Source organism: Ruditapes philippinarum, unplaced genomic scaffold (genome assembly GCF_026571515.1).
Source record: "Ruditapes philippinarum isolate M1 unplaced genomic scaffold, ASM2657151v2 ctg4088_1_1_1_1, whole genome shotgun sequence".
In the NCBI taxonomy this organism is placed as follows: Eukaryota; Metazoa; Mollusca; class Bivalvia; order Venerida; family Veneridae; genus Ruditapes; species Ruditapes philippinarum.
Window position 1 is genome coordinate 12,044 of NW_026865497.1, and position 61,311 is coordinate 73,354.

Consider the following 61,311-nt stretch of genomic DNA (forward strand, 5'->3'; position numbering starts at 1 on the left):
AAGTACGGGACGAAACATTATGAAATAAATTTCTGTATGCCAGGAAAATTGTGGAGAAGATTGTTATATGTACCTTTACACAAGAACATCACGAATTTCAGAGAAAAAAGGGAAAAACCTACTTTTTGGCAGCATCCGCCATCTTGTTTGTTTGGGTAACGAACGGCGTGATTCCTCCCCGTGACGTGGTTGTTAGGTAAACTGCAGAATATAGTAAGAATGTGAACTAACTTGGCAAAATTAAAGATCACACATGATTTGATTGAGCTTGAACGGCATTGGTTTAATACAAGCTACAGCCCATCCCAATTACAACGGGCTTGAGCAAAGTTTGACTTTCATAAGTTGCAATGGTAATTACAAGTGATTTAGAATTTATAAAAAGCCATGATATACATTTATGTGTTCTTACGGCAATTAACATGAAATTTAGAGCAAAACGAATCTCTAAAAAACGCCAAAAACGGCAACATTTCAAATGTTGCAGGCTCAGTTTTATTGGACCTTTCTATGGACGTTACTGGAAAGTGCAAGCTACGGTCTATGCCCCTTAGCATCGACTTTTTAAAAGCAGAATGCAACGTACAGTGTGACGATTTTATGTCATTCCGTGAGCACATTCATACAGTCTCATTTGAAAGGAATGGGTGTGCATAACAACACCATACAATAGGAAACAGGGAAAACAAGACAACGGATACTATTATACATGTAATACTGGAGTCGCTGAAAACTACCTGTCAGGATCTGTCGAAGTTTTGACATGTAAAAATCAAGTTTATGCCTTTTAACTTTTATTTAATAATAATAAGGCATTGTCATACAAGTTCTAGACTGAGTAAAATATTTCATAAATTTAATTTGTTAAGGTTTAAAGCACACCATGATGCAAATTATTTTTCGGATTACATAAAGTGAATGAAATAAGTAAATTCAAAATCTGTTGTAGAATTGCTGCTGGTCAACATTTTTGCTCATAAAGCTCCTCTAAAATATCACATACTAGAATTTGTCCCAGACCAAATGAAACACAAAAATGTAAAAATTTAGACATTCTTAGGATTCTGTGAAAAAAAAAATAGGTAAACAAGGTAAACATGACACTTCTTGTAAATTCCTTGTCTGATTAATGATTTAGAAGGAATAAGTCATGGTTTATATAACCTAAAAAGATCATTGCACCTGATCAGTAGATGACACCTAATAATTTTGAGACCATTGACTCAAAAATCAGGGTCACAATGACGCTAAATGTATTTAATCATTGACAAATCAATAACTTGTATTTATAAATGACACTTTTACAGGCAGGTGAAGTATAAGGGCATCCATGCACTAAAGCACATGTCTAGTTAATTAGTAAAATTCATATAAATAGTGTAATCTGATTGTTTATTTATCTCGTGCGCACGACTTAACTATCTCGTGGTCACGACTTAGTAACGCGTGGTCACGAGATAGTATCTCGTTATCTCGTGGCCACGACTTAGTAACTCGTGGCCAAGACATAGTATCTCGTTCCCACGACTTAACTATCTCGTGGCCACGACTTGGCCACGACATAGTATTTCTCGTTCCCACGACTTAACTATCGCGTGGCAACGACTTAATTAGTAACTCTCGGCCACGAGATAGAAACTCGTGGCCACGACATAGTATCTCGTGGCCACGACTTAACTATCTCATGACCACGACTTAGTAACTCATGGCCACGACTGAACTATCTCATGGCCACGACATAGTATCTCGTGCGCACGAGATATTTAAAAACACACACATGTCACCTTTGCGACACCGTATTAAATTGATTTGAGAGGTATCAGCTAACAAAAAGAGACTGAAGATTCAATGAAATGCGTCAGAATCGCATGTGCAGGCCCGTCGTCACGATTTTGTGATTGGTGCGGCCAATTTGCTTGGTTAAAGCCAAATTCTAGGGGGGTACGGGGGCATGCTCCCCCGGAAAATTTTTTATTCTAGGATGCTCTCAGGGCCGTTTTCCCGTATATTTGGCACAGTTTACAGTCTGCTGTTAGTACAAGTTATAGTAATATGTTAACGATTTTTTACAGATTTAAGTGCGTCGTGAAGCACGGATAGGTGTACATAAAAGATGAATACATGTAATTGATATTTGGCAAATGAAAAGCAAACAATAACTGATGTTGTTATAATTCTTTAGATGTATTTTATCTGATAATTATAAATAAACAAATACAAGAAATATTACAGTACTAGGATTATTGTTTAACATAAATCACACAATGGTATAAGCTTAAATAACAATCGATGACATGATGGAAGAATAGCACATTATGAGTCAACAATAACCACCGTTTGTTTAGCTTGTAACTTGTATTTTGTTCACAATCATCTTACACAACAAAGAGTCTCATTCTATGTAAATTTCCCAAAAACACATCGCCGTCGTTCTCTAGTGGTAATGAACTCATCGGCAATTACACGTAAGTTGAGTGAATCTGTCCGGTACGTATGAACATGTAACACCATTAGATTGTTCAAGCGTACTTGAGACATTGTCGATCTCAGGTATGTCTTTATTCTTCTGAGCGCCGAGAATGACCTTTCACTGGTAGCATTAGTAGCAGGCATTACTAACAAAATCTTAAGCAACACAACGATCTCAGAGAACAGTGCTCGTTCTAGCACCGACTGTTCTGACACAAATTTCAAAACATCAGGTAGAGTAATAGCACTATTTTCTGATTTGTCAAAATGTGAACGTAGCAGCTGAAGCTGCACCTCTAACATGTCTCGGTTAATATCATTTCCATAGAAATCACAAACAAAACCAAGTTCTCTAGTGTATTCGGTCTTCAAAGGTTGTGCGGCCTTAATAAGTAAATCCTCCACGTTCTGAAGTACGCGATATCCCGGTTGGTCAAATCTCTCTTTAACACTGACCATGGCAAGATCGATTGCTTCAAAGTACTTAGGGCACAGAGTTCTAAAACCCGGCGTCTCAGGGGTACTCACCAAATGTTCGTTTCGGAAACGAAAATGATTTTGGTTGATTTGGTTCCGATGGAATTGTGTCAAACATCATGATATTTTACTATCTTAAACTATTCATATTAAGATACTTGTATGTGAACAGAGGTAAAATTTAAAGAATTGTGATGTTACGTGTGTGTTTGTGTTTGTTTACCCTCGCCACCGGAAAGAGAGTGATGTTACTATTTTGAATAAACATATATATACGGTGAACTGTCGGAAGCCACGTCGATGTCAATTAATGCCAATTAAGATAATTTCACACTTGACTTTGGGGGACACCGACATGTACCTGGTCAATAAACAGTGTACAGTTGTTCCTTCGCGTCATGTTTGTATATTACCGCGCAATTTGCATAAGGGGCTAGTTAAGTGTCAAATCGCTAATCAGCGATGCGTTTTTTCTTTCTTTTTTTTTTTTTCATTTTTTTTTTCATTTTTGGCCAGAATATTGGTCCGGCCAAGGCCGGACCGGCCGGACCATCGACGACGGCCTTGAATGTGTCCACCATATTCTGTTTCCAGGCATCTAACAAGTATTAGCGTAGCGAAAGGGGACGGAACTCCAGACTAGTGTCCACCAATGTAATGCACGCTGCGAAACGGCGGCTAATGCTGTTGAGGTAATCATTTAGTCGTGTTTAACCAATTCAATATAATTTAGTGGTGTTACAGATTTATAGTCAACCACAGAGGCGGTAAACGGAAAAAGGGATCGAGTAAGCGTACACTTTGCATATTTAGCCCCGCCTATAAATAAAGCACGAATTTCTTATAAAGCGTTATCATCATGATTAAAATAGACTATAAATCTGTGGAAATGATCAGTGTTACTGTATGTAAGTGCCATATGGCTTAATCCCCCTAATAAATATACACGAATGTCTTATAAAAATGGGAAAAAAAGGCTTTAAAGTGTTAAGTCGTGCAATAATGGTGCTTTCATTCATATGCCAAAATGATTTAATAAGCATATGAACCTATGTGAGGATATCAAGTTAAAGATGACTAAAGGATCATCTGAATATACATACAATGTATAGTTTTGTTCATATGAAAAATATATTAGGAATCACATTATTAAGAGGACCAAGTTTTACTATATAGTTTTCATTTGAACAGATACAACGCGATCACGTAAGATGACCCAGTACATATACTATACTTTTCATTGAACAGATATCAGCGGGTCAGCGTACTTGATGACCAGGGGATCATCTACTTGTACACATAAAATAATTTTCATTGACTGATATCATTGGTATCACAGAAGTGTTAGGTGACCAGGCGATCATCTAGATATACACGTCCTCTTTCTTATTATGGAAGGGATATTAAGGGATAACGTAAGATGACCAGGGGATCATCTTATTTTTACATATGCTATAGTTTTTATTGATCAGAAATAAGGGATCACGTAAGATGATCAGGGGATCGTCTAGATGTGCATTCAGTTATAAGATTCATTGAACAGATATCAGGGGATCACGTAAGATGACCAGGGGATCATTTAGATGTACATTATACTATAGTATTCAATTGAGCAGATATAAGGGGATCACATAAAGATGACCAGGGGGATCATCTACATGTACATATACTCTTTCTAATTATGGAACGGATATATGGAGATCACGAAAGATGACAAGGGAATCAACGCCATATTTACATTTACTATAGTATCCATTGAATAGAAATAAAGGGATCACGTAAAATGACAAGTTGGGATCGTCTATATGTACATATACTATAGCATTCTCTTGAACAGAAATAAAGTGATCACGTGAGATGAGCGCAGGGGATCATCTACATGTACATTTATTCTTTCTTATTATGGAACAGATATATGGGTATCATGTAAGCAGACAAGGGGATCATCTAGATGTGCACATACTATAATATTTCAATTGAACAGAAATAAAGGATACCGATCACGTTAGATGACAAGGGTATCATCTACATGTAAATTTATTCTTTCTTATTACGGAACAGATAATTATGGGTATCATGTAAGCTGACCAGGGTCATATCTATATGTACACATACTTTTAGTATTCATTGAACAGATATAAGGAGATAACGTAATATAACAAGTGGGGTCATCTAGAATTTACATAAACTATAGTTTTCATTCGAACAGATATCAGGTGATCACGTAAGTTGACCAGGGATCATCATTCTAATGTACATATACCGTACTTTTCATTGAACAGATATAAGGGGATCACGTTAAGATGACCAGTGAGGCCATCTATATGTAACATATACTATTTTTTGCATTGAACAGATATAAGTTGGATCATGTAAGATGACCAGGGCTTCATCTAATTTTACACTATGCTTATAGTTTTTATTGAACAGAAAATAATTAAGGGATCACGTAAGATGACCAGGGGATCGTCTAAAATGTGCATATAGTATAAGATTCATTTTGAACAGATATCAGGGGATCACGTAAGATGACGACCAGGGGATTATCTACATGTATCTACTCTTTCTTTAATGATGGAAAGGATATATGGATATCACGAAAAGATGACAAGGGGATCAACTATATTTACATTTACTATATGTATCCATTGAACAGAAATAAAAGGGATAACGAAAATGAGCAGGGGATCATCTACATGTACATTTATTCTTTTCTTATTATGGAACACATATATGGTTATCATGTAAGCTGTCAAGGGGATCATCTAAATGTACATGAACTCTTTCTTATTATGGAAGGAATATAAGGGGGATAACGTAAGATGACCAGGGGATCATCTAATTTTACATATGCTTTAGTTTCATTGAATAGAAATCAGGGATCTTGTAAGATGACAAGGGAATCATCTAGATGTGGCATATACTGTAAGAATCATTGACAGATATAAGGGATCACATAAGAGACCAGGGGATCATCTACATGACATATACTCTTTCTATTATGGAACGGATATATAGAAATCACGAAAGATGAACAACGGGTTAAACTATATCAAAATTTACTATATAGTATCCATTGATCAGAACTAAAAGGGATCACGTTAGAGGACCAGGGGTCATTTAGATGTTACTTATATGGCTTTCATATTTTGGAGCAGATAAATGGAGATAATTTTAGCTGACCAGGGGATCATTCAGATTTACATATACTCTATAGTATTCATTAAAAAGATCTAAGGAGATCACGTAAGATGACAAAGGGATCATCTATATTACATATACTATAGCATTCATTGAACAGAAATGAAAGGGATCACGTGAGAAGAGCAGGGATCATCTACATGTACATTTATTCTTTCTTTTATTATGGAACAGATATATGGGTATTATGTAAGCAGACCAGGGGATCATCTAGATGTGCACATACTATAATATTCATTGAACAGAAATAAAGGGATACGCGATCACGTTAGATGACAAGGGGGATCGTCTAGATATACATGTCTACTTTCTTATTATGGAAGGGATATAACCGGGGGAAACGTATGATGACCAGGGGATCATCTAATTTACATATTGCTATAGTTTTTATTGAACATAAAATAATTAAAGGGATCACGCTAAAGATGACCAGGGATCGTCTAGATGTGCATACAGTATAATATTCATTGAACAGATATCAGGGGGATCACTTAAGATGACCAGGGATCGTCTAGATGTGCATACACTATAAGATTCATTGAACATATATCAGGGGATCTCGTAAGATGACAAGGGGGTCATCTAGATGTGCATATTCTATAACATTCATTAAACAGATAAAGGGGGATCACATAAGATGACCAGAGGATCATCTAAATGTAACATATACTCTTTCTATTTATGGAACGGATATTATGGAGATCACGAAAGATGACAAGGTGATCAACTATATATTATATTTACTAAAGTATCCATTGAACAGAAATAAAGGGATCACGTTAGATGACCAGGGGTCATTTATGATGTACTGATATGCTTTCATATTTTAGAGCAGAATAAATGGGGATAATGTAAGCTTGACCAGGGGATCATTCAGATTTACAATATACTATAGTATTCATTGAACAGATCTAAGGAGATCACGTAAGATGACAAAGGGATCGTCTATATGTACATATACTATAGTTTTCATTGAACAGAAATAAAGGGATTTCACGTGAGATGAGCAGGGGATCATCTACATGTACATTTATTGTTTCTTATTATGGAACAGATATGTGAGTACCATGTAATCGGGACCAGGGGATCATTTAGATGTACACATTCTATAGTATTCATTGAACAGATAAAAGGAGATCACGTAAATATGGCAAGTGGGTCATCAAGATGTACATATACTCTTTCTAATCATTTTAAACGGATACATGGAGATCACGAAGATGACAGGGGATCAAAACTATATTTACATGTACTTAGTATCCCATTGAATAGAAAAAAAGGATCACGGAAGATGACAAGGGGGGTCATTTACCTGTACATATATTCTTTCATATGTTTTGGAACAAATATATGGGGATAATGGGAAAGCTGACCAGGGATCATCTAGATGTAACATTCTTAGTTATTCATTGAACAGATATAAGGTGATCACGTATGTGACAAGTGGATCATCTAGATTAACATATACTATAGTTTTTATTGGACAGATATCGGATGATCACGTAAGTTGACCAGGGAAACATCTTGATGTACATTGTACATATACTATAATATTCATTGAACATAAATAAGGGGATCACATAAGATGACCAGCGGATCATATAGATTAACACATAGTATAGTTTTCACTGAACAGAAAGAAATAAGGAGATCAGGTAAGTCGGGCCATCTATGTGTACATACTCTTTTTCATTATGGAACAGATATGAGGGCATCGCGTAAAAGGATCAGGTTATCATCTTGATGTGCATAAATTATACTATAGCTTTCATTGAACAGAAGTAAGGGGATCACGTAAGATAACCAGGTGATCATCTAGATGTATAGATACTATTTGCGTCCGTGGACAAGTGGTTAAGGTCGTTGACTTCAAACTACTTGCCCCTCACTGCTTTGGGTTCGAATCCCGACAGGGACTTTGGATTCTTTCATGTGATGAAGCTATCCAGCTTGCTTTACGGAACGTCGGTGGTTCTTATCAGGGTGCCCGTTCGTGCCCTGAAATAATGCACGGAAGGGTACCTGATGTCGCCCTCCACCAGTAAAGCTGGACGTCGCGATAATCTTACGTGATCCACTTATTTCTGCTCCAATGAAAACTATAGTACTTATATGTACATTTAAGATGATCCTTTCATCATTTTACGTGATCCCCTCATATATGTTCCTTAAATATAAAAGAGTATATGAACATCTACATGATCCCCTTTGTATTCTTACGTGATTCCTATATTTCTGTTCAATGAAAACTATAGTATTTGTACATCTACTCTAGATGATCCCCTGGTCATTTTACGTGATCCAATCATATCTGTCCAAAATGAAAAAGAAAATGTACATCTACATGATATCCATGTAATCTAACGTGATCCCCTTATTTCTGTTCAATGAAAAATATAGTAATGTACATCTAAATGATCCCCTGGTCATTTTACGTGATCCCCTTATTTCTGTACAATGAATACTATAGTATATGCACATCTAGACGATACCCTGGTCATTTTACGTGATCCCCTAACATATGTTCCATAATGAAAAAAGAGTTTATGTATATCTAGATAAATTCTAGTAATCTTAAGTGATTTCATTATTTCTGTTAAATGAAAACTATAGTTACTGTATATTTCCATCTAGATAATCCCCTGGTCATTTTATGTGATCTCTTTATATTTGTTCCATAATAAAAAAAGTGTCAATGTTCATCTAGATAATCCCTTGTAATGTTACGTGATCCCCTAATTTCTGTTCAATGAAAACTATAGTATATGTACATCTACATGATCCCCTTGTAATTTTACGCGATCCCCTCATATATGTTACATAATGAAAAAGAGTATGTACATCTATATGATCTTCTGGTCGTCTTACCTGATCCCCTTATTTCTTTCTCTTTAATGAAAACTAAAGTATGTGTTTATTTAGATGCACCGCTGGTCATCTTACGTGACCTTCTTATTTCTGTTTAATGAATACTAAAGTATATGTACATCAAGATGATACCTTTGTCATCTAACGTGATCCCTTTATTAAATGTATCTGTTCCATAATAAAAATAGAATATGTACATCTACATGATCCCCTTCTCATTTTACGCGATCCCCTCATATCTGTTCCAGAATGAAAAAGAGTATGTACACATAGATGATCCCCTGGTCGTCTTATCTGATCTCCTTATTTCTTTCTGTTTAATGAAAACTAAAGTATGTGTTCATCTATATGAACCGCTGGTCATCATAAGTGATCCCCTTATTTCTTTTCAATGAATATTATAGTATATGTACATCTAGATGATCCCCTTGTCACCTTACGTGATCCACTTATTTCTTTTCAATGAATACTTTAGTATATATACATCTAGATGATCCCCTTGTCACCTTACGTGATCCCCTTATTTCTGTTCAATGAATACTATAGTATATGTACATCTAGATGATACCATTGTCATCTTACGTGATCCTTTTATTTCTTTTCAATGAATACTATACAGGTAGTATATGTACATCTAGATGATACCATTGTCATCTTACGTGATCCCTTTATTTCTGTTCAATGAAGTCTATAGTATATGTACATCTACATGATCCCCTTGTCATTTTACGCGATACCCTCATAGCTGTTCCAAAATTAAAAAGAGTATGTACATCTATATTATCTCCTGGTAGTATATGTACATGTAGATGATCCCCTTGTCACCTTACGTGATCCCCTTATTTCTTTTCAATTAATACTATAGTATATGTACATCTAGATGATCCCCTTGTCACCTTACGTGATCCCCTTATTTCTGTTCAATGAATACCATAGTATATGTACATCTAGATGATACTATTGTCATCTTACGTGATCCCCTTATTTCTGTTCAATGAATACTATAGTATATGTACATCTAGATGATCCCCTTGTCACCTTACGTGATCCCCTTATTTCTGTTCAATGAATACTATAGTATATGTACATCTAGATGATCCCCTGTCACCTTACGTGATCCCCTTATTTCTTTTCAATGAATACTATAGTATATGTACATCTAGATGATACCATTGTCATCTTACGTGATCCCTTTATTTCTGTTCAATGAAGTCTATAGTATATGTACATCTACATGATCCCCTTGTCATTTTTACGCGATCCCCTCATATATGTTCGATAATGAAAAAAGAGTATGTACATCTATATGATCTCCTGGTAGTATATGTACATGTAGATGATCCCCTTGTCACCTTATAGATCCCCTTATTTCTTTTCAATGAATACTATAGTATATGTACATCTAGATGATCCCCTTGTCACCTTACGTGAGTGATCCCCTTATTTCTGTTCAATGAATACTATAGTATATGTACATGTAGATGATACCATTGTCATCTTACGTGATCCCTTTATTTCTTTTCAAGGAATACTATAGTATATGTACATCTAGATTATACCATTGTCATCTTACGTGATCCCTTTATTTCTGTTCAATGAAGTCTATAGTATATGTACATCTACATGATCCCCTTGTCATTTTACGCGATCCCCTCATATATGTTCCATAATGAAAAAGAGTATGTACATCTATATGATCTCCTGGTAGTATATGTACATGTAGATGATCCCCTTGTCACCTTACGTGATCCCCTTATTTCTGTTCAATGAATACTATAGTATATATACATCTAGATGATCCCCTTCTCACCTTACGTGATCCCCTTATTTCTGTTCAATGAATACTATAGTATATGTACATCTAGATGATACCATTGTCATCTTACGTGACCTTTATTTCTTTTCAATGAATACTATAGTATATGTACATCTAGATGATACCATTGTCATCTTATGTGATCCCTTTATTTCTGTTCAATGAAGTCTATAGTATATGTACATCTACATGATCCCCTTGTCATTTTACGTAATACCCTCATAGCTGTTCCATAATGAAAAAGAGTATGTACATCTATATGATCTCCTGGTCATTGTAAGTGAGCCCCTTATTTCTTTCTGTTCAATTAAAACTATATTAAATGTACATCTACATGATCCCCTTGTCATCTACGTGATCCCCTTATCATCTTACGTGATACCTTTATTTATTTTCAATGAATACTATAGTATATGTACATCTAGATATTCCCCTTGTATTCTTACATGATCTCCTTACATCTGTTCCATAATAAAAAAATAGTTTATGTACATATAGATGATCCCCTTGTCATTTATTTGATCCCCTCATATATGTTCCAGCATGAAAAAGAGTATATACATCTAAATGTCACCTGGTCATCTTACGTGATCCCTTTATTTCTGTTCAATGAAAACTATAGTATATGTACATCTAGATGATCCCTTGGTCTTTTTATTTGATCCCCTTACATCTGATATGTAATGAAAAAAAGTTTATGTACATCCAGATGATCTTGTAATCTTACGTGATCCCCTTATTTCTGTTCCATGAAAACTATAGTATATGTACATGTAGATAATCCCCTGGGCATCTTACGAGTTACCCTTATATCTGTTCCATAATAAAAATGTTTATATGTATTTCCCTCACATATGTTCTTTTAGAACTACAGTGTTTATACACCTTAAAGACCAGATGACCCTTATTCATATATATTCCATCACTACTAATGTATATTTACATCTAGATGATTCCCTGCTCATCTTACATTAACCTCTCATGCATCTTCTATAAAAACTAGTATATATGTTCATGCAGATGATCTCTTGGTCCTCTATAATGTGATTATTCATATATCTTTAATGAACATAAGTATACATTGTGTACAAGTGCATTCAGATGATCCTATAATAATCTTACTTGATATCCTAACATAGGTTCATCTGCTGATTAAATTATTAGGCATATGAATGAAAAACCATTATTCTACAGTTGTATGTCCTGAAGTTTAAAGCCTGTTTCCATTTTCTAGACATATGTATAAATTTATTAGGAGGATTAAGCATATGCACTTACATACAGTAACACTGATAATTTCCACTGATTTATAGTCTATTTTAATCATGATGATAACGCTTTATAAGAAATTCGTGCTTTATTTATAGGCGGGCCTAATTATGCAAAGTGTACTCTTACTCGGTCCCTTTTACCGTTTACCCCACAGAGGCAGGCACGTTTTAAGATGGAGACAGCGAAAAGAATGGTACGTTTATGGTCATGATATTTTGAAGCGTCCAATAATATTTATAGGTGTTGATGTATTAAGCACAATCACTTAATGAGTTATCATTTGACTCATTTAATTTCTAAGTTTAAAAATATAACCTATTTGTACCCTAATCATTTCGTACCTCTTATTTTTCATATTTATTTATTTTGAAAGTTGTGTATTCATTTTTTTCATGAAGTGGAAAAATTAAGGTCACGTTGGAATAAATATTTCTTAGTATTATTTCTTGTGTACATAGATTACAGTATTGATATACTGTACTGTACAGTACTAGTTCAGGCTTCCATAACTTAGTCGCTTTTATTTTGACGTTGCAACAGTACAGGTCTAGCAGTAATATAAAACCTGTTCGCTGAAGTATCTTTAGCTAGTACAGTTCATGTACTGTATTTATTTTTTATAATTAAATTATAATTTTATTATTGAATAGTATTCATAAAAATTAAAATACATATTGACAATTTTTACCTGAAATACTGAGATAAGTCTACCTTATAAAATATTTATAGGTTATCATCATTATTTGCTCAACTTTTTGAATAAAGAAAGAGCCTATTGTCATGAACCTCTGTTAATGACACCATTTCAGAAAGGCAGATAATCTTTATTTTTGCAGTTATGCCCCTTTTTTACTTCTTTTTCTACTAATGTCAATTTCTCGAAAACTGGCCAAGTCAATGGCTCTTAACTTGGAATACTTGCTTAATCTTTAAATTGGAATGCATTTCTAAAGGGCAGGTACCTTTAATAATTTTTTCTCTCAGTTATTTGACTTTTTTTTGTTAAGGTAAATTTTTTAAATATCAAAGATATTTACTTTAAACTTGGAGATTTGTCACTATAATTTTCCTAATTTTTAAAAAAAGTTGAAAACTTTTAGGGATCCCCAAAGGGTTTTAGTTTCCCAAATTATGCCCGACCCTTTTTTTTAACCCCTGACATTGGGTGGGCCCAAAAGGGGGAAACCAAATTTCAAACATATAGTCTAAAAACTAAATATGTCAACAGTTTTGGGAAATTTTCATTTATAAATTAAAACAAAAAAGATGTGTAAAGGGGTGATTTGCTCAATGGGTTGAGGGGCAAAATGGCATTTTAAAGGTCCCCTAGTTTTAAATCTTTGGGCAAACTAAAACATTTTCTCCGTAATTCCAAAAAAGTAAAATGTTTCACATTTTTTAAATTTTTTTAATTACCATAAACCATACCACCCCAAAAATTTGGAAAAACTTTTGCTTTAAAAGTCATTGTCATGGGCGATGTCCCCGTTTGATTTTGGGCATTGGGTTTACATTTCAAGGTTTGGGAGTGACGTTTCCCTTTTCTAGTGATCAATAGCTTAAAGAGTACACAGCATAAGTGATGGAACATTATCAGGACATTGCTCATGCCCAATAAGAGACCTCAGTATATTTGAATTCATTAAGTTCAAGGTCACAATTATGAATGAAATGCTTAAGTATCAAGAATAAGACTTTTTTCCAGTTATTTGTTTATGAAATTTTTAATAGTTATTATCATACATGCCATAATTTTTTAGACTCATTTCCGGGACACTTTTTCATTTGGAGGTTGGGGCATTGATCAGCAAACATGTTTTTTTTTAATTTACATAGTGACATACAACCTATGTTACCAGTATATACAACTTGCAAATTTAATCACACCAATAAACAAAAGACAGAATGTCAATAATTATTAACAGTTTTTTCTATCTATTTTAATTATTTAGCATCGTTAATTCAATCAATCACAGAATAAAAATAAAGCTATGTTAAGTAATGACAATTAGCCCATGTTGTTTATCTGAGACATTCGCTGAATCTTGTAGATTTCATCACCTCAAATTTAGCGGTAATTTTCACGCGTGATTAGGGATAATCGTTCATTATTAGCTTTCTAGACTAGTTTATAAAAACTTGACAATAAAGTTATATAAAAATGTAAAATTTCTTGCTTCAAAGAAGATTATTTTAGATTTTTTTTTACCGGGACATAAATCATCTCCGGGACAGACACCTGATTTTCGTGACTGTCCCGGACATCTGGGACGTTATGGCATTATGGTTATTATACAGTGTATATATTCTATATTGCTTATTAGTCCCCTACCGGTTTACCGGAGGGGACTTTAGGTTTACCCTCTGTCCGTCCATCCGTCCGTCTGTCAGTCTGTCAGTCCGTCCGTCCACAAAACTGGATCCCGCGATAACTTGAAAAGTACTGAAAATATTTTTATGAAACTTGGTATATGGATAGATGGCAGTATGGAGATTTATGCACGTCTTTTTTCTTTTCTTCCTATGTGAAAATTCTGGTTGCTATGGCAACAAATAGGCTAAAAATATGGCAAATTTTTACACATAAACTGGATCCAGTGATAACGCAAAAAGTACTGGAAATATTTTTATGAAACTTGACATATGGGTAGATGGCAGTCTTGAGATTATGCACGTCTTTTTCTTTTCTTCCTATGTTAAAAATTCTGGTTGCTATGGCAACACATAGACTGAAAATATGGCAAATTTTACACATAAAACTGAATCCAGTGATAACTCAAAAAAGTACTGGAAATATTTTTATGAAACTTGACATATGGGTAGATAGCAGTGTTGAGATTATGCATGTCTTATCTGTTCTTCCTATTTTGAAAAAATATCAGTTGCCTTGGCAACAAATAGGCTTAAAACATGGCAAATATAACAATATTTGTGATTAGTCAAAAAGAGCTGAAAATTTTTATGAAATTGCATTCTTTAATTCAAGCGTTATCTCCTCTTTAAGAATTCTGCTTTTAAAATGTTTATATTTTGGTAAACAGGGATGTTTCAAATATTAACTTTAGAGTGTCCTTCAGTCCGGTCTGTCTGTCTGTTCATAAAAACTGTTTCCTGTTTGATCACTTTTAAAGAACTTTTCCAACAAGTTTACTTAAAATAGAGAAAAATTGAAACATAAGTGAATGGCCAATGGCCCTTCAGAATGTTGATGGGGTTCTAACCGGTAGGGGGACTTATGGATTGCTTGCAATACTATGATAATTGCTTGTTTATATAACTTTTGACTTATAAAAATATGCATATATACACATGTAAATATACCTCTGTGACCACAAATGAAGTGGGGGCATAAGTATCCTATTGACACATTTCTAGATTTAATTTGTTTTTACAGGAAGAATTGTGCCAGCTTCTTCTTAAAGAAGATGCCCCAGTTACAGAATGGTTTAAATTACTCAATGAAACTCTGCAGGATACAGACCCACTTATAACCCAAGGTAATTATGATAAAGAAATTCTTCTTTTCCAGGTGATTGATATTTCCAAACAAAAATTTGGTCTTTAAGTTAATTTTTTCATTACAAGATCAGAATCTGTTGGAAATGTACAACATATTAACTAGTTATGACATAACTAGTTTTGATAAATAGATTTTTTGCTTTTAGTTAATTTCTTTCTCTGCAAAAGCTGGCTTATCCAATTATATGTCAATAAAATGATCAAGAACTGACCACCTCCGTGGTTAAGGGGTTAGAGTCGATGACTTCTAATCCAGTTACCTCTCTGGCGTGGATTCGATCCCCGGGAGATGCTTTGGTAGTTTAGCACGGAGGAAGGTAGTCTAGTACTGGTGTAACTCTCCAGGAATGATGGTAAGAAAACTACCCGCCTATGTGACTGAAATACTGTTGGGAAAAGGCGTAAAATGAAACAAACAAACAAAAAAACATTGCATCCAACTATTTGACTCGACAAAATTGTGCATTTTTTTTTAGTCTCTTTTAAACAAGATATTTGACAAAAGAACATGATGAATAAAGTCATGTTTAATCCCATTATTAAAAACAATTATTCCACTTTCTAATGCTCCAAATTTTAGGATGAAACAGGCATCAATTGTTTACTATACATTAAGAGGAATTCTTCATCATGTCTGTAATTTCTTCAAATGTTCATTTATTAATTAGTCTCATTTCCACATCAAGTAATATAAAACTTAGCAAGAACATAAGGGGGGGCAACTCTTCAGCTCATACTCCAGCATTTTACTTTCTATACATTGCAGATGTGTTTATATGGACCCCGGGCATATAGTAATTGAACTGTCTGTCCGTCCATCCATCTGTCCGTACGAGGTTAACCTAGAACGGCAAGTTGGATTTTTCTTAAGTTCTACCTGTACCAATGGCTTCATAATTTACACACTTACTAATCCATACAAAGTATATGATCTGGGCAAGTTGGATTTTTCTTAAGTTCTACCTGTACCAATGGCTTCATAATTTACACACTTACTAATCCATACAAAGTATATGATCTGGGCAAGTTACATAACTATGGCTTCCATTTGCACCAAGTTATGACCCTTTTCAGCACTTAGAAAATGTATAATGGTTAACCTAAACCTGCAAGTTGGAAATATCTTATGTTCTATCTGAACTAATGGCTTAATAATTTTCACACTTACTTATCAATACAATGTACATGATATTGCCAAGTTATATAAATGTGCCATCCATTTTCCCAGTAATTTCCCTTTTTATCATTTTGAAAATAGGGCCTTGTGTGGTTTACCTATTCCGCCAAGTTGGATTTATCAAAAAATTTCACCTAATTACTTAATTTATTTAATGATATCTTTCATATTTGGTAGGTGGATACCTTTGTTTGTTTGTTTCATTTTACGCCTTTTTCCAACAGTATTTCTGTCATATAGGCGGGTAGTTTCCTAACCATCGTTCCTGGAGAGTTACACCAGTACTAGACTACCTTCCTCCGCGCTAAACTACCAAAGCATCTCCCGGGGATCGAACCCACGCCAGAGAGGTAACTGGATTAGAAGTGATCGACTCTAACCCCTCGACTACGGAGTGGATACCTTTAACGGTCCTCTAAATTTTAGTTGCGTTAGGCATCTCTGGTCAAGGTCACTTGTTTAAAAAATTAAATCTAAACATTTCTGCTCATACAGCCTTTATTTTTAAGTTAATGTCTTTCATGTTTATAATAGTCATATCAAGGGAGGTCCTGTTCCTTTTCCTTTAGTAAGGGGTCATTTGTGTCATGGTCACCAATGTCAAAAATAGATTTTTTTACACTTTTACAGGTGTATTAACCTTATTCTATCGACAGATGTCTTGTATATTTTGTAGGAACATAAATTTGAGGTATTCTCATTTGGATGGAGGTAGGGGTCAGTTGGGTCAAGGTCACCAGTGCTAAAAATAGATTTTTACACTTTTGCTCATACAGCCTTTGTTTATTGACAGATTTGTATTATAATTGGTAGGAAGATAACTTACATGGTATTCTTCCTTTGGATGGAGTTAGGGGTCAGTTGGGTTAAGGTCAACAGTGCTAAAAATAGATTTTTACACTTTTGCCCATACAGCCTTTATATATTGACAGATTTATTTCATATCTGGTTGGAAAATAAGTTGCATGATATTCTTCCTTTGGATGGAGTTAGTTGTCAGCTGGGTCAAGGTCACCAGTGGTAAAAATAGATTTTTTACACTTTTGCCCATACAGCCTTTATTTTAAATATTGTTACTGACAAGAATCTGAGCCGGGGGCATTTGTGTTTAACAAACAGGTTCTTGTTTTACATATGTTTTTGGTCACATTTACAAGTTTACAAAGTATATTGTCCTATTTTTAACATAATTTTATATCACATACATTGGCTTATATCATTGACAGAATTTAGTGAGGAGCAGGATAGACAAAGTGTTAGAATGCCATTACTTCCACAACTACTCTACTTGATTAGAGGGTACCTGCTGAACCATAGATGGTCTGAAGCCTTGCAGATATTAGAGAACATTGTTCAGATACCTTTAGGCTCATCAAATACTGTGTGGAAGGTTTGTGTAGTGTTGTTTTGCAGTTCTGATACTCTCCTCTCTTATTTACACCTCTTTTGCCTTGTTTAGGTATCTGGTACAAACCAATCAGTGAGATAAAGTCACAAAAATATGTATTTTTCCTCATTCAAAGTTTGAAATTATATCTTATTTGGATTAGTGGTTAAAAGCATCATTCCACTGGGTTATTGTTATGTTTTTAGAAAAGATTGACCTTGACCTTTAAATGACCTTGACTGTCAAAATAGAAAACTTAAGTGTCCAAAATAATATGATTGAAGTAAGTCTAATGCACTTACTTTCAATATAAGTTGCATATAATGTGTCAAAATTTACAAAAACTGTAAAATGTTGATAAAAATTGAAAAGACAGTTATCTTTTTACATAAAGCGTACAAACTGTTACATGAATAATTAGGATTCATACATTTTTATAAATTTTTGAATGTTTTTTTGTTTGTTTATGTTTGATTGTAAGAAAATAAGCGTTTATTTTGACAGCTTTACAACTTATACATTATGCAATGACACATTGTTTACTTAAGAAGATAATGTTGTTTTTTTTAATTCAGGTAGGCACAGAATTGATGAGTATGGAGGGTGATGAAAACAGAGATTTGATCCAGCATTTGTTCAGGTAAAACTGTTTAGAGTATACTCATAATGGTACCCATTTCATAGCCGAGCTTTATGTATTAATTTTCAACAAAACAAAATTAGTTTTAAAAGAAGATGCTTAAAGCAGAACACATTCAGATTAGGGTTCATTTAAATAAAAAAATACAGGTTGTAATGGTGGTTAATAGTGTTGTACATAAATGTAGGAAATTTCCTACACTATGAATATACTTTCATGAGTTTGATGGGTACCAGTAAGTAAAGGAAGGTAGGTAGGTGAAGGTACTGAGGCAGGCAGGAACGCACCAAGTTGTATCAAAAATTGAATACATTTAATATATCACAGGAATTGTAAAATGAAAATTGAAATGAGCCGATCCATGACAAAACAAACGTAATGCGTTTGTGACCAGCATGGATCTAGACCAGCCTGCGCATCCACGCAGTCTGATCAGGATCCATACTGTTCGCTTACAAACCCTATTACAATTAGAGAAACTGATAGCGAACAGCATGGATATTGATGACTGCGCGGATGCGCAGGCTGATGTGGATCCATGCTGGTCGCAAATACATTTCAAATTGTGTATATGATGCTCCCAAATGAAAAAGAAATTCAACAATAAAAATGCAAGCACATTTTCTTTCAATGGATACATATATAAAGAAAAAGTTCTTATGTCAACAATCGTTTTAACAGATCATTTTGCATTATTATTTTTAGGGGACATGAATGGATAGTGAAAATAATCGACACCTTAAAAAAGAAAAATCAGCTAATTAAGAGACAAAAAAATCAACTGTTTAAGACATAAGTCAAGATTTTTAGTTTGAGAATAAGCATTAGGATGTAGCCATTTCGGCAGTTGATCTTGTTAATTTGTCGAGTCTGAAACTGTGACATCAGTAACCAATTTCTTTTTGTAGTGTGCAAAAATATACAACAAATTTTAATAAATTGAGTGTTTTGTTTATTTTTATTTGAATATATATTTATTTGTATTCCACAGAAAGATAAGAGGGGTAAGTGAGATGAATGAAAAAGAAGTGTTGATGGAATATGTAGCATATTTACTGCATATAGGGGATGATGAGGAAGCTTGTACTGTAATGCAGGTATATTCTTTCTTAGCCTATTACAGATTGTAATTCCTTATGATTTTTGTTTTCTTTCTATTAAGCAGTCCGGGAAAAAAAGAAGATGTATATCTAATACAATAAACAACTGTCAAAGTGAATTGTCATATGTTTGTAATAGTCCACTCCGCCTTATATTGTGATATACCTTTAAATATACTCACTATTTTAATGTACCACAAAGGGGTCAGTACGTTATCAAAAAACTAACGGTGATCTTATAAATGTATTGTTCTGTGGCAAGGAGCATTAAGCTTATTTCCTATTTACCTTGCTGTCAAAAAAATTTACTTCTTGAGTGTCACTTAAAAACAAAACTACCATGATGCCTACAGCATTCCCAGACAGAATGTTACCTCTGTAGTCCGGTTTCCTCCCATTATATGCAAATTTATTCCTACCAAGCAATTTCAAGACATTTTTCCCTCCCCAATACTACAGTTCTTTATATCATCAAATGATGCTACATGTACCATTCGCTTTTAGGTATGAGACCACTAAATGATGAAAGAGTTAAAGCACCAACAGTCTGTTGTTACTAAACATATAATTTCCAAACATCTAGAGTGCCGGTTGCACATATAATAATTACAAAATGTAATTGATGAAAATACTAATTGATTAAAGGGCACTTTGTTATAAAAACTGAAAACTGTTTAAAAAAAAAAAAAAGGATTTTAACATAATCAACATGATTTATTTACAGGAAGTTCGTAAACGACATGGGCTAAAGAAAATTACAAGTGAAGAAAGAGAGAAGTATACTGATCATATGCACAAAGCTTATCTTGGATTACTTTGGTATTTGGAGTGGAAAAAATACTTAAAATTACATGAGGAGACTGAGGCTAAATGTGATGGATCAAAACAAAGTTAGACATATTTTTGCATTCAATATTGATAATACGAAATTTAAGTTTTGAATTTTAATCCGCTTTGAATTTCAAATGTAAAATACAATAATATCTGTAAAACATTATCTCTTATTGAAAAAAAGCAAAAGATCTTACAAATAATTCAGACTGATAATGATTTAATACTGATTATATGTGACACGCCAAGTATGTTTAAGTCAGTGAGTAACTCATGCTTCTGCTGCTAATACTACTAGCGGTAAAGCAATTTTCACAGGCTGCAGTCTACGTTATTTCTCCAACAAAAGGAAATATTTAGTGTACAATTGTATTCAATATATGCCAAAAGGCCCCTCTGACCTTAGAGCAAATGAAATTTCTTGGGGTTCATGCCCGAACCCACCCTTGAAGTGGACCAATCTATGCCTCTAGCTTCTAATGTTATTAATAATGTAAATGCTAAGAGTAATTGTATCTTAAATATCTAGTGTAACAAGTTGAATAATAGATATTTAAGCCGCGTCATGACAAAACCAACATAATGGGTTTGCGACCAGCATGGATCAAGACTAGCCTGCGCATCCACGCAGTCTAATCAGGATCCTTGCTGTTCACTTACAAACCCTATAACAAGTAGAGAAACTGATAGCGAACAGCATGGATCCTGATCAGACTGCATGGATGGGCTGGCTGGTCTGGATCCATGCTGGTTGCAAACCTACTATGTTGGTTTTGTCATGACACGGCTCATTTGGTACATTGTTACTTCAGGTGATAATCTAAGCCAGCATATGATGAATTCACAGAAACAGTCAATGGCCATACAGATGGAGAACTTTTGTGAGAAGGCAAAACAATGTTTCAATGAGCTGAAGGAGTATCCAGGAATCTGGGATATATTTATAACCAAACATGCAGAAGTACTTTGTTGTTGATATGTTTTTATGCCACCGCAGCATCTGCGATGCTGTGGCATATAGCGATTCACCTGTGTGTTTGTGTGTGTTCTATAGAAATATAGTGAACTTAAAAAATCTTCTTGTGAAAAACCACTAGTCCAATTTCAACCAAACTCGGCAGGATTGATCCTTGGGTGAAAGGCTTCCAAAGTTGTTCAAAGAATTTCATTCCATACAGAAATCTGGTTGCCATGGCAACCAAAAGGAATTATAAGAATAAATTTAAAAAATCTTCTTGTAAAGACCCAAAAGGCCTAGAGCTTAGATATTTTGCACAAGGCATTGTCTGGTAGACCTCTACCAAGATTGTTCAAATTACAGCCCTGGGGTCAAAATCAGCCCCGCCCCGGGGGTCATTGATTTTCACTATATGTACATATAGCAAAACCTTAAAATACCTTCTTGTAAAGACCCAAAAGGCCTAGAGCTTAGATATTTTGCATAACGCATTGTCTGGTAGACCCTTACCAAGATTGTTCAAATTATAGCCCTGGGGTCAAAATCGGCCCCACCTTGGGGGTCATTGATTTTCACTATATGTACATATAGTAAAAACTTAAAATACCTTCTTGTAAAGACCCAAAAGGCCTAGAGCTTAGATATTTTGCATAAGGCATTGTCTGGTAGACCTCTACCCAGATTATTCAAATTATAGCCCTGGGATCAGAATCGGCCCCGCCCCGGGGGTCATTGGTTTTCCTTATATGTATAGAGTAAAAACTTATACATGTAGTAAAAACTTGAAAAAAATTTCTTCTAGTAATTGACAAATGCTAAAGGTTAGATATTTTGCATGAAACATTATGTAGTGAACTTCTAGCAAGATTGTTTAAATTATAGCCCTGGGGTCAAAATTGCCTTTGCCCCGGGGGTCATTGATTTTCCCTATATGCATATAGTAAAAACTTAAAAATCTTCTTTTAAAGAACTCAAAGAGCTAGAGCTAAGATATTTAGCATCAAACATGTTCTAATAGATGTCTACCATATAGTAAAAAAATCAAAACATCTTATTGTATGAAGGTACAAGGCTTAGTGTTGTATTAATGCGGTGGCATAGCATTTTTCTCAAATGCAATCTTGTTTATTTTCTGTAGAACAATCAGGTGATGCTTAATGCAAGGCACTTTATATCTCAGAAATGATTTTTTTTACATAGGGAGCATTTAGGAAGAGTGACTTTGAAGATTTCGGTTATTGTTATTTATTATTCCTCTCATGAACTTTTTACTATATAGCCTATTGTGATGTCATATGGTGTTATTTCAATCTATCTTCCTGAAAATGATTATCACCCAGTCAACAATTATTTGGAAAATTTCCTAGGGGCATGTAATCAATATACACTTAAGAAAGCAAAATGTTCTAGTTCTCTCCCCTGGCCACAGTAAATAAGGAATGTCTCTCGGAGTTAAACACATAGCGATTTAAATAACATTGAAATGTTGGTAATTAAGGGACATTTTCTAGGAACTATGTGGTAGATAGTGTCGATGTTATGTAGCTAGATAAGGTCTGTAATAAGAAAATAAAAAAATTCAAGTTGTCAGATTGAAAACCATTCTCAATAGAATAGTTCTTGTTGTTTTCAGTTACTTACTTGGCAAAATAAGGAGATGGATGCATTTGCGGTTTTGAAGAACTATTGTGAGAAAAATCCTGGCAACTTGAATGCCCACAAATACCTGTACATCTATTGTAAGGAGCACTTCCCTGAACATGAGGACAAGATTTCAAGCCTTCAAGTAAGACATGACCTTTATTTCTATAGAAACGAGGTGAAACTAAACTTTAATTTAAAAAAAAATGACATATCTTCATGGCTTGTATAAGTTTGGTAGTTACAATGTATCCTGTAATAGGGATAAAGAAAAAACATTACTATTGTCTTTAATTGGTTACTGCTGTTAAAATTGAAATATGTTGAGAGTTTGGCAGTAATTTAAGGAAAAACAAGTTAATACACTTACAACATGCAGAAATAATTATTTATATAAATAATTCCCCGACAGTATGCAGCTGTGAATACCACTCTCAACAGATACTATATTTAGTAGGAGGAATATTAAGTCATCTGGTTAGTGTGTACCAGCACTTGACATGGCACATGTTTTTTAGCTCCACTTTGCGAACCAAAAAGGTGGAGGCATTGTAATGACCCTCTCATCAGTGTGGGGTTAGTTAACTTTTTAGGTTAAGTTTTCGTTTATGGTTTGTTAACTTCAGTATCAACAAAAATATAACATTGAAACTTCATATGTTGATGCAACATGATGACTTATACCTGTCACATTTATTTTAAGGTCAAAATAGCGAGAAATAAAACAATAAAGAACATTCAGCAAGGCAAAATTGAAAATGCTGCAGGCTCAGTTTCATTAAGCCTGTCCATGGATAGTACTGGAAATTGTTTAAGGATAATTACTCAAAAGCTATCAAATCACTATTAAAACTGGAACGCATTTCTTAAGGGCAGATGCTTTTGAAGGTCATTTTTGCCTTATAATCTCCCTTTAATATTTTTGTAATTTTCTCAAAAATCTTAACATATTTTTCTTTATTCATTTCAAACTTACTGTGAAGGTCAGACAATTCTGATAAGCAGTTTTTCAGAATTATGCCCAATTTGATATTTGGGTACAAAATTAAGTAATCAGTCTTAAGTAGCTGCAAGCCAATATATTGTTAATATACAACTGTAATATTAACACTGAGGAACCCAACTAAACTAAACAAGTAAATAAGACTAGTATTAATCCAAAGCAGACGGAGAAAAACAAACAAACAAATACTATGTTCATACGGACACTTATCAACAGCATTAATTCATGTACAAAAATACATCTATGCATAGCAACAGTAGTGAGAAATAACCTGCTGAATTTCTTATATAGACTTGCCTGGCTTCCATTTTTGGAAGTGACTATTTTCAATTTTAGGGATATCAGAAGTTGGTCGGTCAACAGTATAAAGCCCGGTCAGTAAAAAAAGCAATAATGAATCATAAAATGATACAGAAAGGATATATTTATAAAATGTGTACTTTGTTATGCTTCATCCTTTTCTTAAAATTACATTCTGAGAAATACAAATTTGTATATTGGATGAATATTAATATACTGATTCTGTTTACATTCATGTTTTCCACCAGTGGAGAGTTTCTGAAGTTTGCCTGTAATACATTTGTAACATTTCATATTTATCCCACAACACTTTGTTCATATTCAAAGTTTATTTTGTGGTGTTTTGGATGTGTTTCCGAGCACTTTATACTTAATAGTTACACAAAACAAAACTTTTTTTACTTTACTCTTTTTACAAAACTTTTTTTTGGATGTTGCTGAGAATGAGTGTGCCTTTATTGTTGCTGAGAATGAGTGTGCCTTTAATGGAAGGAACATGAGTAAAAACTTCAAAACATCAGAAAGATACATTTTATTAATATTTTTACAGAGAGTGGTAAAGCATGTAAGTACGCATACAAGCATTCAAGTAAATAGATAAAATATTGTTTATGACAAAGATATCATATGATAAGCGTAAAGTTACGTTGATTCACATTATGAATGAAAGTGATAAAACTATAGATTTACAATGATTTATAACAAGAAAACTATGCATGTACAATGATAAATGAAATATACAGAATATTATGTTATAGTAGCTTTCTAAAGATTTGTATTTTGCTACTAGCAAAGTTGAAAAATTGATATCTCGCGAGACCGAAGGCTGGTAGCAAAATACATGGCCTCAGAAAGCTGCTACAACATAATTATCCTTTCATCATATACCTATACATTTTAAGACAAAACAAGTTTCAAAATTCTTAACTTCTATTAGTTATTTCAGAAACTGAAATATAGCTGTCAATAAATCGAATTCACAAATGGCAGAAGAATACGTAATTTTGCATTCAATAATTTTGGTTCTCATTTTTTTCAAATGCTACGTAATACACAACTAAGATGGGAACTAAAATAGTCTGGCACTTCCATATATGGTATTGTATTTGTCTCTATCATAATTTGAATTTTTTTATTCGTTGAAGCGTGTTCACGCTACAAGATTTGCGTGTATTTTAGGGAGAACATTTATAAAATAGGTATATTATAAAAGTTATTATCCTTTATGAAAAAAATAAGCTATAACTTTAAATTAAGCTTTGCTAAATGAAATAGTTACAACTGTAGATTTACAATTATTTATACTATATTGTAAAAATATTTTGATTTCAGGCTATTGCCAAGTTATCTCCCTCTGATAGTTTGGTGCTAGATCTCTGCACTCATCTTATTGAAGGTAGTTTTGATTTATTTAACTTTTCAGTCTTTTGTGTAGTTAGTTTCATATTAAGAGGTGTGCCAGTGACTTTCACCAAAAGTTAGTAATGTTACACTGTGTCTATCTAGAATTTTTGATATTGGTATCAATCTTTTATATAGTTTATTTGATATTTTCTGTTTTAATATGTGTATATGATTTTAAGTTTCAGAGTGTTTACTTAAAAAGTTATACACATTATACAGAGATTAACTGTTCCAAAGTTTCTCTTTTATACTTGTTTCAGATATAAATGTTTTAATGTTAATTATCATTCATACATTTCACACACAAAGATTAAAAGTTTCACTTAAATACTTGTTTTATATATGGATGTTCGAATATTGGTGTACATCCTCCCTACATGTACTTTTCACACACAAAGGGTAGTTTCCTGTTACATGAATCATCATTCCATTTGCCTTGTTGATTTACCAGTGTCATCATGCAGTCTTCATCACCAGATTTGTCTGGTTGCCCTGGTAACCAGTTGCTGAAGTGTAAGTTGTTGTGACTTGAACTCCATTTGAAAACTCCCTCATGCTGTAGGTCAGTAGCTCCTACCCAGAATCCAGCCCAATTACTAGTACCCCAGTAATGATAAGATTTAGCTTTTGATAACAAAAAGGTTACTTCATCAATGTCACTGTATTCCACAAGTTTTGCTTCATTTTTCTGACACCATTTCTGAGCTTGGAACCAATCAATTGCCTCTTTCTTCAATATGTAACAGGACTTCATATAAGGGAACCAGCCAGGTGGACATTGATTTAGTTTTCTGATCTTGTTTTCCAATGTCTCATATTTTTCCAACAAGCTGTCATACTTCTGTGTTAAACTGTCCAGTTTTTTCATAGATTTGTTTGATGTTTCTCGGTAGTACTTCAGATTTGTAGCTAGAGCATTACTTAAAATGTTTATTAGATTAGTATTCATTACTAGTCTTGTCCAAATATCTTCATCATTTTCCTTGAGGTATGACATCTGAGACTGAATGTTGTCAGTATGATTCTCAACTGATTGAAGCCTTATTTCCAAGCTTCTATTCCACACAGGAGATGTAGAAATCACTGTTATACACAGAAAAACAGTGGTGATCATAAGTTTAATCCCCATGTTTATTTTATTCTTTCAATGGTAAATAGAAAATTATTGTCCTTATGAAAACAAAACTTGTTATGAGACAAGACTCATATAGGTAGCTAACAAAATACAGGAAGATTTTGAAGATTTAAGCGATTCTTTTGTTTTGTTTTTCTCTTTGTTATTTTTAAAAAAGCCCATTATTCAAACTTTTTTAAAAGTATAAACATGAGACTTGGTCTTTGTTATTTTAAATATAGCCAATTATTCAAATTGCTTAAAGTATACTGTGCTCCTCTTAGTTCACGGTACTTAATGCTTTGAAACCAGGAAGAAAACAAAAAATGAAACTAATGGTGCAAATATTGTCATAAGCTATAACATAAAGGTATTTTCCATTGTATGACACAAGGAAACAACAATATATTCAGTCGAAATCAATTTTAATGGACCAAACGTAGACCATATGTCGGCCATTTTGAAAACAGTATGTCATCATTTAAATCGCGTTAATGGTGTTACATTTCAGTTAAAATTTCTACAATCATGTTATTTTGCTTGATTTTAAATATTAAAATTATCCTTACTTTGTAACTCAAAATTTATTTTGTCAACAAACAAAAACATTTAGAAAATGATGATTGTTTCAGACATATCAGAAATTTAATGGACTATTATTGCTTTTTGCAGAAATTTGTAAAATGTTGTTCTTTTTTATGTAAAAATCTAAAGATTTAGAGTATTTTGCACAAACACTATGTTGTATAGGTGTATGAATAAAATATGTCAATTCTTACCAATGTTAACACTGGTCACATGAGAATATGCCATTACCGTGAAATAAGTGATGACGCGTAATTAGTGATGTTGAGTATATAAACATGAAACTTGGAATACTTGTTTATCATGACAATCTGCAGTTTGTCAGACTATTGCCAAGTTATCTCCCTCTTATAGTTTGTTGCTAGATCTCTGCACTCATCTTATTGAAGGTATTTTTGATTAAATTTACTTTTCAGTCTTTTGAGTAGCTAATTTCATATTTAGAGCTGTGACCAAAAGTCAGTAATGCTACACTGTGTCTATATAGAATTTTTGATAGTGGTATTAATCATGTATATACCTAATATGGCATTTTCTGTTTTAATTGCTCCTCTATTTTTTACCTCCATTTTTACTTTTCTAGAATCATTAATAAGATTATGATAACATCACAAATAAACTGTTAAAAATGTTATGACAAAAGAAAAATCTTTAAATATAGCTTAAAACCCTTTAAATGTTGTCAACAGATAAAACATAGGCGTCATGCAGGTTCAAGGGGACACATTAAGACATACTTAACTTTCTCAAGAAAATTATTTTTCACAAGTTAAAAGAAACTTGACTGAACAAAATCAGAAATTGGAAAATATTTTTGTCTATGATTATGTATATTGTATATTTAGATTTAGAAGAAGTTTTAGATTTGTTTCAATAAATGTTAATTTTTCTCTTGCAAAAGCTGTATCTTTGTATAGTTTTACGGTATTTAAAATTCCCACATATTATTATTATATGCGTATCACTTTTGGATACAATATCATTTAATAAATTTAGGAACTCATGTGAGGTGGATTTGCATGTATATATGATTTTTAGTTTTAGAGTGTATACTTAAAAAGTTATACACAGTATACAGAGATTAAATGTTCAAATGTTTACTGTTATTTAAATCCTTACTTTTTGTTTCACAAGTTTCAAAATTTCATTCAAATGTGAATGTTCGAGTATTTGTGTACATCCTCCATACATGTACTTTTCACACACAAAGTAAAGTTTCCTGTCACATGAATCATCATTCCATTTGCCTTGTTGATTCACCAGTGTCATCATGCAGTCTTCATCAACTGGATATTTGTCTGGTTGCCCTGGTAACCAGTACCTCCAGTGCAAGTTGATGTAACTTGAACTTCATTTGAAATCTCCCTCATGCTGATGGTCATTAGCTCCTACCCAGAATCTGGCCCAATCACTAGTACCCCAGTAATGATAAGATCTAGCTGTTGATAAAACAAAGGTCACTTCATCCATGTCACTGTACTCCACAAGTTTTGCTTCATTTTTCTTACACCATTCCTGAGCTTGGTACCAATCTGCTGCTTCTTTCTTCAATATGTAACAGGAGTTCATATAAGGGAACCAGCCAGGTGGACATTGATTTAGTTTGCTGATCTCTTTTTCCAATGCCTCATACTTTTTCAATAAGATTTCATACTTCTGTGTTAAACTGTCAGTTTTTTCTATCGATTTGTTTGACACTTCCTGGCATAGAATTTGGCTTATATTCCATACGAAATTATTGCATGTTTCTAAGCAGTTCAATATATCTGCATCATAATTTTGGAAATTAGACACCTGCAAAGTTACATTGTCAAGGCGATATTTAAAGCCTTAGATTTTCTTTGAAATGTTTCTTCAGAAACAAAAATAGTAGAAATTTCTACAAAACACACAATGAGAGAACAGCTTAATATCTATTTTGGTGTAAATGTGTGATACTTTAAAGAAACTTTTTCTCTTTGTGATCAAGTTAAGAAGGAGAAAAAACACTATGCAGTCACATGTTACATGATGTTTTAATTTGAACTTATGAAGTGGTTAATATTGTTAATAGGCCATGCAGTAAGTGCTCAATGTATTAATAGTTTGGTATCAAGGAAAAATAGTTTTACAAAAATAAATTTAAAAAATGGAACCATTTGTCTGTCCTTAAAGGAATAAAGTCAAAGTGTGAAATTTAAAGAACTGGTGCTTCTGCAGTACTGCATGTGTACTTCATCAGATGGTTTTATGTAATTTTTCAAATTATTGTAAATTTAAGGGAAATTACACATGAAAATTTCAGCATTATTTAATAATTGATTTTTTTATTATGAAAGTATTCAAGTAATGAGATTTTATTTAATTATCAGGGGCTTGGTGCAAAATGATTGCATCTACATCTTTATTTCATATGAGTATCAACTGTTTAACATCAAGCTTTCAGTATGTTGTTTGTTAAAATATTTATTTAAACTCATAATTTTCACACACAAAGATTTAAAGTTTTATTCAATTACTTGTTTTGTTTATGTCCAATAAAGTCATGGACAATCACTGTAAAACAAAAAAATAACACCTGAGCCTAAAATAACTTTGCGTAATTGTACAGGTATCTCCATCAATTTTAATTAAATTAAGAAACATAATTTCAAATAAATACACATACATTATCTTATATTAAAGCATTTTTACAGACTAATCATTATTTTACACCTTAATTACATCATTATCTTCAGAACAAGATAAATGGTCATTGACATTAAAAAATCTGCCTGATTTACTGTCTATCTGATGCTCAGGGAAATTGCAAGACATAAATCTTTACAGTACTTATTTTACTCATACTGTGATCATATAAGCACAATAAAAATACAACATTTGACGCTAATGAGGCCCAGCAAATAGAATCAATTTTTGTTTTGGTGCTGAATGATACATACATGTCCTTTAATGTAACAAAAGGGTAAAAATCTGTGAAAAAGTACTACAATGTTATGCAAGTTTTAGCTTAAAAGTGTCTTAACAGGTGACAAAAAAGCAAAATAAGGATGTCCATAGTTGAGCAATCATAAACAGTGGTGAAAGTTGAAAATAAAACAGTTAGTAGTCTCTCAGAAATTTTAGAATATAAAAAATTGACTTTTAAGAATTTCAAAAGACAATTGGTGTCTCCTATAAATAAGTGACCAGGTATCAGAAGTATATACTACTACACAGAGTTGATACTTTTAAAATGAGAAATGTTTGCATAATGTCACATAACTTAATTATGATTTTGGAGTGTAGGCGGCATCACGTCACAAGATAGTCTTATTATTTGTTCTGTGTTATCAAATTAAATGATATCTTGATCTTGCTGACTGTGCACAAACAACTGATGACACTCAACAATGACTTATTAAATGTCAATAAAAACTTCAAGAAGCCTGTTATAACTATTTTATATTTAAATTTTGTTGTCCATGACTTATTTGGACAGCCCTCGTAAATGTACAAGTATTGGTTTACATCCTTACATTTCACACACAAAGTTAAGTTTCCCTTTACATGGAGCATAATTCCATTTGCCTTGTTGATTAACCTGTGTCACCATGCAGTCTTCATCAACAGATATTTTGTCTGGTTGCCCTTGTAACCAGTAGTTGAAGTGTAAGTTGTTGTGACTTGAACTCCATTTGAAAACTCCCTCATGCTGAAGGTCAGTAGCTCCTACCCAGAATCCAGCCCAATTACGTGTACCCCAGTAATGATAAGATCTAGCTGTTGATAAAACAAAGGTCACTTCATCCATGTCACTGTACTCCACAAGTTTTGCTTCATTTTTCTTACACCATTCCTGAGCTTGGAACCAATCTACTGCCTCTTTCTTCAATATGTAACAGGAGTTCATATAAGGGAACCAGCCAGATGGACATTTCTTGTTTTCCAATGTCTCATATTTTTCCAACAAGCTGTCATACTTCTGTGTTAAACTGTCCAGTTGTTTCATACATATAGAATTGTTTGATGTTTCTCGGTAGTTCTTCAGATTTGTAGCTTGAGCATTACTTAAAATGTTTATAAGATTAGTATTCATTGCTAGTCTTGTCCAAATATCTTCATCATTTTCCTTGAGGTATGACATCTGAGACTGAATGTTGTCAGTATGATTCTCAACTGATTGAAGCCTTATTTCCAAGCTTCTATTCCACACAGGAGATGTAGAAATCACTGTTATACACAGAAAAACAGTGGTGATCATAAGTTTAATCCCCATATTTATTTTATTCTTTCAATGGTAAATAGAAAATTATTGTCCTTATGTAAACAAAACTTGTTATGAGACAAGACTCATATAGGTAGCTAACAAATACAGGAAGATTTTGAAGATTTAAGCGATTCTTTTGTTAGCTCACCTGTCACAAAGTGACAGGGTGAGCTTTTGTGATCGCTTTTCGTCCGGCGTCCGTCCGGCCGTAAACTTTTACTTTAAATGACATCTCCTCATAAACCACAGAGCCAATTTTATCCAAACTTCACAGGAATGTTCCTTTGGTGGTAACCTTTAAAATTGTTCAAAGAATTTAATTCCATGCAGAACTCTGGTTGCCATGGCAACCGAAAGAAAAAACTTTAAATACCTTCTTTTAAAAAACCCAAAGAGCTAGAGCTTAGATATTTGGCATATAACATCTTCTAGTGAGTGTCTACCAAGTTTGTTCAAATAAAAGCCCTGGGGTCAAAATTGGCCCCGCCCCAGGGGGTCATTGATTTTCCCTATATGCATATAGTAAAAACTTAAAAAATCTTCTTTTAAAGAACCCAAAGAGCTAGAGCTAAGATATTTAGCATGAAACATCTTCTTATGAGTGTCTGCCAAGTTTGTTCAAATAAAAGCCCTGGGGTCAAAATTGGCCCCGCCCCAGGGGGTCATTGATTTTCCCTATATGCATATAGTAAAAACTTAAAAAAATCTTCTTTTAAAGAACTCAAAGAGCTAGAGCTAAGATATTTAGCATGAAACATGTTCTAATGGGTGTCTACCAAGTTTGTTCAAATAAAAGCCCTGGGGTCAATATTGGCCCCGCCCCGGGGGTCATTGATTTTCCATATATGTGTATAGCAAAAACTTAAAAAATCTTCTTTGGAGAAACCAAAATAGCTAGAGTTTAGATATTAAGCATGAAACATCTTCTAGTGAGTGTCTACAAAGATTGTTCAAATAAAAGCCCTAGGGTCAAAATTGGCCCCGCCCCGGGGGTCATTGATTTTCCTTATATGTGTATAGCAAAAATTTAAAAATCTTCTTTGAAAAAACCCAAATAGCTACTGTTTAGATATAAAGCATGAAACATCTTCTACTAAGTGTCTACAAAGTTTGTTCAAATAAAAGCCCTGGGGTCAAAACTGGCCCCGCCCCAGGGGTGTCATTGATATGTGTATAGTAAAAACTTAAAAAATCTTCTTTTAAAAAACCCAATGAGCTAGAGCTTAGATGTTAAGCATGAAACATCTTCTTATAGGTGTCTACCAAGTTTGTTCAAATAAAAGCCCTTGGGTTAAAATTAGCCCTGCCAGGGGGGGAGGTCATTGTTATGCTCCCCGAAAAAATTTCGGGGGAGCATATAGTCGCCGCCTTGTCCGTCCGTCTTTTCGTCCGTCCGTCCTTCCGTCCGTCCGTCGCCTTTTCTTGTCCGGGACATAACTCTAAAAGTATAAGAGGTATCAACATGAAACTTTGTAGGTAGATAGATCTCATTGAGTAGGTGTGCAGTGCACAAGAACCGTAACTCTGCCTTGCCTAATTTTTGAATTACCCCCCTTTGTTTTTTTTACACTTTGAAATTTGTCCGGGACATAACTCTAAAAGTATAAGAGGTATCAACATGAAACTTTGTAGGTAGATAGATCTCATTGAGTAGGTGTGCAGTGCACAAGAACCGTAACTCTGCCTTGCCTACTTTTGGAGTTATTGCCCTTTGTTCATTTTGACACTTTGAACTTTGTCTGGGACATTACTCTAAAATTATAAGAGTTGTCAACATGAAACTTTGTAGATAGATAGGTCTCATTGGGTGGAAGTGCAGTGCTTAAGAATCATTACTCTGCCTTGCCTTATTTTGAAGTAATTGCCCTTTGTTTATTTTTACTTTTTGACTTTTGTCCTGGACAATACTTTAAAACTATTAGAGATATCAACATGAAACTTTGTAGGTAGCTAGATATAATTGGATAGAATTGCAATGCTTTAGAACCTAAACAAAGCCTGGTCTAATTTTGGAGTTATTGCTCTTTGTTCATTTTTATACGCCCGTTTGAAAAACGGGACGTATTATGGGAACGCCCCTGGCGGGCGGGCGGCGTCCAATTTTGTCAGGAGCATATCTCCTACATGTATGGAGGGATTTTAATGAAACTTCATATAAATGTTCACCACTATGAGGAGCAGTGTCGCGCACATGAGCCAGGTCTCTAGGTCAAAGGTCAAGGTCACACTTAGAGCTCATTGAAAAATGCTTGTCCGGAGCAAAACTTCCACATGTATAGAGGGATTTCAATATTATTTGGCACAAATGTTCACCATTGTGAGGCGGAGTGTCGCGTGCAAGATTCAGGTCCTTGCGGCCAAGATCAAGGTCACACATAGAGGTCAAAGTTCAGATAAAAATATGAAGATGTGTATATGGACCATTTAGTCATCATTTATTGAGGGATTGTAACACAAATGGTCATTATCAAAGACTATGGCTGTGATACATATAATTTAGGTCAATATATACAAGGTCAAGGTCACTAAAGATGATGAAATATCCAGATTTTGTAAATAGAATTTAATCAAAGGGAGACAACAAAGTTATTACTTTGTTCATAAATGACTTACACAATTACTCCCCTTGATCTTTTTTCACTTTCAATTCTAAAAATAGAATTTAATCAAAGGGCATGAAATAATCCTCTTTCTTGGACTTGAGTATGTTCTAAAGAATGTAACATTTATTTACACATGTTTCATTCATTGGTCAAGATTCTTAACTGTGATAACTATGGTGTTCTGTAGACTTGGTATTTGTTCATAAAGATCATACAGTAATTACCTTATCAAATGTAAATACTTTCTCATAGAAATTTAATTATATTTTAATTTTCAAGTAAATATCAGTTCAGCTCATACAAAGATTAAGAATTGTAATGAAATGTATTTCCCTAGAATAAAAATCTTAAATCAGAATTTTCTAGTTATTAAATTACATGTACTTTTTAACGCACGCTTAAAAAAAGATAAAAAATATGAAGATGTGTATAGGGACGATTTAATCATCATTTATTGAGGGATTGTAACACAAATGGTCATTATAATGACTATGGATGTGACACATGTACTTTAGGTCAATATATGCAAGGTCAAGGTCACTAAGATGGTGAAATATCCAGATTTTGTCTGGAGCATATCTCCTACATGTATGGAAGAATTTTTATAATACTTTATGGAAATGTTCACCACCATGATATGTATTGCTCCATGCATGATCCAGGTCTCCAGGTCAAAGGTCAAGGTCACACTTAGAGCTCATTGAAAAACGCTTGTCCGGAGCAAAACTTCTACATTCATAGGGGGTTTTCAATATAACTTGGCACAAATGTTCACCATTGTGAGGCTGAGTGTCGCATGCAAAATTCAGATCCCTGCGACCAAAGTCAAGGTTACACATAGAGGTCAAAGTTCAGATAAAAATTTGAAGATGGTTATAGGGACCATTTAGTCATCATTTATTGATGGATTGTAGCACAAATGGTAACTATCATGACTACAGGTGTTACACATTTAATTTAGGTTAATATTTGCAAGGTCAAGATCACTGGAGATGATTAAATATCCAGATGTTGTCCGGAGCATATTTTCTACATGCATGGAGGAATTTTAATGTTACTTTTATAGAATTGTTCACCACCATGAGACGTAGTGCCCTGCACATAAACCAAGTCTCTAGGTCAAAGGTGAAGGTCACAGTTAGAGCTCATAGAAAAACACTTGTCTGGAGCAAAACTTCTACATGCATAGAGGGATTTCAATATAATTTGGCACAAATGTTCATCATTGTGAGGCTGAGTGCCGTGCATAAAATTCAGGTCCCTGCGACCAAGGTCAAGGTCACACATTCTGTGCATATCTTCCCTATTGATTTGTTTTAAGGTTCATTTAACAACACAGTGCCAAGAATAAAAACTTGCTTGCTAGATAACACTTATCCATAATGCCCCCATCTCCATCTAAAGCTTTTTCGTAAACGGGCGTATTTTGTGACTATGGCACCCTTGTTACACTTTGACTTTTACCCGGGACATAACTCTGATATCATCAGGAAACTTTATAGATAGATAGATCTCATTGAATAGAAGTGCAGTGCAAAAAAACCATAACTCTGCTTTGCCTAATTTTGGAGTTTTTGCCCTTTGTTCACTTTTTTTATACTTTCCTGTGTCCAGAACCTTCTCGGGGAGCATCACCCGGTTCAACCGGTTCTTGTTTTTCATTATATATGTATAGTAAAAACTTAACATCATGACACATCTTCTAATGGGTTTCAAATAAAAGCCCTTGGGTTTAAACTGGCCTTGCTCCGGGGGCCTATATACAGGTGAGCGACCTCAGGGCCATCATGGCCCTCTTGTTTTGTTTTTCTCTTTGTTATTTTTAAAAAAGCCCATTATTCAAACTTTTTTAAAAGTATAAACATGAGACTTGGTCTTTGTTATTTTAAATATAGCCCATTATTCAAATTGTTTTAAAGTATACTGTGCTCCTCTTAGTTCACGGTACTTAATGCTTTGAAACCAGGAAGAAAACAAAAAATGAAACTAATGGTACAAATATTGTCATAAGCTATAACATAAAGGTATTTTCCATTGTATGACACAAGGAAACAACAATATATTCAGTCGAAATCAATTTTTATGGACCAAAAGTAGACCATATGTCGGCCATTTTGAAAACAGTATGTCATCATTTAAATCGCGTTAATGGTGTTACATTTCAGTTAAAATTTCTACATGTTATTTTGCTTGATTTTAAATATTAAAATTATCCTTACTTTGTAACTCAAAATTTATTTTGTCAACAAACAAAAACATTTAGAGAATGATGATTGTTTCAGACATACGCACAAATTTAATGGACTATTATTGCTTTTTCGCAGAAATTTGTAAAATGTTGTTCTTTTTTACCTAAAAATCTAAAGATTTAGAGTATTTTGCACAAAAACTTTGTTGTATAGGTGTATGAATAAAATATGTCAATTCTTACCAATTTTAACACTGGTCACATGAAAATATGCCATTACCGTGAAATAAGTGATGACGGGGAATTAGTGATGTTGAGTATATAAACATGAAACTTGGAATACTTGTTTATCATGACAATCTGCAGTTTGTCAGACTATTGCCAAGTTATCTCCCTTTTATAGTTTGTTGCTAGATATCTGCACTCATCTTATTGAAGGTATTTTTGATTAAATTAACTTTTCAGTCTTTTGAGTAGCTAATTTCATATTTAGAGCTGTGCCAGTGACTTTGACCAAAAGTCAGTAATGCTACACTGTGTCTATATAGAATTTTTGATAGTGGTATTAATCATGTATATACCTAATATGGCATTTTCTGTTTTAATTGCTCCTCTATTTTTTACCTCCATTTTTACTTTTCTAGAATCATTAATAAGATTATGATAACATCACAAATAAACTGTTAAAAATGTTATGACAAAAGAAAAATCTTTAAATATAGCTTAAAACCCTTTAAATGTTGTCAACAGATAAAACATAGGCGTCATGCAGGTTCAAGGGGACACGTTAAGACATACTTAACTTTCTCAAGAAAATTATTTTTCACAAGTTAACAGAAAATTGACTGAACAAAATCAGAAATTGGAAAATATTTTTGTCTATGATTATGTATATTGTATATTTAGATTTAGAAGAAGTTTTAGATTTGTTTCAATAAATGTTAATTTTTCTCTTGCAAAAGCTGTATCTTTGTATAGTTTTACGGTATTTAAAATTCCCACATATTATTATTATATGCGTATCACTTTTGGATACAATATCATTTAAGAAATTTAGGAACTCATGTGAGGTGGATTTGCATGTATATATGATTTTTAGTTTTAGAGTGTATACTTAAAAAGTTATACACAGTATACAGAGATTAAATGTTCAAATGTTTACTGTTTATTTAAATCCTTACTTTTTGTTTCACAAGTTTCATTCAATTGTGAATGTTCAAATATTTGTGTACATCCTCCCTACATGTACTTTTCACACACAAAGTAAAGTTTCCTGTCACATGAATCATCATTCCATTTGCCTTGTTGATTCACCAGTGTCATTATGCAGTCTTCATCAACAGAAATACTGTCTGGTTGCCCTGGTAACCAGTACCTCCAGTGTAAGTTGATGTAACTTGAACTCCATTTGAAAACTCCCTCATGCTGTATGTCAGTAGCTCCTACCCAAAATCCAGCCCAATTACTTGTACCCCAGTAATGATAAGATCTAGCTGTTGATAAAACAAAGGTCACTTCATCCATGTCACTGTACTCCACAAGTTTTGCTTCATTTTTCTGACACCATTCCTGAGCTTGGAACCAATCTACTGCCTCTTTCTTCAATATGTAACAGGAGTTCATATAAGGGAACCAGCCAGGTGGACATTGATTTAGTTTGCTGATCTCTTTTTCCAATGCCTCATATTTTTTCAATAAGATTTCATACTTCTGTGTTAAACTGTCAGTTTTTTCTATCGATTTGTTTGACACTTCCTGGCATAGAATTTGGCTTATATTCCATACAAAATTATTGCATGTTTCTTACCGGTTCAATACATCTGCATCATAGTTTTGGAAATTAGACACCTGCAAAGTTACATTGTCAATGCGATATTTTAACCTTTTCCCTTATATAAGCGTGTTTCGACGGCTTTTTGCCCCCCCTTTTGAGGCCTCACACATGGATAAAATGCCCTATTTAGGCCCCAAACACTGTTTTTCGTTTGAGAAATGTTGTTTAAAAAAGTGACCACTTTTTCGGCGCCGTCCCCCATCCAAATATTACATCAGGGGGTTGCCAGAAGGGGGATGTGCCCCCTTGTGTTTTGGGGGTTTGAAGGGGGTGGAGTCCCCCTCTTCTCCAAGAAAATTTTGGACATGTGACAGGCTAAAAATGGCCTCAGGTCGATCTTAGGGTAACTAGTAACCGACGCTGAAAAGCCTTTTACTCTATCTCAATTCATTGATAAGTTGCAGCACTTTGAAATCAGTTTTGATGGAAAAAAGCAATGCAAAATAGTGATTTTTGGCAATTATGAGACGTCCCCCCATTGCCATGGTAACAGGAAATTTACTATTGAGCATGCTGTTACAGGGGCTATGGTGTAGTCAACATTTGTGCCAAGTTTCATTAGTATTGAAGCATTTTTCACAGTTTCATAGCAGTTTGAACTTGTTACAGGAGGCTTTTCAATGAAAACGGCCATTTTTCGCAATATGCACATGGGGTAAAAGGTTAATGAAAAAAATTAAAAATGTCAAAATACAACAATTTTTCACCAAATTTCGGTGTTAGGGCATGTGTTAACAGGGAAAATCAAGTTTTTGTGTAATTCCAAGGTTTTTTATCTTTTTTTGTTTAACAATTTTCCCTTATATAAGCGTGTTTCGACGGCTTTTTGAGGCCTCAAACAGGGATAAAATGCCCTATTTAGGCCCCAAACACTGTTTTTCGTTTGAGAAATGTTGTTAAAAAAAGTAACCACTTTTTCGGCGCCGTCCCCCATCCAAATATTACATCAGGGGGTTGCCAGAAGGGGGATGTGCCCCCTTGTGTTTGGGGGGTTTGAAGGGGGGGGGGTGGAGTCCCCCTCATCTCCAAGAAAATTTTGAACGTGTGACAGGCTAAAAATGGCCTCAGGTCGATCTTAGGGTGACTAGTAACCGACGCTGAAAAGCCTTTTACTCTATCTCAATTCATTGATAAGTTGCAGCACTTTGAAATCAGTTTTGATGGAAAAAAGCAATGCAAAATAGTGATTTTTGGCAATTTTGAGACGTCCCCCCGTTGCCATGGTAACAGGAAATTTACCATTGAGCATGCTGTTACAGAGGCTATGGTGTAGTCAACATTTGTGCCAAGTTTCATTAGTATTGAAGCATTTTTCACAGTTTCATAGCAGTTTGAACTTGTTACAGGAAGCTTTTCAATGAAAACGGCCATTTTTCGCAATATGCTCATGGGGTTAAAGCCTTAAATTTTCTTTGAAATGTTTCTTCAGAAACAAAAATAGTAGAAATTTCTACAAAACTTTTCCTCTTTGTGATCAAGTGATGAAAATAACAAATCAACACTGCAGTCACATGTTATATGACGTTTCAATTTGAACTTGTGAAGTGGTTAATATTGTTAATAGGACTGCAGTAAGTGCTCACTGAATTAATTGTTTGGTATCAAGGAAAAACAGTTAAAAATACAAAAAATAAATTTAAAAAATGGAACTGATGGTCTGTTGTAAGGTATTATAGGATCAAAGTGAAAGTGTGATATTTAAAGAACTGATGCTTCTGCAGTACTGCATGTGTACTTCATCAGATGATTTCATGTCGTTTTTCAAATTATTGTAAATTTAAGGGAAATTACACATGAAAATTTCAGTATTATTTAAAAGTTGATTTGTTATTATGAAAGTATTCAAATAATGAGATTTTATATAATTATCAGGTGGCTGTATCTACATCTTTTTTCATATGAGTAACAACTTTTCAATATGTTGATTGTTAAAATTTTAATTCAACACATAATTTTCACACACAAAGATTTAAAGTTTCATTCAAATACTTGCTTGGTTTATACAAGGGCTGTGGTATAAAGTCGTGGACAATCACTGTAAAACCAAAAATTAACACCCTAGCCTAAAATAACTTTGTGCAATTGTACAGGTATCTCCATCAATTTAAAATGAATTAAGAAACATTCTTAAAAATGTCAAATTTTGTTGTGAAAACTATCTAGAATGAAATAAAATGGTCTAACTAAGAAAATGAATCCCAACACCAATATCTTTAGTTCAGTCGTTAACACTGTACAGACGTCTAAAGGGTTGTTTACGTGACGTCACAATGTAGTGCCAAACAGAACATGCCTAAACAATCAAATCAAGAACGCTATTTCAATGTTGCAAACGAGTTAAATTTCACATTTATTTCACTATTAATACTCTGTATTTGGCTTGAAAAGTATACTGGGATCCTACATGTTTACCGGACAATCAGTTTACCGAACAAAAGCTATTCCTGCTGAATAGTGCTTTTATTTTTGCTTTGATAAAAAATCATCTGGTCTGAATCATAAACACACTTTCTATTTCAAAGTAAATAACAACAAAACTACTTTCAGGTAAATATGGTTGATTCAGTTCTTTATTTACTAACATACCCTTTTTGTGTCGCCTCTACGGAGTAGTGGCGACATATAGGGATCACTTCTCCGTCGTCTGTCTGTCTGTCTGTCCGTCACAAAACTTGTCCGGACTACTCCTCATAAACTACTGGGGCAATTTCATCCAAACTTTACAGGAATGATCAGTACCAAGTCTAGTTGTGCATATTGTCAGCATTTTCCGGTTCAATGATTTTTGTCAGAGTCAGGCCCTTTAATAATTTTTAATTTTAAAGTTTGTCCGGACTACTTCTCTTATATCACTGATGCAATTTCAATGAAACTTTACAGGATTGATCTGTAGCTCAAGTCCTTGCGCATATTGCATGGGTTTTCTGGTTGAATGATTTTTGGCCGAGTTATGGCCCTTTGATAAAAAGGTGTTTTTTTATGTGTGTTGCCAGATATCCAAAAGCTTGTCTGGACTACTCCTCATAAACTACTGGTGCAATTTCATCCAAACTTTACAGGAATGATGAGTACCAAGTCTAGTTGTGCATATTGTCAGCATTTTCGGGTTTAATGATTTTTGTCAGAGTTATGGCCCTTTAATAATTTTTATTTTTAAAGTTTGTCCGGACTACTTCTCTTATACCACTAATGCAATTTCAATGAAACTTTACGGAATTGATTTGTAGCTCAAGTCCTTGCGCATATTGCACGAGTTTTTTGATTGAATGATTTTTGGCCGAGTTATGACCCTTTGATAAAAAGGTGTTTTTGTCCCCCGCCTTTTCGAAGAAAAAAGGGGGATATAGAAATAGGCTCCGTCCGTCTGTCCGTCCGTCCGTCTGTCCGTCCGTCACACTTTCGTGTCCGGTCCATAACTTTGTCATTTATGAAAGGAATTTGAAATAATTTGGCACAAATGTTTATTATAATAAGACGATGTGTCATGCGCAACAACCAGACCCCTACCTCCAGGGTCAAGGTCACACTTGCTCATTCAAGGTCAAAATTACCTATTTGAGGGTATATGTCGTGTCCGGTCCATAACTTTCTTATCTATGAAGGGATTTTGTAAATACTTGCCATAATTATTCACAATAATCAGACGATGTGTCATGCGCAAAAACCAGTCACCTACCTTCAAGGTCAAGGTCACACTTGGAGGTCAAATATTAACATAGTCTGTTACAGGGTATATTTCGTGTCCGGTCCATAACTTTCTTATCTATGAAGGGATTTTGTAAATACTTGCCATAATTGTTCACAATTATCAGACGATGTGTCATGCGGAAAAAGCAGTCACCTACCTTCAAGGTCAAGGTCACACTTGGAGGTCAAATATTAACATAGTCTGTTACAGGGTATATTTCGTGTCCGGTCCATAACTTTCTTATCTATGAAGGGTTTTTGTAAATACTTGCCATAATTGTTCATAATAATCAGACGATGTGTCATGCGATAAAACCAGTTGCCTACCTTCAACGTCAAGGTCACACTTGGAGGTCAAATATTAACATAGTCTGTTACAGGGTATATTTCATGTCCGGTCCATAACTTTGTCATTTATCAAAGGAATTTGAGATAACTTGGCACAAATGTTTGTTATAATAAGACGATGTGTCATGCGCAACAACCAGACCCGTACCTTCAGGGTCAAGGTCGTACTTGTTCATTCAAGGTCAACATTGTCTATTTGAAGGTATATGTGGTGTCCAGTCCATAACTGTCTTATCTATGAAGGACTTTTGTAAATACTTGCCATAATTGTTAACAATAATCAGATGATGTGTCATGCGCAAAAACCGGTCACCTACCTCCAAGGTCAAGGTCACACTTGGAGGTCAAATACTTACATAGTCTGTTACAGGGTATATTTTGTGTCAGGTTTATAATTTTTTTCATAGATCAAAGGATTGTGAAAATACTTCGCACAAATAGTCACTATAATAAGAGGATGTGTCATGCGCAACACCTGCATCCCTACCTCCAAGGTCAAGGTCACACTTAGAGGTCAAAATTAACATAGTCTGTTATAGGGTATATTTTGTGTTGAATCTAGAACTTCTTCATAGTTCAAGGGATTTTGAAATAACTTTGCACAAATAGTCACAATAATAAGACGTTATGTCATGCACAACACCTGCTCCCCTACCTCCAAGGTCAAGTTCACACTTAGAGGTCAAAGCTTAACATGATAGATTTTTAAATTCCGTGTTTCATTTTATTTTTTTAACAAATTTATTGTTACATTTGCAGATCTAGCATTGATCATGATTTTGGACTGAATGTCCTGAGATCCATACCTCAATCTTTTGAAATAGCACAATTTTATGCTTCATATAAAACTCCCGGGGCGGGGGACGTTGGTAACTCTGTTACAAATTCTTGTTTTCTGTGTGTTGCCAGATAAGCAAAAGCTTGTCCGGACTCTACTCCTCATAAACTACTGGTGCAATTTCATCCAAACTTTACAGGAATGATCAATACCAAGTGTAGTTGTGCATATTGTCAGCATTTTCCGGTTCAATGATTTTTGTCAGAGTTATGGCCCTTTAATAATTTTTATTTTTAAAGTTTGTCCGGACTACTTCTCTTATTCCACTAATGCAATTTCAATGAAACTTTACGGAATTGATCTGTAGCTCAAGTCCTTGCGTATATTGCACGAGTTTTTTGGTTGAATGATTTTTGGCCGAATTATGGCCCTTTGATAAAAAGGTGTTTTTTTCTGTGTGTTGCCAGATAAGCAAAAGCTTGTCCGGACTCTACTCCTCATAAACTACTGGTGCAAATCATATCCAAACTTTACAGGAATGATGAGTACCAAGTCTAGTTGTGCTCTGTCCGTCTGTCTGTCACAAAATTTGTCCCAGCATGAAATTGGCCATCATGAGGCGACATATGTGATTACTGATCGCTCTTGTGTTTACTAATTATTTCATGACCTGGTCATGCGGGGGAACAATCTGTTCTGCGCATGCCAGAATAAAGAGGCCCTTAATGGGTTATTTTAGATAGGTTTTACTTTTAATTCTTCTCCACGTTATCTCAAGAGACAATCGAAACATATTTTAATAATAAAAAGTAATTTTAAATTTAGTCCAAAGAGTATCTCGTTGTTGTCTTTTACAATGAAATGCACATTAAAAAACATATAAGAAAACGGGTTACGCCCATGGGAGGAATCTCTACATGAATTTACATTTCAGAAATGTAAATAAAATAATTTTTGGCTTTTGTAGCATGCTACATGATGACCAAAAAGAAACTGTATGACAAAGAACAGAATTCCATTTAAATATCAAAATGTTTTATACGTTTAAGTTTCATTAAGAGTCAATACACTAATTGCGTTAATAGTGTTAATTTCAATTACACCCCATATATTGACCTCTTCGTTACAAGCATGGCTGCAGTGTCTTATTTTAGTGACATAATGTTTTTTTTCAGTATCTTAACCTTGCCTTTCAATAGTTGTACATGTAGTTTCCTTGCTGATTATTTAAAGATTAATTTCAATTCAGGACTTTAAAAAACTTGAAACACAGTGTCCGGTAAATTGAGCTGTCTACAGGATTTTTTCTCTCTTAAAATGCCCTACTTTAAAGACACATTTCTGCCGTCAAATGTTTAATTTCATGTTTGTTAAAGTAATGTTTACTTGTATTAAGAACCCAAAATTATTTGGGTAAAATTCCATTCTTTTTTATTGTTTTAAATAAAAGTTACAGCGAAAAAACATCATATTTTGTCCGGTAATATGTAGGATCCCAGTAGTGAAATAAAATAAACAAAGTATTATCGACGTTTTCAAAATTCCATGTTCTACACACAGTAGATTTAACGACAGTTGTTTTATTCAACCCACTGACATTTTCAAAATTCCATGTTCAACACACAGTAGATTTAACGACAGTTGTTTTATTCAACCCACTGGAACAGCCTTTAATTAAAGAACTTTTCTATTGGAAACTCTGAGGCGAAAAACAAATTTAAGCACCAAACATAAAGTCCAACTATATAATAATTATTAAATTTTTTCTTGACAAGTAAGAATGGAAATAAGTGTTAATTCTTCGTGTATTATTGTATAATAATGCACGTTTTTTCGTTCAAATGCTTTGTAATTAATCACTCTATCGGCCTTCGTGATTGTATTACTACACATTTGAACTCAAACCATGCATTAATCGACAAGAATGCACTCAGAATTAATATCTATTCCCTAAATTTCAGGGAAATTGCAAGACATACATCTTAACAGTACTTCTTTTATTCATACTGTGATCATATAAGCATGCTTAAATACAACATTTGATGCTAATGAGGCCCAGCAAATGGAAATCAATTTCTGCTTTAGTGCTGAATGATACATACATGAACTCTCATGTAACAAAAGGGTAAAAATCTGTGGAAAATTACTACAATGTAATGCAAGTATTAGCTTGAAATTGTCTTTATTACAGGTGACAAAAAATCAAAATTAGGATGCCCATAGTTGAGCGATCATAAACAGTGGTGAAAGTTGAAAACATTATTTAGACATAAAACAGTTTGAAGTCTCTCAGAAATTTTAGAATATAAAAAAATGACTATTAAGAATTTCAGAAGACAATCGGTGTCTCCTATAATTAGGTGAATAGGCATCAGAAGTATATACTACTACACAATGTTGATACTTTAAAACTGAGAAATGTTTGAATAATGTCACATAACTTAATTATGATTTTGGAGTGTAGGTGGCATCACGTCACAAGATAGTCTTATTATTTGTTCTGTGTTATCAAATTAAATGATATCTTGATCTTGCTGACTGTGCACAAACAACTGATGACACTCAACAATGACTTATTAAATATCAATAAAAACTTCAAGAAGCCTGTTATAACTATTTTATATTTAAATGTTGTTGTCCATGACTTTTTGGGACAGCCCTTGTAAATGTACAAGTATTGGTTTGAAACCTTACTTTTCACACATAAAGTTAAGTTTCCTGTCACATGGAGCATCATTCCATTTGCCTTGTTGATTAACCAGTGTCTGCATGCAGTCTTCTTCACTAGAAATTTTGTCTGGTTGCCCTGGTAACCAGTTCTCCAAGTGTACTCGGATGCGACTTGTACTCCATTTGAAAACTCCCTCTTTCTGTAGATCATTAGCTCCAACCCAGAATCCAACCCAATTACTAGTATCCCAGTAATGATCAGCTTTAGCTTTTGATAAAACAAAGGTCACTTCATCCATGTCACTGTACTCCACAAGTTTTGCTTCATTTTTCTGACACCATTCCTGAGCTTGGTACCAATCTGCTGCTTCTTTCTTCAATATGTAACAGGAGTTCATATAAGGGAACCAGCTAGTTGGACATTGATTTAGTTTGCTTATCTTTGTTTCCAATGCCTCATATTTTTTCAATAAGATTTCATACTTCTGTGTTAAACTATCAGTTTTTTCTATACATTTGTTTGATGTTTCTTGGTAGCGTTTCATATTTGTACTTTGAGCATCTCTTAGAATGTTTGTTTCATTTGTATTCATTGCTAGTCTTGATCCAGTATCTTTGTCAAAGTCCTTAAGATTTGAAATCTGAGATTCAATGTTGTCTATATGGTTCCCAACTGATTGAAGAAGTGATTGAAGATTTACTTCCAAGCTTCTATTAGACCCAGCAGTTGCAGAAATCACTGCAGTACACAGGAAAACAATGGCAAGCATAAGTTTAATCTCCATGTTTATTTTATTATTTGGTAGACAAATGTTCTTTTTCAAATGAAACTTGACATGTGGCAAGACTCAAAAAGATAGTAAACAAAATTCTATATGTGATGATATACACTCAGTCAGATGGAAAGGGAAATAGCGCTTGAAGATTTGAGAAAGATTTAATTAATTTTTAGCTCCACTATTCGAAGGATAGGGAGAGCTGTTGTACTTATCCAGGCATTGGCATTACACTATGGTTAAATCTTTGCATACATGTTGGTATCTTCACAACTACTAAAGGGAGTGGCTTAAAACTTCACAGCTGAAAATTTTCAAACTTATTTGAGAGCATTTTAGGTGGTCACTGTCAAAGGCCCATATCTCAGATGTGGATTTTGACAGCATTGTGGCACTATTTGAATTTTACATGATATACAAGCTCTTGCTTACCCTCAAATACTGAGAAGATGAGCACACTGTCGGACCGTTGTTATGCCACTGCAGCATCTGCGATGCGGTGGCATATAGCGATTCACCTGTGTGTTTGTTTGTGTGTGTGTGCGTGTGTTATATAGATTATATAGTGAACTTAAAAAATCTTCTTGTGAAAAACCACTAGTCCAATTTCAACCAAACTTGGCAGGATTGTTCCTTGGGTGAAGGGCTTCCAAAGTTGTTCAAAGAATTTCATTCCATGCAGAAATCTGGTTGCCATGGCAACCAAAAGGAATTATAAGAATAAATTTAAAAAATCTTCTTGTAAAGACCCAAAAGGCCTAGAGCTTAGATATTTTGCATAAGGCATTGTCTGGTAGACCTCTAACAAGATTGTTCAAATTATAGCCCTGGGGTCAAAATTGGCCCCGCCCCGGGGGTCATTGATTTTCACTATGTACATATAGTAAAAACTTAAAATACCTTCTTGTAAAAACCCAAAAGGCCTAGAGCTTAGATATTTTGCATAAGGCATCATCTGGTAGACCCTTACCAAGATTGTTCAAATTATAGCCCTTGGGTCAAAATCGGCCCCGCCCCGGGGTCATTGATTTTCGCTATATGTACATATAGTAAAAACTTAAAACACCTTCTTGTAAAGACCCAAAAGGCTTAGAGCTTAGATATTTTGCATGAAACATTGTGTTGTAAAACTCTAGCAAGATTGTTCAAATTATAGCCCTGGGGTCAAAATTGCCCCCGCCCTGGGGGTCATTGATTTCAATATATACATATAGTAAAAAATCAAAAAAATCTTATTGTCTGAAGGTACAAGGCTTAGAGCTTTAATATTTGTTAAATAATATCATCTAAAGGTACTCTACCAAAGTTGTTCAAATTTTGCCTCTTGTGTCAAAATTAGCCCCGCCCCTGGGAGCCATAGGTTTATCCTATATGTATATAGTTAAAACTTAAAAAATCATCTTCTCTAAATTTACAAAGGATAAAGTTAATATATTACACATGAAACATTGTGTAGTGAACCTCTAGCAAGATTGTTCAAATTATAGCCCTGGGGTCAAAATTGGTTCCGCCCCGGGGGTCATTGATTTTCATTATGTACATATAGTGAAAAAAAAAAATTTTGTCTGAAGGTTCAAGGCATAGAGCTTTGATGTTTGATATATAATATCATTTATAGGTCCTCTACCAAAGTTGTTCAAATGTCAAAAATTGGCCCTGCCCGGGGGCAGTGATTCTCATTATGTACACGTAGTAAAAACAGAAAATAAAACAAATGTTTTCTGAATGGGAGAAAGCTATAGCTTAGATATTGGTGGACCTGTATCAAGATTGTTATTAAACCCTTGGGTCAAAATTATGCCTTGCCCAAGGGGACAGTGACCTACTTTCTTGTCCTTTGATGTACAACAATGACATTTTGACCATGTGCACAGTTTTAGTTGTAAAATTGAACTTTGACCTAGATTTTGATGATGTGACCTACTTTCTTGTCCTTTGATGTACAGCTATGAAATTTGAACCATGCGGTGGCATAGCATTTTTCTCAAATGCAATCTTGTTTTCTTTGTTTTGTTGATTTTTATTTGTTAGTTTTAAGTCACATGGACACTGTTATTGTCATTTGTTAGTTTTAAGTCACATGGACACTGTTGTTGTCATTTGTTATTTTAAGTCACATGGACACTGTTATGGTCATTTGTTAGTTTTAAGTCACATGGACACTGTTATGGTCATTTGTTAGTTTTAAGTCACATGGACACTGTTATGGTCATTTGTTAGTTTAAAGTCACATGGAAACTGTTATGATACATGGCAACTTACTTCATATCTCATTAATCAGTGAATGTATACACTATTAAACAACAAAGTCTTCATGATCATATTATTATTTTAGATTGTACCTCTTCGTGAACTTGGAAATTAATACTGGTATGGGTTTTTGGCAAATAAGTTTCATCTCAACATCTCATCTTGTCAACATAGGCACTGAAATTGAAAGTTTTACTTGTCTGAAAATTTTAGGATATTTCGCAAAAATTGATTATGGATATATATTGAATTAAAAAAAAATGTATTGCATATTACATATCAGGATGGTAAGTGTAGATTTATCAGGTTGGTAAGTGTAGACTTATCAGGTTGGTAAGTGTAGTGTTATCAGGTTGGTAAGTGTAGTGTTATCAGGTTGGTAAATGTAGTGTTATCAGGATGGTAAGTTTAGTCCTATCAGGATGGTAAGTTTAGTCCTATCAGGATGGTAAGTGAAGTGTTATCATGATGGTAAGTGTAGTCCTATCAGGTTGGTAAGTGTAGTGTTATCAGGTTGGTAAGTGTAGTGTTATCAAGTTGGTAAGTGTAGTGTTATCAGGATGGTAAGTTTAGTGTTATCAGGATGGTAAGTGTAGTGTTGTCAGGATGGTAAGTTTAGTGTTATCAGGATGGTAAGTGAAGTGTTATCAGGATGGTAAGTGTAGTCCTATCAGGATGGTAAGTGAAGTGTTATCAGGTTGGTAAATGTAGTGTTATCATGATGGTAAGTGTAGTGTTGTCAGGTTGGTAAGTGTAGTGTTGTCAGGATGGTAAGTGAATAGTTATCAGGATGGTAAGTGTAGTGTTATCAGGTTGGTAAGTTTAGTCCTATCAGAATGGTAAGTTTAGTCCTATCAGGATGGTAAGTGAAGTGTTATCAGGATGGTAAGTGTAGTGCTATCAGGATGGTTAGTGTAGTGCTATCAGGATGGTAAGTGAAGTGTTATCAGGTTGGTAGGTTTAGTCCTATCAGAATGGAAAGTTTAGTCCTATCAGGATGGTAAGTGAAGTGTTATCAGGTTGGTAAGTTTAGTCCTATCAGAATGGTAAGTTGAGTCCTATCAGGATGGTAAGTGAAGTGTTATCAGGTTGGTAAGTGTAGTGTTGTCAGGATGGTAAGTGAATAGTTATCAGGATGGTAAGTGTAGTGTTATCAGGTTGGTAAGTTTAGTCCTATCAGAATGGTAAGTTTAGTCCTATCAGGATTGTAAGTGTAGTGCTATCAGGATGGTTAGTGTAGTGCTATCAGGATGGTAAGTGTAGTGCTATCAGGATGGTGAGTGTAGTGCTATCAAGATGGTAAGTGAAGTGTTATCAGGATGGTAAGTGTAGTGCTATCAGGATGGTGAGTGTAGTGTGATCAGAATGGTAAGTGTAGTGGTATCAGGATGGTGAGTGTAGTGTGATCAGAATGGTGAGTGTAGTCCTATCAGGTTTGTAAATGTTGTGTTATCAGGATTGTAAATGTAGTACTATCAGGATGGTGAGTGTAGTACTACTTGGTTGGTAAGTGTAGAGCTATCAGGTTGGTAAGTGTAGTGTTATCAGGTTGGTAAGTGTAGTGATGTTAGGAAGGTAAGTGTAATGTTTTCAGTATGGTAAGTGTAGTGTTATCATGATGGTAAGTTTGCTATACCCCAAAATGAAGTTTGGGGGAGGGGGGGGGGGTATATAGGAGTCACTCGGTGGTTGATCCAGCGGTCCGTTGCATTTTCCTTGTCCGGAGCATAACTTGAAGACTAATGGTTGGAATTCAATACAACTTCATACAATGGTCAAGCACATTGAGAGGAAGTGCAGTGCACAAGAACCATAACTCCATCTTGACTAATTACAGAGTTATTGCCCTTTGTTACTTTTCCTTGTCCGGAGCATAACTTGAAAACTACTGGTTGGAATTCAAAACAACTTCATACAATGGTCAAGCACAATAAGAGGAAGTGCAGTGGACAAGAACCATAACTCTGTCCAGAGTAATTATAGAGTTATTGCCCTTTGTTACTTTTTTGTCCATTGCATAACTTGAAAACTATTAGTTGGAATTCAATACAACTTCATACAATGAGCAAGGGCAATGAGAGGAAGTGCAGTGTACAATAATCATAGCTCCATCTTCACTATTTGTAGAGTTAACTTACTGCCCTTTGTTCCTTTTCCATGTCCGGTGCATAACTTAAAAACTAATGTTTAGAATTCAATGTAACTTCATACAATGGTCAAGCACAATGAGAGGAGGTGCAATGCTCAAGAAGCATAACTCTTTCTGGCCTTATGACAGTGTAATTCAATAAAACTTCATCAATGGTCAACCACATTGAAAGGAAATGCAACATACAAGAACACCAACTACAAGTATCTTCAATTGCCCACAACCATAACTCTATATCAATTCTTTTGCAAGATACTTTGTAACTAGTAACTTCCACATGTCCAAAGCAGTCTTGGGGGGTATTAATCACATTAAGTGATAGTTCTAGTTTTTATCAGGATGATAAGTGTGTTTTTGTGTAGTGCTATCGGGTTGGTAAGTGTAGTGTTATCGGGTTGGTAAGTGTAGTGTTATCAGGTTGGTAAGTGTATTGTTATCAGGTTGGTAAATGTATTGTTATCAGGATGGTAAGTGTAGATTTATCAGGTTGGTAAGTGTAGTGCTATCGGGTTAGTAAGTGTAGTGTTATCAGGTTGGTAAGTGTATTGTTATCAGGTTGGTAAATGTATTGTTATCAGGATGGTAATTGTAGTGTTATCGGGTTGGTAAGTGTAGTGTTATCTGGATGGTAAGTGTAGTGTTATTAGTATGGTAAGTGTAGATCAATGACCAAGACCTAATATTGTAGCATTGATTTTAATTGAATTGATCCCCCATCTGAGCCTCATGGCATTTTATTACCAAACATTCTTTTATGTTATACAGCAATCTTTTTTTATTACTTCTCATTTTTCTGAACTTTTCCTTCTCATTTTTCTGAACTTTCCTGATTCCTGAATGTCTTTAAGTTTCAATTAGCTTTCACTTGTGCTTCACACACAGCTTAGCATACTCTGAGGTTAGACTTCTTTACTTGTAGATACAGTTGTTGAGCGTGGTGTCTCTCTGACATCTCTTGTCTACTTACTTATTCATGTAATCTTCATCTTTTGCAAACATTTTCAAGTACATGTGACAAGTGTTACTATATTAAATATAAGGAGCTTTTCTTAAGAAAGAAAAAAGTCTTTGTGATACTCACAAGTGGCCATAATTATTTTACTTACTGCAAATTACAATTATTTGTTCTAGAACAAACTATCTTTTATTTGTTTCTTGTCCTTTCTTATCTTGTATAAAAAATATAAGAAATAATTACAAAACATTATGCTTAAAATATTTTTGCTTGCTTGGGTTGAAGTTCTTTCAGGTTAATTAGGTTATATATAATATTATAATACTGCACGTTTGTAACGTCATTATACCCCCAAAAACGAAGTTTGGGGGGGTATATAGGAGTCACCCGGTGGTCGGTTGGTCGGTCGGTCGGTCGGTCCAGACGTCCGTTGCATTTTCCTTGTCCGGACCATAACTTGAAGACTAATGGTTGGAATTCAATATAACTACATACAATGGTCAAGCACATTGAGAGGAAGTGCAGTGCACAAGAACCATAACTCTATCTTGACTAATTACAGAGTTATTGCCCTTTGTTACTTTTCTTTGTCCAGGGCATAACTTGAAAACTACTGGTTGGAATTCAAAAGAACTTCATACAATTGTCAAACACAATAAGGGGAAGTGCAGTGCACAAGAACCATAACTCTATCTAAAGTAATTACAGAGTTATTGCCCTTTGTTACTTTTCCATTGCTTTCTTTTGTCCGGACCATAACTTGAATACTAATAGTTGGAATTCAATATAACTACATACAATGGTCAAGCACATTTAGAGGAAGTGCAGTGCACAAGAACCATAACTCTATCTTGACTAATTAAAGGAGTTACTGCCCTTTGTTACTTTTCCTTGTCCAGGGCATAACTTGAACACTACTGGTTGGAATTCAAAACAACTTCATACAATTGTCAAACACAATAAGGGGAAGTGCAGTGCACAAGAACCATAACTCTATCTAAAGTAATTAAAGAGTTATTGCCCTTTGTTACTTTTCCATTGCTTTCTTTTGTCCGGACCATAACTTGAAGACTAATGGTTGGAATTCAATATAACTACATACAATGGTCAAGCACATTGAGAGGAAGTGCAGTGCACAAGAACCATAACTCTATCTTGACTAATTACAGAGTTATTGCCCTTTGTTACTTTTCCTTGTCCGAGGCATAACTTGTAAATTACTGGTTGGAATTCAAAACAACTTCATACAATTGTCAAACACAGTAAGGGGAAGTGCAGTGCATAAGAACCATAACTCTATCTAAAGTAATTACAGAGTTATTGCCCTTTGTTACTTTTCCATTGCTTTCTTTTGTCAGGAGTATAACTTGAAGACTAATTGTTGGAATTCATTATAACTTCATACAATGGTCAAGCACATTGAGAGGAAGTGCAGTGCACAAGAACCATAACTCCATCTTGACAGATTACAGAGTTATTGCCCTTTGTTACTTTTCCTTGTCCAGAGCATAACTTGAAAACTACTGTTTGGAATTCAATACAACTTCATACAGTTGTCAAGGACATTAAAAGGAAGTGCAGTGCATAAGAGCCATAACTCCATTTTGACAAAATACAGAGTTACTGCCCTTTGATACTTTTCCTTGTCTGGAGCATAACTTAAAACGTACTGGTTGAAATTCAAAACAACTTCATACAATGGTCAAGCACAAAAAGAGGAAGTGCAATGCACAAGAACTATAACTCCATCTTCAGTATTTATAGAGTTATTGCCCTTTGTTTATTTTCTTTGTCTTTCTGGACTTATTACAGAGTAATTCAATAAAACTTCATCAATGGCCAACCACATTGAAAGGAAATGCAATAAACAAGAACCACAACTATCTTTAATTGCCCACAACCATAACTCTATATATCAATTCTTTTACAAGATATTCTGTTACTAGTAACATCCTCATTTCCGAAGCAGTCTTGTGGGGGTATTAATCACATTTAGTGATAGTTCTAGTTTTTCATTGGATAATCGTGACGTTTATATAGTTTTATATACACGGCTGCTGTCGATTCATGAAGAAATCTTACCTTTTTTTTCTCTAAAAATGATGCTTGCTGTATTATAAATTTGTTATAAAGATTGTTGACAGGTTATATGGCCGTATATAAACGGCTATTTGCAATATAACCCTCGCCTAACGGCTCGGGTTATATTTACAAATAGCCGTTTATATAGGGCCATTTAACCTGTCAACGATCTTTATAACTAATATTATAATACTGCACGTTTGTAACGTTGCTTTTCATTGGATAATCGTGACGTTTATATAGATTTATATACACAGCTGCTGTCGATTTATGAAGATATCTTACTTTTTCTCCACAAAATGATGCTTGCTGTATTATAAATTCGTTATAAAGATTGTTGACAGGTTATATGGCCCTATATAAACGGCTGTTTGCAATATAATCCTCGCCTAGCGGCTAGGGTTATATTTACGAACAGCCATACTAGTAGAAAAGTGCCAATTTGGTTATATATACTATAAGAACAGTACCTTTAAGACTTCTTATGTGAAGAACTTAAAAATTTACCTTGTAAAATTTCCTAACAAATCCACAGTACAAATATTTTATTAGTTATGCAACTTGGGTCAAAAATAAAGCATTACTTACTTAACTCTGCATTGAATATATTGTGACCTTTACTACCTGGTGAACTATCCAGTGTCATCTGTAACACAGCAACCTTGTTTGTTTATGGAACTTAGTATAATATATTGCAGGTATAATATATTGCAGGTAATGTCCATTAATGACTTGTTAATGCTATTTAATTTATTCAACTTTCAGATGGTGATATTATCTCTGCTGTGCCATTATTATTCAGTTTACTGGATTACTCTTGTTGGCAGTCTATTGAAAAGCCATGGAGAATAATGTCTGAATGCTTGAAAAAAATTCATAAAGACAAGTAAGCACTTATTTCATTATCTCTCTCCATACATACCAGACTATTAGTCAGTAATTACACTTCTTGTAAAAACGACATTTTTGTGCTTTGATTTTTAGCTCACCTTGCACAAAGTGCAGGTGAGCTTTTAGGATGGCCAACCAAATGGCGTCCGTCGTCTGTCGTCCGTCCACATTTTAAATATTCTAAGGAGATCTTCTATGATACCGCAAGGCCAATGTTAATGAAACTTGGCAGGAATACTCTTTGTATGAAGCTCTATCAAGATTGTTCAAAGAATTCCATTTCATGCAGAACTCTGGTTGCCATGGCCACCGAAAGAAAAATCTTTAAATATCTTCTTTTAAAGAACCGTAAGAGCTAGAGCTTAGATATTTGGCATGAAACATCTCCTAATGAGTGTCTACCAAGTTTGTTCAAATAAAAGCCCTAGGGTCAAAATTGGCCCCGCCCCAGGGGGTCATTGATTTTCCCTATATGCATATAGTAAAAACTTAAAAAATCTTCTTTTAAAGAACCCAAAGAGCTAGAGCTAAGATATTTGGCATGAAACATCTTCTAGTGAGTGTCTACCAAGTTTGTTCAAATAAAAGCCCTGGGGTCAAAATTGCCCCGGCCCGGGGGTCATTGATTTTCCCTATATGCATATAGTAAATACTTAAAAAATCTTCTTTTAAAGAACTGTAAAAGCTAGAGCTTAGATATTTGGCATGAAACATCTTCTAGTGAATGTCTACAAGTTTGTTCAAATAAAAGCACTGGGTCAAAATTGGCCCCGCCCCAGGGGTCATTGATTTTCCCTATATGCATATAGTAAAAACTTAAAAAATCTTCTTTTAAAGAACCCAAAGAGCTAGAGCTAAGATATTTAGCATGAAACATCTTCTAATGAGTGTCTACAAGTTTGTTCAAATAAAAGCCCTGAGGTCAAAATTGGCCCTGCCCCAGGGGTCATAGATTTTCCCTATATGCATATAGTAAAAAGTTTAAAAAATCTTCTTTTAAAGAACCCAAAGAGCTAGAGCTAAGATATTTGACATGAAATATCTTCTAGTGAGTGTCTACCAAGTTTGTTCAAATAAAAGCCCTGGGGTCAAAATTGGCCCTGCCCCGGGGGGTCATTGATTTTCCCTATATGCATATAGTAAAAACTTAAAAAATCTTCTTTTAAAGAACCCAAAGAGCTAGAGCTTAGATATTTGGCATGAAACATCTTCTAGTGAATGTCTACCAAGTTTGTTCAAATAAAAGCCCTGGGGTCAAAATTGGCTCCGTCCCAGGGGGTCATAGATTTTCCCTATATGCATATAGTAAAAACTTAAAAAATCTTCTTTTAAAGAACCCAAAGAGCTAGAGCTAAGATATTTAGCATGAAACATCTTCTAATGAGTGTCTACCAAGTTTGTTCAAATAAAAGCCCTGGGGTCAAAACTGGCCCGCCCCGGGGGTCATTGATTTTCCTTATACAGTCCGACCCCGGTTATTCGACAACCCTTTATTCGAATACCCGGCATTATCCGAAGTAGACGGGCGGTCCCGTTTTTATCTCTATATAAATCAATATAAATACGAGCGTATTATTCGAAATGCGTCATCCGAATACCTCCTATTTTTCGAAGTAAAATTTCGGTCCCGACTATACAATTATGTAAGAATTTCACACCTATTATTCGAAGCCAGCCTAATTATTATTCGAAGTCAGACTAATTGGCGCAGATCCACTCGCTGACTGGTCGACTTGTGAAAAACATCAATAGTCATGCATGTATTTAGACAATCGTGATAATAGCTCTTTTTGTGTTCTTTAATCAACTTTAATTACCGAAAATGAAAAGCAATGCACCGTGTCCGATTTTGTTACTGTTATTGCTTGAAGATGACAGCAATATTTTTCATACATACGTATATGTAAATTTGTCAAAACATCCAAAACGCTACATAAAAGCCTTTTTATACGCCCGTTTGAAAAACGGGACGTATTATGGGAACGCCCTGGCGGGCGGGCGGCGGGCGGTCGGCGGCGGCGTCCAATTTTGTCCGGAGCAATATCTCCTACATGTATGGAGGGATTTTAATGAAACTTCATATAAATGTTCACCACTATGAGGAGCAGTGTCGCGCACATGAACCAGGTCTCTAGGTCAAAGGTCAAGGTCACACTTAGAGCTCATTGAAAAATGCTTGTCCGGAGCAAAACTTCCACATGTATAGAGGGATTTCAATATCACTTGGCACAAATGTTCACCATTGTGAGGCGGAGTGTCGCATGCAAGATTCAGGTCCTTGCGGCCAAGGTCAAGGTCACACATAGAGGTCAAAGTTCAGATAAAAATATGAAGATGTGTATATGGACCATTTAGTCATCATTTATTGAGGGATTGTAACACAAATGGTCATTATCAAGACTATGGCTGTGATACATATAATTTAGGTCAATATATACAAGGTCAAGGTCACTAAAGATGATGAAATATCCAGATTTTGTAAATAGAATTTAATCAAAGGGAGACAAAAAGTTATTACTTTGTTCATAAATGACTTACACAATTACTCCCTTGATCCAATTTCACTTTCAATTCTAAAAATAGAATTTAATCAAAGGGCATAAAATAATCCTCTTTCTTGGACTTGAGTATGTTCTAAAGAATGTAACATTTATTTACACATGTTTCATTCATTGGTCAAGATTCTTAACTGTGATAACTATGGTGTTCTGTAGACTTGGTATTTGTTCATAAAGATCATACAGTAATTACCTTATCAAATGTAAATACTTTCTCATAGAAATTTAATTATATTTTAATTTTCAAGTAAATATCAGTTCAGCTGATTCAAAGATAAAGAATTGTAATGAAATGTATTTCCCTAGAATAAAATCTTAAAATCAGAATTTTTTAGTTATTAGATTACATGTACTTTTTATACGCCGTTTAAAAAAAGATAAAAATATGAAGATGTGTATAGGACGATTTAATCATCATTTATTGAGGGATTGTAACACAAATGGTCATTATAATGACTACGGCTGTGACACATGTACTTTAGGTCAATATATGCAAGGTCAAGGTCACTAAAGATGGTGAAATATCCAGATTTTGTCTGGAGCATATCTCCTACATGTATGGAAGAATTTTTATAATACTTTATGGAAATATTCACCACCATGATATGTATTGCTCCATGCATGATCCAGGTCTCCAGGTCAAAGGTCAAGGTCACACTTAGAGCTCATTGAAAAACGCTTGTCCGGAGCAAAACTTCTACATTCATAGAGGGTTTTCAATATAAACTTGGCACAAATGTTCACCATTGTGAGGCTGAGTGTCGCATGCAAATTCAGATCCCTGCGACAAAGTCAAGGTTCATAGAGGTCAAAGTTCAGATAAAAATTTGAAGATGGTTATAGGACCATTTAGTCATCATTTATTGATGGATTGTAGCACAAATGGTAACTATCATGACTACAGGTGTTACAACATTTAATTTAGGTTAATATTTGCAAGGTCAAGGTCACTGGAGATGATTAAATATCCAGATGTTGTCCGGAGCATATTTTCTACATGCATGGAGGAATTTTAATGTTTCTTTTATAGAATTGTTCACCACCATGAGACGTAGTGCCCTGCACATAAACCAAGTCTCTAGGTCAAAGGTGAAGGTCACAGTTAGAGCTCATAGAAAAACACTTGTCTGGAACAAAACTTCTACATGCATAGAGGGATTTCAATATAGTTTGGCACAAATGTTTCATCATTGTGAGGCTGAGTGCCGTGCATAAAATTCAGGTCCTGCGACCAAGGTCAAGGTCACACATTCTGTGCATATATCTTCCTATTGATTTGTTTTAAGGTTCATTTAACAACACAGTGCCAAGAATAAAAACTTGCTTGCTAGATAACACTTATCCATAATGCCCCCATCTCCATCTAAAGCTTTTTCGTAAACGGGCGTATTTTGTGACTATGGCACCCTTGTTCCTAATCGAAAATACCAGTTGAGCTGTAAATACCGTAGTGACAACACGGCTATTATCAAGGTTCTGCGCGAAACGAAGCGATACATAATGTAGAATAAAATGCAAGTATTTATGTCTTCAATGTCATTACAATAATTTTTACGCATCTTTTCTTTAATATTTATTTTTCTCAATTGATTACAGGAAGTAAATGAGTTTTAAACGGTAGTTTTACTACGATTCGTCAAAGTGGAGTAGTTTTCGTCTATCACAATATTCGGATTTCGATTATTCGAACCCATCGATTATTCGAAGTAAATATTCAGTTCCAGGCACTTCGAATAAACGGGGTTGGACTGTATGTGTATAGCAATAACTTAAAAATCTTCTTTGAAAAAACCCAAATAGCTTGAGTTTAGATATTATACATGAAACATCTTTAAGTAAATATCTACAAAGTTTGTTCAAATAAAAGCCCGGGGGTCAAAACTGGCCCTGCCCCAGGGGTGTCATTGTTTTTAACTATATGTGTATAGTAAAAACTTAAAAAATCTTCTTTCAAAAAACCCAATGAACTAGAACTTAGATGTTTAGCATGAAACATCTTCTTATGGGTGTCTACCAAGTCTGTTCAAATAAAAGCCCTTGGGTCAAAATTGGCCGGGGGGGGGGGGGCTATATACAGGTGAGCGACCTCAGGGCCATCATGGCCCTCTTGTTTTTTTCTTTAGTGAGATATTAAAATGTGTTACACAATGCTATATGTCAATCAATAATTTAGAAATCATTGCAGTAATAAGGTATTGCATTGCATGTATTATTCAAGATGAGCATTCGCCTAATTATTATAACCCCCCATCCTCGCCCCCCTTCAAAGCAGTGGGGTATATTGCTTTGCATTTGTCTGTCAGTCCGCCCGTAGACCAAAATAATGGTTTCCGATCAATAATTATAGACCTAGGAACTGACTGTAAGCCCTAGGAACTTCAAACTTGGTATGATGACTGTTTTGTGACCAGTAGATGACCCCTAATGATTTTAGGGTGAAGGGGTCAAAGGTACGTTGAAACGGTTTCCAATCAATAACTAAGAACACTAAGTAGTAGAACTTGGTATGATGATTGTTCATGACCAGTAGATAACCCCTATTAATATTGGGGTCAAGGGGGAAAAAGTCAAGGTCACATTGACCTTGTAGGTAAAACATTTTTTAAATCAATAACTAAAGACCTTAGGCCTAGGAACTTCAAACTTGGTATGATGATTGTTCATGACCAGTTAATGACCCCTTTTGATTTTGGGGTCAAGGTCAGTCACATTGACGTAGGTTAAAATCAGTTTCTAATCAATAATAAAGCACGCCTTGGCCTAGGAACTTCAAACTTGGTATGGTGATTGTTTATGACCAGTAAATTACCCTTTGATTTTGGGGTCAAAGGTTATGGTCACATTGACGTTGTAGATAAAAACGATTTTCGATCAATAACTTGCCAACCAATGGGTTGTTGGCCCTCAAACTTTGTAGGAACATTGGTCTTTGAAAGAAGATGTCCCATATTGATTTTGGGGTCAAGGGTTTTAAGTGAAGGTCATATTGACCTTGTAGGTAGAAACAGTTTCCGATCAATAACTTTACCAGACATGGCCTTTGGCCTCAAACTTTGTAGGTGCATTGGTCTTGGCAAGTAGAATGACACCTTTTGATTTCGGGGTCAAGGTCATAGGTCAAGGTCACATTGACATTGTATGTCAAAATGGTTTCCTATCAATAACTGGACAACCCATGAACTCTTGATCTTCAAACTTCACAGATGCATGGCCTTTAGTCAGAAAATGACCTCAATGGAATTTGGGTGAAGGGGTCAGAGGTCAAGATCATATTGACCTAATAGACCGCCTCCGTGGTCGAGGGGTTAGTGTCGATGACTTCTATCCAGTTACCTCTCTGGCGTTGGTTCAATCCCCAGGAATGCTTTGGTACTTTAGCGTGGAGGAAGGTAGTCTAGTATGGTGTAAACTCTCCAGAAACGATGGTTAGGAAACTACCCGCCTATATGACTGAAATACTGTTGGGAAAATAAACAAACAAACAAAAGATAAAAATGTTTTCTGATCAATATCTCAACAACTCGTAGGCCCTTTACCTTCAAACTTCACAGG

The 61,311-nt window shown here is 34.5% G+C and overlaps 5 protein-coding genes across 6 annotated transcripts; 1 reads left to right on the plus strand and 4 right to left on the minus strand.

Moving 5' to 3' along the window:
* Nucleotides 1–2,397: 2,397 nt before the first annotated feature.
* Nucleotides 2,398–2,928, minus strand: LOC132729384 (52 kDa repressor of the inhibitor of the protein kinase-like). The gene has a single exon (XM_060715147.1). It carries the CDS (start codon nucleotides 2,926–2,928, stop codon nucleotides 2,398–2,400), a length of 531 nt encoding a protein of 176 aa, XP_060571130.1.
* A 9,289-nt stretch (nucleotides 2,929–12,217) lies between these two features.
* LOC132729379 (TATA box-binding protein-associated factor RNA polymerase I subunit A-like) lies at nucleotides 12,218–55,229 on the plus strand. 2 transcript variants are annotated; one of them, XM_060715141.1, is made up of 10 exons: nucleotides 12,218–12,296; nucleotides 15,498–15,600; nucleotides 18,026–18,189; nucleotides 18,762–18,826; nucleotides 19,818–19,923; nucleotides 20,651–20,816; nucleotides 21,570–21,718; nucleotides 23,349–23,501; nucleotides 25,992–26,055; nucleotides 55,076–55,229. In XM_060715141.1, exons 1-10 carry the CDS (start codon nucleotides 12,276–12,278, stop codon nucleotides 55,198–55,200), a joined length of 1,116 nt encoding a protein of 371 aa, XP_060571124.1. In that variant the 5' UTR covers nucleotides 12,218–12,275; the 3' UTR covers nucleotides 55,201–55,229. The 2 variants fall into 2 exon arrangements, with proteins under 2 accessions (XP_060571124.1, XP_060571125.1); XM_060715142.1 differs by lacking the exon at nucleotides 25,992–26,055 and adding an exon at nucleotides 28,088–28,151.
* LOC132729381 (low affinity immunoglobulin epsilon Fc receptor-like) lies at nucleotides 25,177–28,205 on the minus strand. Its single transcript, XM_060715143.1, has one exon. The coding sequence runs from the start codon at nucleotides 27,190–27,192 to the stop codon at nucleotides 26,437–26,439; it is 756 nt and encodes a 251-aa protein (XP_060571126.1). The 5' UTR covers nucleotides 27,193–28,205; the 3' UTR covers nucleotides 25,177–26,436.
* On the minus strand, nucleotides 30,236–32,481 carry LOC132729382 (low affinity immunoglobulin epsilon Fc receptor-like). The gene has a single exon (XM_060715144.1). The coding sequence runs from the start codon at nucleotides 31,997–31,999 to the stop codon at nucleotides 31,256–31,258; it is 744 nt and encodes a 247-aa protein (XP_060571127.1). The 5' UTR covers nucleotides 32,000–32,481; the 3' UTR covers nucleotides 30,236–31,255.
* On the minus strand, nucleotides 43,425–46,977 carry LOC132729383 (low affinity immunoglobulin epsilon Fc receptor-like). The gene has a single exon (XM_060715146.1). It carries the CDS (start codon nucleotides 46,881–46,883, stop codon nucleotides 46,119–46,121), a length of 765 nt encoding a protein of 254 aa, XP_060571129.1. The 5' UTR covers nucleotides 46,884–46,977; the 3' UTR covers nucleotides 43,425–46,118.
* Nucleotides 55,230–61,311: the final 6,082 nt, after the last annotated feature.

What these genes read in the sequence shown, in the direction of transcription:
- LOC132729384 (XM_060715147.1), bottom strand. Translation starts at nt 2,928, where the DNA reads ATGGTCAGTGTTAAAGAGAGATTTGACCAACCGGGATATCGCGTACTT.
- LOC132729379 (XM_060715141.1), top strand. Translation starts at nt 12,276, where the DNA reads ATGGAGACAGCGAAAAGAATG. An exon ending in AGACCCACTTATAACCCAAG is followed by an intron (nt 15,601 to 18,025) that starts GTAATTATGATA and finishes TATCATTGACAG; the next exon opens with AATTTAGTGAGGAGCAGGAT. An exon ending in CTGCACTCATCTTATTGAAG is followed by an intron (nt 26,056 to 55,075) that starts GTAGTTTTGATT and finishes TTCAACTTTCAG; the next exon opens with ATGGTGATATTATCTCTGCT.
- LOC132729381 (XM_060715143.1), bottom strand. Translation starts at nt 27,192, where the DNA reads ATGGGGATTAAACTTATGATCACCACTGTTTTTCTGTGTATAACAGTG.
- LOC132729382 (XM_060715144.1), bottom strand. Translation starts at nt 31,999, where the DNA reads ATGGGGATTAAACTTATGATCACCACTGTTTTTCTGTGTATAACAGTG.
- LOC132729383 (XM_060715146.1), bottom strand. Translation starts at nt 46,883, where the DNA reads ATGGAGATTAAACTTATGCTTGCCATTGTTTTCCTGTGTACTGCAGTG.